The sequence below is a fragment of the Rhipicephalus microplus genome, chromosome X (assembly GCF_043290135.1).
Source record: "Rhipicephalus microplus isolate Deutch F79 chromosome X, USDA_Rmic, whole genome shotgun sequence".
Lineage (NCBI taxonomy): Eukaryota > Metazoa > Arthropoda > Arachnida > Ixodida > Ixodidae > Rhipicephalus > Rhipicephalus microplus.
In genome coordinates this window covers 380,308,353-380,370,785 of record NC_134710.1, presented here as the reverse complement: position 1 = coordinate 380,370,785, position 62,433 = coordinate 380,308,353, and the positions used below count along the sequence as shown (strand labels likewise).

Below are 62,433 nucleotides of genomic sequence, written 5' to 3'. Positions count from 1 at the left end.
ATTATGGTGGGCTACATGGTGTACCAAGCTGAGAAACTCTTCCCACCATTGCGATAATGCTGGGAAGCACTAAGCAGATGATGGGTGCTGCTTGTTATGGTGGGCCACATGGTGTACCAAGCTGAGAAGCTCTGCCCACCATCGCGATAATGCTGGTAAGCAGTAAGCAGATGATGGGTGGGCTTATAATGGCGGGCAATTTATATAGTGTACCAAGCTGGGATCCGTACACTACATGTTCTACCACCATGATTTCCACCAAAGGTTAGGCCTAGTGACCGAGCCCGTACAATTGTGTTATCCGTGCTTCCGGGTTTCAGAATACACGATTACGACGATTAAGTATGACAATACAGCGCAACCATATGGCATCAATTAACCTAAATGAAGCATTTTTCATTGTGTATGGTGTCCGCTCAAGAAGCAACAAACATCGATGCGACGCGAATAAAGCACTCCCAGAGAACGTAATTAAGTGTCTTCTCACCGACAGCCGCCGGTCGCACTCGCCGGCACTTCTCTAGCTCTTGTACGAGAACTCAGACATGGCAATTCGTGTGCTTGGTGAATCAATATGATAGCGTAATGTTTCCGGCACACTGCATTCGTTTTGGCCAAGCCGTTATGTAGTTGTTGCTTTAGCGAAAGAGCTACAGCATTGCGCTGCCGCGACCGCCCTCTACATTGCACGAAAAGCATCCCAATACTCAATCAAATAAATTAGGCGGGCGTATCTATGGAATGAGCCTAGAAGCGTCATAAAGCGTGAGCAGATGTCACCCTTTAGAACGAGCGCGAAACGGATATTAAACTTGGCAGACCCCGCCGGTAAACTGTTGCTGCTCCCCAGTCTACTTGGTTTATTTTCTTGAAGTTGTGAATTATAAAAAAATAGCACTAGTGCCATTAACATAGTGGCAATCGTTACAGGCCGCAGGTGGTTGTGTTTAATAAATGTGCAATTTTTATTAGCAGGTGTAGATCTTGTCTATGTTGTGTACACGATAAACATAACTTAAGTTGAGCCTTAAGTTTGTATGCCAACTAAGTATTTAACACACAGCCAACGTCATGTTAGTGTGGCGCAGTGGTTAGCGTCTTCGAATGGGAATCCGCAGGTTGCACGTTGGATCCTCCGCGGCGCCTTGTTTCTTTTTACGGGACGGGTGTTTTTTATACCGTTTTTATAGAATTCTTTTTTATTTTTTGTGGCAGCTCGTCACGGTGATTCTGACGTCATTTCGCGCTCAAGTGTTGCCGGCACTGCAGCACCCACCTTACCCACCATGCGCCATGGTGGGCGTTTCCCACCATTCACCCACTACATTAATCCACTGTAATGGTGGGTGGTGGTTTCCACCATGCCCACCACTTGTTTTTTTCCGATAGGGTAGAGCCAATATAAGTATATATATATATATATATATATATATATATATATATATATATATATATATATATATTTATATATGTTGATATCTAACAGACAGTAATGCCAAAGAATGTACAGGGGAAGTTATTAGAACCAATGGAATATAAATAAGAAAGAAAAGTGGGTGAAAAAGTAAGCAGCCATGAGCAGGAATTGAACCTACAACATTCGAATAACGCGTTCGATGCTCTAACCACTCAGCTATCACAGCGGCCTTCCCTCTATCCACTTTTTTGAGTTTATGTGTGAATTTAGAAATAGGACTGTCGGTCAGCGCCATCTATAAGCCAAGCGGCGAGTGTGAAACACCCTTTTATGTGCATGTGTGGCGTCACGTAGCACGTGAACTTATTACGAGTGGACAGCGGACCAATAGTCCGTCGTATACAACCTAATGACACCAAGTCTGCCAGTACGAGACCCTCGTTAATGAATAAGGGATAGACGTGTATAACTAAGGGCTCATGTTTCCGTGTTTTTGACTCAATAATAATGAGATTTAACAGACAGTGATGCCAAGGAATGTATAGGGAATTTATTAGAACAAATGGAATGTAAATAAGAAAGAAAAGTGGTTTAAAAAATAACCAGCCATGAGCAAGAATCGAAACTGCGACCTTCGAATAACGCGTTCGATGCTTTAACCACTGAGCTATCTCAGTGGTTAGAGCATCGAGTTAGAGTGGTTAGATTCCCCTATTCTCTTATTCCCTTATTGATTAAGAGGGTCTCGTACTGGCAGACTTGGTGTCACACGAGGGACTGTTGGTCAGCTGCCCGCTGGTGCCCGCTGGTAATAAATTCACGTGCTACGTGACGCCACACATGCGCATAAAAGGATGTTTCACACTCGCCGCTTGGCTTATAGATGGCGCTGACTGACACTCCTCCGAGCCAATTCAGACATAGGGTATATTAACATGCAGGGTGGTAGGAACAGGCTGAAGTGGAAAGAGATAGAAGAACAGCTAAGGGTGGAAAGGCCGATGCTATACGGTTTTGTAGAAACACATCTCAGGGACATGGAACAACCTCCTAACAATGCGGACTAGACGTGGGAATATTGTAATAGAACAGAAGGCAGCAGAAAGGGGGGTGGTATTGGGGCATTCATTCATAAAAGTACACACTGGCAAAGAGTCAAGCAGGAGTGCAAGGAACATTTATGGCTAAAAGGGAAAGTGGCAGAGCATATGACACTACTTGGTTTCGTGTACTTGTGGACGGGAGCAAAGGCCAGAGAAGAAAACCAGGCAATGGTACAATGTATATCGAATGACATTCAGGAGTTAGTTAGAGAGTGCGAGATGATTATACTGGAGATATGAATGCGCACATAGAAGATATAGATAGGTATACCGAGCCGACAGGCAAAATGATCATGGATATGTGTGAAAGGCTTGATTTGATAATTTGCAACAGTACCGAGAAGTGTGAAGGGCAAATAACATGGGAGGTAGGAAGGTTACAGTCGACGATAGATTACGCACTGATGTCACACAGGATGTAGGATAAGCTCAGGGGAATGCACATGGATGAAGGTGGCTCCAGAAGTCTGGGTAGTGATCACAAACGTAACAAGCTAAGTTTTTAAAGAGCAGTGAAAGTGGGAAGGAGACAAGATGATGAACTACAGAAAAATTTTTATTCATAAAGGCAAATTGAAATATCCACTGAACAAATTTAGAAAGTAATCACTGAGGATAATAAAACAGTTTGGACATACACGAATCTAATTAGACTGTTTGAGCTAGAGCTTGCTAAGGCACGTGACAAGTCACCCCGGAAAAGAAGACACAAATTTAAACCCAAAAGTTGGTGTGATGAGGAAGTTAAGAGAGCCATAGCAAAACGTCAGGAAGCCTCGAGGGAACACAAACATGCTAAGCAGCGGGGTGAACAGACGGATGTTGTTGAAAGAAAATGGGAAATCTTTCTAAGCTGTAGAAGGGATGCATCCCTTCTGATCAATGAAAAGATTAGAAGAAAGGGAGCTAAGTGGCTGGCAGAACTACATAAAAAAGATAGAAAAGCAGCTGCGAAATTTTGGAACCATCTAAACTTCCTAAGAAATGAGACGAGCCTAGAGCAGAGCTTTATAACTACAGCTCAAGGTGCTAGGCTAGAAGGGGACAAAGCTATTGAATATATAAGAACAGGGGTGACAAAAAAATTTCAACAAAGTGCTTTATGCACCACAATAGACAAGGATGAATCAAGTGGCGCAATGGCTCCATTTTCACAACAAGAGTGGGAAAAGGCTGAGAAAAGGGTTCCTAGTAGTGCATCAACAGGCCCAGATGGCATTCCAATTATGCTGATAAAGACATTAGGTCCGAAGTCCAAGCAGGCTTTGAGAGAGGCAGTGAGCAAAATAATAATCAATGGAGAAGTTACCGATGGATGGAGACTTAGCAGGATAAGCATGATCTATAAAGAAAAGGGGGACAAAGCTAACAAAAACAACTACCGTCCTATAACAGTGGCATCAGTGGACTACAGGCTGCTGATGCAGATTATAAAGGAAAGACTGCAGGCATGGATAGAGGATGAGGGGGTGCTGGGGGAACTGCAGAATGGGTTTCGGAAACACAGGAGGTTGGAAGACAATCTGTTCTCACTGACGCAGTGCATTGAAATAGCAGAAAAGGAACACAGGCCCCTGTGGCTAACATTTTTGGATATCAAGGGAGCGTACGGTAGCGTGGTTCAAGAGGAATTGTGGGGAATACTGGACACACTAGGCGTGAGGATGTAGTCACTAATCTTTTAAATGATATCTATAAAGGTAGCAAGGTATTTATAAAGTGGGAAAAACAGCTATCCAAGCCTACAGAGGTAAAACGGGGGCTTAGTCAGGGGTGTCCCCTGTCACCCTTATTATTCATGCTGTACCTACAAGGATTAGAGGCCAAATTAGAGGGAAGTGGACTGGGCCTCAACCTCTCTTTCGTCAAACAAGGAAAACTCATTAAATAGGCACTACCAGTATTGGTGTGCGCAGATGATATAGTGCTAATGGCCGACAACAAGGAAGATTTGCAGAGATTGGCGGACAATTGTGGTAATGAGGGAGATAGGTTAGATTTCAGATTCAGTAAGAAAAAAGCAGCAGTCCTGACTTAATGACAATGAAAGTTGTGAGCTTAGAATACAGAATGTCACGCTAGAGATAACAGACAAATACAAATATCTGGGCGTGGGGATAAGCAATTGGACCGAGTACCTAAGGGAATAATATACGTGACTAAAGGTAACAGCAATGCAGCAGTGAGTAAAAACAGGACACCGTGGAATTACAATAGGTATGATGTTACGAGAGGAATATGGAAAGGGGCCATGGTTCCTGGTCTGACGTTCGGCAATGCGGTCTTGTGCATGTGATCAGAAGTTCAAGCAAGATTAGAAATTAAGCAACGTTGAATAGGTAGGCCTGCTTTAGGAGTTCACGGAAATACACCAAATCAGGGAGTACAAGGTGATACGGGATTGACATCATTTGAGGGCAAAGAAGCTAGCAGCAAGATAAAATTTGAGCAGCGATTGAGAGAAATGGGGGAGGAACGTTGGGCTAGGAAGGTTTTCAGCTACTTGTACATGAAGAATGTAGATACAAATGGAGGAAGCTAACCAGAAAATTTACAGGTGAATACTTAGAAAACAGCAGGGGGCCAAACCAAAAAAGAACTATCGGTTAAAAAGAAGGTGAAGGGAACGGAGACTGACATGAGGAGAATTGGCATAATTAAGAAGTCCGCACTAGATATCTAGCGAACTTTCAAGCAGCAAATTGCCAAGGAAAGGATCTATGATAATACTCGGGGTAGTTCTCTACTGTTTGAGGCCAGGACGGCAGGATTGCGAACCAAGACATATCGGGCCAAATACGAAGGGGTAGACACGGTATGCAGTGCGTGTGGAGAGGAAGAAGAAACAGCCGAACACTTGATAATGTTCTGTAAAGGGCTTCACCCTATAGTTCAGGATGATGGCGCAGAGTTTTTCAAAGCACTGTGGTTTAGGGACAGTGAGGGCAAAATAGACTTTAGGCGGGTATAATTAACCAGAAGGAGGTTATCTGATTGGTGGGTAAAGTCAAGGCATGAGTGAAAATGAAATCCTTTACTGCAAAGTACCAATCCTCAACCTCACTACTTAAAAGAAAAAAAGAAATCTAGTTTTTGGTTCATTAAGTATAACGGCTTGGTGGCGCTAGCCACCGCCCGATCTAAAGGGTACAGCCATATCCATCCATCCATCCGTCCGTCCGTCCGTCCGTCCGTCCGTCCATCCGTCCATCCGTCCATCCATCCATCCATCCATCCATCCATCCATCCATCCATCCATCCATCCATCCATCCATCCATCCATCCATCCATCCATCCATACTTCTGAATTCACATATAAACACCCCAAAAATTGGATGGAGGCATAGAGTTTCTCAAAATTAACTAGAGGGCACTCTGGCATTGCTATCGTTCAGCGACAATGGGAATGATAGGTAGTACACACATTTGCCTAGACTTCGTACTTGCGGGTGGCGAATTGTACTTGCGGCTCCGTTTATTGCTGTGTTTCGGTTTTGTTTTGAAAGAAAGATAGAACCCTTTTGAACTTCGTGAGCCAATTTGGAAAGTAAGTCTTAAAAATAAAATGGTGAAGCTTAACCGCTGAACATTTGCTAATACTTGTTTCGTAAGAAAACAGCTCCAAGCCACACGAACATATACGGAGCCAAAGGCAGGCCAGAAGTACAAAGATTAGACAAATGTGTGTACTACCCACCATTCCCATGCTCATTGAAGCGCCATGCGTTGCAGCTTCCATAGACACTAGCGCCAGAGTTCCCTCTAGTAAGTATTGTTGGAAACTCTATGGATGGAGGGAAGGCCGGTGCGATAGCTCAGTGGAGGATTCCACTTCCGGTTGCGAAAGCGTGCGGACGTGTGTATCATGAGCTCCGTAGGAGCAGCATCGGCGGCTCAGCTTAGCCGCGGTTCCAGGATTGAAATGCCCCCGGATTATGCTGTTATTTTGCCCCCTCTGCCAAATGGGTATGTGGTTCACAACACTGTTTTTCTGCATGCGGATGTAAATGGAAGACCTTATCACGCGGAATACTTTCGCGAGCCCTTTTTCGACGTGTTGAGCCCACCGAGGCTCTTGCGCTCGGCGCTTATCAAATGAACCACGTGTAGGCAGTGACGTGCAGAAGCCCTGAAGGTGTAAAGAAACTTTTAACTGATCCGCAATTGACTGTGAAAGGCCTCAGATGCATGATAATGGACCCAAGCTACCGCGACGTCCGTCTAAAGTTGCATTGGTTGCTCTACCACGTACGAGAAGAGGACGTACTAAATGCACTGACCCCCTACGGGACGGTGCTTGACGTAGGAATGGATAAGTGGCGAATTGACGGCTACACGCAGTAGAATACCATGACTTCAACCGTGACGCTCCGGCTGAAGGCTAACGTTACGCTGGACGATATACCTCACCAGTTACGAGTTGGAGGAGAGCGCGCACTTATTGTGGCAACCGGAAGAGCACCGTGGTGTTTGCGCTGCCAGCAGATTGGCCACATTAAGAGGGACTGTGGAGTCCCGCGGCGTGACACTTGCAAGCGTTTTGGACACGCCCCTGGGAACTGCACGAAGACGTATGCAGCAGCTACACTGAACACCGGGAGCATGTATAAATCCGAACTCACTATGGACGAGGCCAAAGCAGAAGAATCGGTGAAATCAAAAACGGCTTGTGAAGGAAAAACACCTAGTGAAACAGGCATGACGCGATTTCAGAAAGAACCGCCAAGGTCAACTGACGGTGGGGGAATGCAACCTATTGCGGATGCATCGGCGAAATCACAGGTGACTTTTGCGGAAAAAAACATACAGTACAGGAGGCGTGATGGATGTGAAACAAGCAGGAAAAACAAGTGAACCTGCGTGTATGCAAGCGGCCGCAGAATCATTGACGAGCGCAAAAGAGACTGATGTTTTAAACGACGCAACCGCTGCAACAGATGAGAGCGAATCATCTACTCAAACTGTCCAGGAAACTGCCGAGGTTGGTGCCATGGAGTGGCACGACGCCGAGGAACCTGGTACGGGAGGAAAACGACCACGAGACGCAGCCTCAACAGAATCATGTGATATGAGCAATCAAGAACCACCATCGAAAGCAGCTCTCCTTCGGAGGCAGCGACTGGTGGTCAAACATAATATAACGGAAGGGGAAAAGAGGGTGGGAAAACCGGCCTCTTGACAACACATTATGTGTCGCCTTCTACCAAGGTGCACCGGACCACTAAATAGGCGGAGTTTGGCTAAGACGGTATGGTGAGCAGCTACTTGTATTTAAAAAAAAATGAGCCTGAACCTTAAAAGAGCAATGCGTTTTGCCAGCTTAAATGTACGCGGATTAGCTTCAAGAAGGCGGCAGTACCAGTTGAGTAGGCTGTTTTCGGAGCATGACTTGGATGTGATTGCTGTGCAGGAAACTAAAATAGCGACAGAGAAAGATACCGATCATATGACGTTACCTTTTCTTTCATTGTATAACATCTGTGTATCCCATGCTGATGGGTTATCAGGAGGGTGTGCGCTCTTCATATGACGATCGAGAGGCGTTGTTGAAAGTGTAGCAAGCAGCGATAAAGAACGCTACGTAGTGTGTGATTTTTCTTTCTTGAATTTCGAATGGCGCGTCATATGCGTTTATGCTCCGAACCAAGACAGTGAAAGCAAAGTTTTCTTTGAAGAAATAAGTAACTTACTGGAATGTGACAAATATGTAGTCCTTTTTGGTGATTTTTACTGTGTTTGTAGAAAGGAGGAACGCGCCAAGCCGGCCCAGTCATTTCATAGAAGCGCAGTGTTCTTAAATGAGATGATTGCAGAAAATGGCCTGGATGTTGGTTTATGTATGACTAATTGCAGTGTTCAATTTACTCACTTTCATGGTATAAGCCACGCACGTTTAGACAGAGAGTACATATCACTGGACCTTATTATGTGCTGTGATGAATATGTTGTTACACCAGTGTCTTTCAACGACCACTGTATGATTAGTTTCACACTTGGCGCTAAAGACAGGACTCCGAAACTTAACTGGCACTTGTGGAAACTAACAGCCATATCTTGAAAGATGAATCTTATGGTAAAGATGTAACCGAAGCCCTCACGAAACTCTACGGTAATGAAAAAGATGACTGGGAAACAAAGTGGGAATTTTTCAAACAAGAGGTTAAAATGAATGCGATAGAACGATCTACAAAAATAAATTCGAGAAGAAACAGGCGGAAAAGAACCTTCGAAGGCAATTACAAGTGCTCTTGCAGGTAGAAACTCTGAAACCTAGCTCCTTTATCAATGAAATAACAGATACTAAAAACAAACTGGAGATTTTAGATAAAGAGAAGTATAAAGGCGCTATAATAAGAGCTAGAAGTGAAACACTTTGGATAGGTGAGACACCCACAAAACGAGCTTTGGGTGACGAAAAAAAATAGGCAAAAAGAAATGAAACCAAATAAATATTATGCAATGACAGACTGACGAATAAAAAAGGTCAGATAATGGAGGCGTTCGTGGACCATTATCGCAATCTGCTCGGAAAACGAGTACCGATGTCCACGGGTTTTAGTGATATCTTTTTTTATACGATGCCAAAGCTTGACGCCGATACACGAGAAATAATAGGGGCTCTTACCAGCGAACAGGAAATAACAAAAGCTATTGATGACCTAAGTACAGGCAAGACGCCCGGCCCAGATGGAATCGGAGCGGAGTTTTATAAAGTTTATAAAGAAGACGTGGCAGTTGCGCTATACGCTATCGTAGCTATCGCTATCGTAGAAGCATACAAAAAGAAAAAAAAACTGCCACGCCCTTACACGCAGGCGCATACTGCCTTCATTCCGAAGACATTTGATAGCAGCAAACTTCAATTTGTAACGTTATATCGACCTATCAGTCTTTTGAACACTGATTATAAAATATTCATGAAGGTTTTAGCCAGGAGAATTCAGAACATCATTGAAAAAATTGTAGGGACACACCAGACATGTGGCTTAAAGGGTCGCAGCATCACAACGAACATACATATAGTGAGAAGTGTACTAGAGATTTGTGACGCCTTTGAAGAACGAATAGCAATCATGCAGATGGATTTACAGAAAGCTTTTGACCGTGTCTCCCATGAAGTATTGTTCAGTGTTTGAAGCATGTGGGAGTTGGTGACGTAATTTTTTATGGTTTGAAGATGGCATATTCACAGTGTGTAAAGCAGTTGATAGTCAATAAGCAGCTCAGTGAAGAAATTGAAATACTAAGTTCTATCAGACAGGGATGCTCGGCCTCAGCATTGTTATTCGCCCTCTACCTAGAGCCCTTTTGCTTATCAATCATTCAAAACTCAAGTGTGCAAGGCTTTCGGTTACAGAACACGGAGATAAAACTACTCGCATATGCTGACGGTGTGGCTGTACTCTGCCAAGATAGACAAAGTGTATGTGAAGTCGTTTACATGGCAAATAAATTTTGTGACATGACGGGCAGTGTAATTAACTGGCGTACAACAACTGCCTTTTGGTACAGCAATCGGGATGTGAGGCCGGAGTTGTACCTTAACATAAAATGGGAAAGCAAACCCATGAGGTATCTCGGTGTACCCTTGGACAGCTATCGCGACAACACGGATTACTCGAAAGGTGAAGGTGAAACCCTCAGGCAAAAAACAAATGCCTGGGGTGGTCGGGATCTGTCTATATTCGCACGTGCGACTGTATGCAACATGTTTTTGATATAAAAAATCTGGTAAGTCATGCAAGTTATCTCTATGTCACGCGTTAATGTACAGAAGTTGCACAGGATTTTTGCTGTGTTTGTGTGGAAATCGCCGTGGGAGCGTACAAGCTGGTCTAATTTATTCCAGTCCGTTAGCAATGGCGTACTCGGTTTATGTCATTTATTTATTAGACAAGTTGTCTCTCGGTTTATTTTCCTTCACGATCAAAGAAACAAATTTCTGCAAACAGTGATAAAAGTAAGGCTGTCATCACGCATCCCAGATTTTGTTGTGTCTACAAACAGTGATATGTGCCGATATGTGACTGGTTTTTTTGAGAGACGATATACAGTCTTTTTAGTTTTTGAAAGTGCGCTTTTAGCTGGAATATCTTGCCACTGTTAGGCGAAAAAATCTGTACAGGAATCTCCGTGATGTCTTGTTTCCGACATCTTTGTACAGATCTATGTTCAATGAAGGACCCGGAACGGACGTTTTGAAAAGGGTCAAAAGGATGAAAGTAAAAGCAGGGGCAAAAACTTTCTTTTTTAAATTGTATTCTGGGACTTTCCCCGTAAAGAAGTGGCTAGCGGACAAGGAAATCGATCTACCATGGACAACTAATTAATTTCCTTTGTAAAACAGCTGAGACAATAGACCATGTATTTATTCATTGCTGGGACGCTGTCTTTCATTGGGACATCCTTCAAAGAACATTGAAAAAAGATCTCCCAATTACAAGTCATGGCATTCGTTTTCTCTGTGTGGATGATGACCACGGCATACCATACGACATGGTTATGTTAATTAGCTTTCACAGCATCTGGCAGACCCCAATGGCTTACAGACATCTTGACCAGAACATACGTCCTGTCCGGGAGAACTTCATTGCAAATATGCGGTACATCACTGAAGTGTATAAAAAGAACCTCCCAGCTGGCTAACAATGATATAGGAATTGTGCAACCTGAAAAAATTTAATGTGAGCACTTCGGATCAAATATTGGTCCAAGTGTATTTTATCATTCATGTTTCTGTGTGAACACCTGTAAAGAAAAACAGGTAATGAAAAAAAGGTGCGATAGCTCAGTGGTTAGAGCATCGAACGCGTCATTCGATGGTCGCAGGTTGGGATCCTGCCCACGGCAAGTATCCTTCCACCCACTTTTCTGTTTTATCATTTACATTAGAATTGTCCTAATAACATCCCCTATACCTTCCTTGGCATTAGTGTCTGTTATATCTCATTAATATTGTGTAAAACACTAAAAACGAGCCCTTAAGTATACACTTGTTTCCCTTATTCATTAGGGAGGGTCTCGTACTGGCAGACTTGGTGTCATTAGGTTGTATACGGGGGGCTATTGGTCAGCTGCCAGTTAATAAGTTCACGTGCTACGTGACGCCAAACAGGCTCATAAAGAGGGTGCCACACTCGCCGCCATGGCTACTAGTGGCGCTGACTGAGACTCCCACGTTTAAATTTACAGAGATACCCAATACACTTGTTTCCCCTATATATATATATATATATATATATATATATATATATATATATATATATATATATATATATATATATATATATATATATATATATATATATATATATATATATATATATATATATATAGGGGAAACAAGTGTATACTGAAGGGCTCGTTTTTCGTGTTTTACGCAATATTAATGAGATCTAACAGATTATCTCTCTTTCTCTCTCTTTCTCTCTCTCTCTCTCTCTCTTTATATATATATATATATATATATAAGTCCCAGTTGCGACGCCGGGCCCATGCCTTCCCCCTCCCCCTGAATTTTTTTTATTGCCATGGCGTACAGCGCAATATTTGCCTGCCCGCGGCGCCCACTTCAGATCAAAGAAATCGCAATGTGAGGTCAGAGCTGGCAGAGGAATATTTTGCCCTGATCTCAAGTGGCCTTCATTACGAGTGCCTGATTTTATTCCTGTTGTTATAGGAGAATTTATAGCCCTAATATTAGCTTTACGAAAGATAAGTAGTTGAATAGTAGTAGTTGCAATTTTCACGGACTCATTACTTCTGTGCTCTTTCTTCTCGTTACTCATCAGGTAGAACGCCTCTACTACAGCTCTTTAAAGTACTAGTTATTAGAGACGTTCAATGTAATAATTTAATTTGAGCATAAGGCCACGAAGGTTTGTGTTTGAATGATAGGGCCGATTCTTTGGACGCTTTTCGTGCAAACATTCGTGTTCTCCCGCTCACAGCATACATCTTAATCGCAAGCTTCCGCACACCGACATTAGGAAAAAGCATATCAGACCTCAGTTTGACAGCTTCTCAAGAATAAAGGCACCTCTTCATCTTACCTTGTCGCAGGTTCACGGCATTGAGGAAAAGATTCATAGTACCTTCTCTTCGAAATCTGTGAATCCGGAAGTATCAGAATGAGTTAATCGGAAGATAACGAAAGTAATGTACAACAACCTTGGAAGAGATTGATTGATATGTGGGGTTTAGCGTCCCAAAACAACCGTATGATTATGAGAGACGCCGTAGTGGAGGGCTCCGGAAATTTCGACCCCCTGGGGTTCTTTAACGGCAATTTTAACGCGTCAGCGTTAAGAAATACCCAACATCGGTAGCGTCGACCCGACGAATTCAAAGAATAAGTGTCGGGGGTTCCAGCTGGAATCGAACCCAAGCATTCTGCGTGTCAATGAAGCATTTTACCACAAAGCTACGCCACGTCTCGCTACTACATTTAAAATTGACACTTACCTTCGTGAAACGTCAATTGTGGTTGCAGTGCCGCCTACCCAATTTTATAAACATTACGTATGTGCTCCATTGATATAGCCGTCTCATCGGGTTAACGTCAATTGTGGTTAGTTGCCATGCGCTGAAGTTGATTTATATATCCAGCATACTCGCGAACATCAGTGCTTCATATCAACTGCTGGTGTTGCTAATACGCATGTGCTATTTGTCATCGTTGCGAAACTGCAAACAACTGGTCAAATAAACATCTGCAACTCTTCAACATATGTCTGTGCGTGCAACATTTGTACACATATTTGGCGTCATTTCATGACGTGTCGCTCAAGGAAAAAAACTTTAACACGATCATCTTCATTCCACATGCTTCGCATAACGCCGGTTCCCAGGTACGTGGGACCTGCTTAATTTTTGTTCCTAAAAACAGTTGTGACGGGTTCGTGACGTCAACGAAGGCAGTAGTCAGCGTGGCCGAACTTGGGGCCGGTAAACCGAAGGTGACAAATGCAGCAAGCAATGCCCGCTGTGCATCGACAGTGGCGAACATCGCGATGATAATCTGTCGAGTGGTGAAGCGCGTCGGCATTTATTCATGTGCCGTCGAATTTTCCAGCCTTATCACTAGTCGTGCAGACAGTTCGGAACCAGGGCATGGAAGAACCCTACCTAAAACTACAGGAAGAAATCTACAGTGGCTCCGCAGCCATCCTCAGTTTTGATAAAAAAAGTGAGAGAATCCCAACAAAGAAGGGTGTAAAACAAGAAGAACGATCCCTCCAAGATGTTCACCTCGTGCTTATAGGAGGTATTCAGGGCCCTAGACTGGGAAGAGTTAGGAATCAAAGTTAATAGGTAGTATCTCAGTAACCTGGAATGTCGCTGATGACATTGCCTCAATGAGTAACTCGGGGAGCAATCTACAGCTCGCGATTACTTAACTCGACACGGAAAGCATAAGAGTAGATATGAAAATTAACATGTACAAAACTAAAGTAATATGCAACAGACTCAGCAGAAAACAGCGCTTTGCGATAGGTGTAAAGATGCTGGAAGCTGTAAAGGAATATGTCTACTCAGGACAGGTAGTAACCGCGGAGAATGAAATAACGAGAGCAGTAAGGGTGGGGTGGATCACAATCGGCAAGCATTCTGAAATCATGAATGATAACCTGCCAATAACCCTGAAGGGGAAGCTATATAACAGCTGCATCTTGCCGGTTCTTGCCTACAGAGAAGAAACCCGGAGGCTTGCAAATATGGTTCAGCTTAGATTGAAGAACGTGCAGCGAGCGATAAAAAAGGACCTTATAGTTGTAACCTTAAGAGGCAAGAAGAAAGCAAAGTGTGTGAGGGAACAAACCAGGGTTAGAGATATGATAGTTGAGGTGCTCAAAAACTGGACATGGGGCCAGGCACGCAGCACGTAGGTAGGATAACCGCTGATCATTAAGGGGAACTGACTGGATTCCCGAACAAGGCAAACGCACGAAGGGGGAGACAGAAAGTTAGGTGGGCCGATGATAATAAAAAAAGTTCGCAGGTATAGCGTGGTAGCAAAAAGCACAAGACCAGTTTGATTGGCGGAATATGGGAGAGGCCTTTGCCCTGCGTCGGCGTAGCCAGGCTGATGATAATGATGTTCTTCACTCTTTGGGCAGAACCTTGATACGGTTTTGTCTACTTTAATTTTTTTCCTTCTCTGCTACAGAGCTTCTACTAAACATCTGCAAATAGCCTTCTTTCTGGCGTTTATTTATGGACTTCGTATGGTTGTGTCAGATTTGCACTTCAAGTGCTCAGTATTTGGCAACAGTGTACAAAATGTTGTAACAGTCAAGTGTCATCTCATTCGTGTGCGATCCCACAGCAATAACTAGCGCGCGAAGTAGGTCGGTCGAAGATTATTCTGTTCATTATCCGACCTCAAGTGCCATTAAGAATTTGGTGGTTACACCGCTAACCCGGGTGCTTTGTATCATCATGGGCTGGATCATTCGTTTAGAGCGGTGAACGCGTCTGTGCAGATACCCGGAGCTCCCCTGCCTTCTGGTAGGCCCAGAGAAGAGGAAAGCGTTCCTGCCCTTCGCATTGTGTGACATCGAACCTGGCCAGAAGTGCAGGAAGAGGCTGACAAATGCGCAGACAGCTAAACTCATACGAGTGAGTAGCAATGCTGTACCATATGAGCAGTGCATGTTTTCAGCAACAGGCGTGCAGAGATGCTTTCCTGGGCAGGCTTGAATCGTTGCTCTATTGTGGTGCAGGCAAGCGGGACGTCCGCCCCGGAGCGTGAGAGCGAAATCAAAGCACTGGTGTGGAACGCAAACTCAAGAATGGATCCGTACAAGAAGTAATTCGGCGTTTCTATCTCCAACTCTGATGAACGTGACTGGTCGCGTCCTGCCATCTCCGAACTTGCTGTATGGCTGCGCAACTGAGCAGTTAGCGATACCCCAGAACGGTGTGTGGTACATGAGGGGCAAGACGTTCTACAGTGCAGCCGTGTTGAACACCTCGGCCCTGATATGCTTCACGTCAAAGCAAAGATATGGATTTGACACATTGGACCGGTTCATTCTGAAGCTGTAAACAATGGCCCCTGACGCTGGCATGTGCATCTCTCCCCAGCCCTGCACGCATACTTATTTGACGAAGGTCGACGAGGTGGAGCCAGCGTTCCGTTATCTGAAGACCAGGTTCGCGTGTTCGCGTGTCCGAATCTCGTCATCGTCGTGCTGCCCGGCAAGACGCCCATCTACGCCGAGGTCAAGCGAGTCGGAAATACGCTAATGGGTGTGGCCACGCAGTGTGTAAATTACGAAAGCCTCCTAAAGCTGAAAAAGCGGACCCTCAACAATCTGATCGTGAAGATAAATGCCAAGCTGGGCGGCATCAACTGCATTGTCAAGCCTGGAGACCGACCCCTGGTTCTCAAGGAGCCAGTTATTTTCCTCGGTGCCAGCGTCACCCACCACAGTAGTAACAGCGATTTCTCCATCGCTGCGGTATGTGCTTTGATTCTTTCCGTGTAGACGTAGGGACTGCTTTAGCCTTCCGCTAACGAATGCTGTGGCATGAACTTACGCGAAAGGTTTTTTTATTATTCCTATAGGAATTATGTGGACTTTTGATGAATTTCTGCGGTTGCCGTAGTTTGAGTGAATGTTTAATGCGTGCTATTTCTCCGCTGATGTGACCGTCAGGAACACACTAGTTTTATAAACCTAAAAAATGTTTTAGACTTGTGTTGGCATGGGGTAATAAAACTAAATTAAACCTGGGTCATGCCATCCCAAAGGTCTCCAATGTAGCACTCGACAAACGTGAATTTCGCTCAGAAAAATGGAAAAAAATTACACACATATACACCAAGTTCTACAGAACTTTCGCAAACTATCTGAGTGGCGATTGTTTTTTTCCATGCGAGTGCCATGTAAACTTCACCAAATGTTGAAAAGCCCGTAACGAAAAGATGATTTGCTATAAATGCACCGTTCCACGCGTTCCTTCAATATTTTCTTTCTCGCGTTTTTCGAGAATTGTTTCGTTGTTTAAATCAGGTTCTGAACACTTCGACAATTTTTCACGCAAAAAATCGTTATTCAATTCACAAATTATTTTGACAAGACCTTTGATAAAACTAGTGTTTTCCCTGTGTGGAGTGCAAAGGCCCTTCAATAAAAACCTTAACCTAGTGAAAGCGCCACTTTGCCCTTACAAAAATGGTTCTTGAATTTCTGATTACATCTTGATATGTTTTTGATGACACATCAGAATGTAATCATAAACTCGAGAGCTAGTGACTTTTATCATCAAGATGGCAGCAGGCACTTAAAAGAGAATACACTTCACAAATTATGCAGAAAAAACTACGCAGATTTTCAGCATGTAAACCTGATGTATAAACACTAAAGACATTTAACATTAAGTTCACAGCAGCCACTTAGCAGAGAATACTCAGTATATGATCCTAATTTTTGTGCGAAATATTTCCTAGAAGTTAGCTATATCGCTTAAGAGATGTACACGAAGGTTGAAGCCTATAGACTTTTCTTAGTCAAATATGGACCAAGGGGTTCAAACCCCGAACCTCTGGATCCAGAGGTTCGGGGTTTGAACCCCATGGGGTTTGAAACCCGTGGAGTTTGAGTACATATCACGTCGAGGAGATATATAATTTCGACCAACTTGTTTTGAGTAATATTTAGCTGTCTGATTTGAACTATGTGGTTTATCATGCCTATTCAATTGATCCAACACGGGGTCCGGACAGGAAGGTGTGGTCGAGTGTCATTTTGTGCTCTGTACCACATTGAGAAAAAAAGTTCGGGGGTGGGGGGGGGGCACGGGCCCGCTGCGCCACCCCTTGGATGCGCCTCTGGTTCAGACATTAATGGGGCGGCAAATTTTGCTGCATATTTTTACACAGCGTCGCGTTTTGACAGAAATGGCCTCAGTGCCAGAGGGAGGAGGTTGAGCGGGGGGGAGGCACTGTATAGCAATACTTATATCGTACACCCCCCACCCCCCTCGAAGGACAACTCTGTGCACACCTCTGGAACGCATTTCACCTCGTTCCGAGTGCTAACTACTTTTTCCTGTGTCATAATCATGACTGGGGGCACAGCCAGGGGGTATGGGGGAGTCTTCAAACCACCCCTAAAATGTTCAATTTTGCATGAGAATATATGCACGCACACATAGAAACCCATGCACAAACATACACAAATTATCGTTGAGCCCCGGCCGCCCTAAAAAATTCCTGGCTACGCTACTAATCACGACTGTGATTTTGCCATACCTTTTCAGCATCTCTTTGTCTTAGTATCAATGTCCAAACCCATTGATCCACTTTTGAAGTTGCAACCATTTTTGCTGAGTCACGGTCATCTAGTGAACATGGCTATAACTCTTATCCCATTATTTGACCTGTACCTTTCTATACAACCATCACAACCAGCTTCACAGTTGTTAAAACTTACCAGGCATCATTTTCATGCTCTGCTGACTCAACTCATGCCTTAATCATTCTAGGTTCATCATCATGGCTCTCATCATCGCTATTGCAACCCAGCTTGTGTGATTTACTGACACTAATATGCAATTCTGATCACTTTTTTTATTTTTTGACTGTCCACCCACTTGCACTGTCAAGCTATGAGCGCGACTATAATGTTAACCTAGCTTTAGTCATGTCCTTTTTCAACTTGGACATTCTTTGGTATATCACATACCATGATTATTCATTTTATTCACGAGATATCAATTCTTTTTCAATCTTTTCATCATTTCGGCTCCTCTTTTGGAAGGTCACTTGGTAACGATACATATTAAAGCTTCCTAAAGCATTCACTGATGTGTACAAACACAGTGCAGATGTAATCTCACACTAGCATATAGGAATATAAATTACAAGAATTTTTCATAATTATCTTGATGAAACTCAGATATTCAATTCAGGTGCTACAGCCATCATTTGTTTTTGTTTTTTCTTGGCAAGCAGACCACAAGTTAATTTTTTGTTGCGTGTTAGAACGTCGGACCCCAAACATGCATGCCGAACAGTGCGAAGATGAGTCTTCCTTACTTTTTCTGATAATGAATTGTCAAATAAGATTCCTTTGCTGATATGTAGGCAAACAAATCGAGGTCGATATTGATTCATATTGAAATTTCCATTTTTCTTACTCCATGCCATGGATGCAGAGTGCTTATATATGCATACATACATATACAATTATGTCGTGTGGTGTAAATTAACCTTATTAATTGTAATATACATACAGAGAAAAGACGAAGCAGCAGTTTGACCAATATAAGGGCAGGAGTGAAGAGAGTAAGAGACATTAGTTAAAGAGGAAGCAAGTGTGGACATAAGAACAAGGTGCTTCTCGTGATGGATGGTTTTGACTAAGTGTTAAGGCTTCACATACCTCAATAGTTTTTAACCCATGGGCATACTATTTGTTAAAGGTGCACCATGCAAAGCAAACAGCTAACAACTGTCACCCTGACAAGGGAGAAAAATTTGCTGCGAGTTGCCCTGGAAAAGTAAATGTGATTGATTTTGCTGTAAATTCTACTGAAGTTCACATTTTCTTAACAATGACCAATTATAGAATCTCGCATGTTGAGTTCTCAACAAACCTAAAAGAAACAGAATAGAAAAAACATTTCTTTTCAACAAGTTTATTCAGAAAAGCACATGTGTGATTGATATCTTAAGCAATTTCGACGTACGATACCCATAAGTTTACTATATTTAAGGAACAGCTAATCCCCACAGCCATAATAAACCACATCCAAGAAAGTAAAACAAAGTAAAAACTATACAGATGCAGAGCACTTTGCATATATTTGTGAAACACAAAAGGTAATTACTTTAGAGCAGTGACTTCAGCTGTACACTGCTTATCAATTAATTATGGGAAACAATGAAAACATAAGAGGCTTCATGTTGACATAACATTAAACAGCCATATGTAACACAAAAGTGACATACTTGTGATACTTTTTTGAAGTACTACATAAATACCAAAACAAATAAATTTCTAAGCACATTTTGAACTAAGCTTCTTAGCTGTGTAATACACAATGATATTTGAATCGATCACCTCGATGCTCGATTCAAATAGGTCACAAAGCTTCAGACGAAAAGCACTTCAGAACCTCATGCCAGTGGTATCAACAAGGGGAGTATGGATGCTGCGATTGAAGCACAACTGTGTGAGGAGAGAACAAACACTAGTAACGAAAAACAAAGTTTTGTTAAAGGGTGAAGCAATCTTCATATTTTACAATGTGGGAATCGAGAGCAACCGCCACCCTGGCGCCTGTTTACCCAGCTAGCACGTGTGGCAGAACCACGGGGCCCCGAGTGCAGTGGCCCGCCGTTATTTGGCAGTATGGCTGCCGTGGCTATGCCGCCAGGCCTTTTGTCTGGTGAAAGCTGCACGCCAGCTTGTCAGAGCGGAACCACGTGTTCGGACATGTCCAAGCGAAGTGCTCGCTTACCCTCAGGCGGGTCACATGGGCACGCTAGCACACGTCACTGCGCTTTGCCTGTCCCTGCTGGCTGCCTGTGACATCCCCTCTCCCCAGAGCTTGCTTCTACCTGACGCTGGCTTGCTGTGAGATGCTCTCAGGCTGGCACGAGAGGTTTATGCCCACAACAAACATGTATTTGCCAATCAATTTTATTTAGGTGCAATCTGCAAAGATTGTACGGCCTCTGAATTATGGTGGTGCAATTTTAATTTTTGCTGTCCACGGTGTTTCGAGCTACATTTCATTGTGGGCGAATGCGTGGAGTGCTGTGTCCGACCAGCAAATTATCCTGCGGGAGGATACGGCCCACGTTTAATGCCATACTCATCCCTCGGTACCTGTGGAAATGATGTGCTGAGCAAGGACGTCCGAGGACTTATGTCTAGATAACACCCCGGGACAACTGCAGTTCAGAGTAGTGTACTCACTGCACGCATCTTTACAAATCAGCAATCCTGGGACCTGGTTTCCATCGTCACGACACGGCATGCCTAGCATATTTCATGTTATCGGTAAGCACATGGCCAAGCCATCTTTCACAATGCTCATAAACGATTACAGGTAAGGTTGATTAATCATAGATTAAAGCAAAACATAGTCTACATAGTGTCCATAAAATTTTGGTACTTATCGCCACATTTGGTGCTCATTTTGTACAGTGCAATAATATTTTACCATGACCATTAATTAAATTGCAATGGCATAATTTTAGCATGACTAGACGTTAATTCATGGGAACGAAGCCCACGAACAACACAATCAATGTACACTTGACGAGAACTGCGTATAGGTAAGGCAAACAATGCTGCAAATATGAAAAATAAGCTGCTTCTTGCTTTGCGGTACGCATCACAGATTTTTCCGCTAAACTCTTGCCAGGTGGTAAAGGAGCCCTCGTGGTTCTCATACTTCGATTTTTACACTGATATGCCATGTCATACAGCCTCGACGTGGCCTCAGCAAGGAACTTTTCATTCACTCTGCAAATAAACAAATCCCCATCGGAAGCCAGTGCAAGACATTTTTCCACTGAAACAAGTGACACACGCTTGATTTCAGCAGTAGATTCAACTTTAACAAAATGGTAGGGTTCATCCTTGCAGAACACCTCAAGCATGTTGTGCTTCACAATGTACACCTGAACAGAGAGCACTGTCTCCTTTAGGCATGCACACTGTTCATGCCCCTGTGAGCAGTACACACTAATGTCCCGAAGGCGGCCAAACAACCCATTGATAATGACGAATGAATTTACCCTTCGCGATCTGTCCAGATCCGCAGTGCAATATGCAACGTTTCCGATGCTCATCTTTCGAAAATGAGTGCCATCCGCACTTCGCACTGCTTTACCATAGAATGTAGTGGTCCCATTCTGCACAGATCGTTTTCTCAATTTGTAGCCCTTCATTTGTGCCTTGAACAAATTCTGAGTGTACGCATTTTCTCTTGCAACATTACTCCAAAGCGTAGGCAAGGCTTGCATGAGGAAGAACTTGTCAATAATCTGTTTTTCGGGGTACCTGGTCCCTTTGACCATTTTCACAAGCTTTCCATTCATAGATTCAAATCCGAACATTGAATGTGCCCACAGTGGACCCCAATGCTTCACTGTGTCAACAAGGTGAAGCAGCAGATGCCCATTGTATGTCATGTTTGTTATGCCATATAGCTCCTGGTACTCTTTGACAAACTTTACCATTTCATTTTTCATAATGTTGAGCCTGTCAAGGGCTACGCAATCGCTCAACAAGTAGTACATTATGTCAAAGAATGAGACCCAGTGGCGGTAATTCTTTTCTGGAACATACCCAGCCAACACAATTGGCGAATAAAACAACAACCAATTCCGCCAGTCAGCACATTTCCAGTGTTTCAGGTCATTCAGTGATCTTGGAAGCCTTGATATTTCCCAGATTGGTTGCAGGCTGAGCAGCTTCTCGTTCAATTCACTCAAGTGAAGGTGAAGCTTAAAACTACGACACCTCTTAGAGTTTAGCCACAGCAACGTCGTAGCTTTTACAAAACCTCCACACACAGCATGCATGTAGTCAACCACAAAGCCAGTAGGAAAGTCAAAGTGGTTCAGCAGCGTGAGGACACTTGTAGCCTTTATGCCACGGCTCACTTGCTCTTGCTTTCTTCTGGATTTTTGGGCATGATGCTGAAATGACTCATTAGTACGGAGCTTTATAGCAGAAGTGGAGACTGGGTAGACACGGCAATGCCCATTACCCTTTGCAATGACATCTCCAGGATGTCCCGAAATATCTGTCCCGAAATATCTGTCCCGAACTGTCATATCTGTGAACTGTCCCGAAATATCTTAGTGGCGATTGTTTTTTTTTCATGCGAGTGCCATTTAAACTTAACGAAATGTTGAAAAGCCAGGAACGAAAAGACGATTTGCTATAAATGCACCATTCCACGCATTTCTTCAATATTTCCTTTCTCGCGTTTTTCGAGAATTGTATCGTTGTTTATATCAGGTTTTTAACACTTCGACAATTTTTCACGCAAAAAAATTGTTAATCAAATCCACAAAATATTTTGACAAGACCTTTGATAAAACTAGTGTTTTACCTGTGTGGAGTGCAAAGGCCCTTAAATAAAGTTCTTAAAGTAGTGAAAGCGCCACTTTGGCCCATGTTAAGCCGTCTGTTGCACAAGGTGGTCTAAGAAAAAAATAAACAGAAAAGCGCGCATGATCGAGAATCGTATAGCTTTGTCTAGATAAGCTTGATAAGACTTTTTTATTTTGCATAACGAAAAAAATTTGATCTTTAGCCCCACTGCATTGTCTTTTCCCATAGGGACAATACAAACTTGCCAAATTTGCTGCCTAAAAATGAGGTATATAGTCTATACCTAGCACATCGTTTACAATTTCTTTTGTCAGCACGTCATATTGCTTACGACACATCTAGGTAATATTAAACAGAAGTAGAATATCCAAGTGCTATTGGGTTATGCGAAAACTCTCTCGATGGTGAGTCGCCTTAAATACTGAGTTGCTTACGCACATGACAGGCGGCAGTGGCGGCGCGCAACTAAGCTACAAAAATCGGCTGCTGTCGTGGTATAGCAGCTGTAACGGTGCATGTTACATTTCCGACACATCATACTTTAGCCTATATCTGATGTGGAAAAAAGAAACATAAAACGCCAGGGCCTGCTCGGAAGGCGCGCAGCGCAGTCACAGCGAATGTTAGAAGAGCGGCCTTTCAGATACTTTTATAAACACTCATTTGGTAACTGCTGCAAGCACACGTGATTGATACCGGCATTAATATTTTTGGGGCACTAGGCCAGCATTCGCTATTCTATTTTTCACCATGTTTCTGAGAAGCGTGGTATCTGCTTAAATATAGTGAGGAATTTGGTGCCAATTTTCATGCAGTAGCTGACGACGATTAGGAATTATGCCTGAAGTGGGTTTGCACCCCAGTTAATGGCCGAACAAGAACAAGCTTTTGTAATGGGTAGGAGCATTGGACGACCCACTTGTTACGCTACTGCGCTAGCACCCAGCGTACCCGGGTTCGAGCTCCACTGTGTTATTGGTACTAGGTTTTTTCTAATTTCGCGCAATGTGGCTACGAACACCGGTGACGGCGGACAACTATATACGGCGCTGCGCGAGACACGAGTTGTGATCTCGTAACAGCTCTTGCGGTAAAATAGCGAGACATGTCATGTCTGTAGGGTTTCGGAAGACTTTACGAAAGGCGTGCATTTATGCGTGTCTTCCCCCTGCGTGCCAGCCACTGAGCTTTGCCTGTGCTTAAAATTCCGTTGCAAACTGACCAGGCTTCATGTCGAGAAAGGAATCGGGTCAACGTGTTCAATAAAGCGTTTTCAAGCCCCAAAAAGAAACAACCAGGCATCACACCATGCGAATTGCGTTGCGGGCACGTCGGTCGCTGCATGCCTTCATCCCACTGCAAATTGTCAGCCAAAATTTTTCATCATCTGTAGCCACCACACCAACAAGTGCGCGCTATAGTCTCGCAAGTGCCTCTCACTTCTCCGCACAATGACAAATAATGACGCAGTCGGTAGTTGCCAGCTTGATCTCTGTACACACGGAAAATTGGTCAAAGCCTTATTGAACGTTCTGATACGCTAGCATTTCCGCTCTTTTATTTTTAGTATTTTTTCGAGCGTCACTTTTCTCATCGCTTTCTTTTCGATCTTCCATATTTTCCCTCCCGTTATAGTGCACGGTAGCAAACCAAGTGCTACAATCCTGGTTGACCAAATTTACTCTCTCAATTTATTCGGTCTCTCTCTCTGTGGTGAAACAAGGTACCTATTCATCGTCTGTAAAGCATATAAGTATACATTCGTGTATATTCTTGCGGCAAGCGACGTAGTAAAAATTATGCCCTATAGTCCTTCGTAATGAGCAGTTCTGGACGCAATTCGCATTGTGCGACTCCTTGAGGTTATTTTACTCTTCTAGAACGGTACGTTTGCTCCGTTAACAATTATTGCTCGCCAGATATGACGCCTGAATTGTGTATTTTTGCGATGAAATTTCAGGCACCGATGCAGCTCTGTGGAAAACAAAAACCAGGCCTACCGCGTAAAGCGCAGCGCCATTTTTAATAATTAATGATGATTGTTAGGGTTCAACGTCCCAAAACCACGCTATGACGAGAGACGCCGTATTGGAGGGCTCCGGAAGTTTCGACCTCCTGCGGTTCTTTTACGTGCACCTAAATCAAAGCACACCAGCCTCAAGCACTGTCGCCTCTATCGGAAATGCAGCCGCCGCAGCAGGTATTCGATCCCGCGACCTGCAGGTCTGCAGCCGAGTGCCCTAGCTACTAGACCACCGTGGCTCAGTAACTTTCCCCAACTTCAGGCTCTTTTCTTTAGCGCCTATGCGCCGCACACAGGCAAAATACGCAATGCAGAAAAAAAGTGCATTTTATGGAAAGTTTTCAAAAAATGTTATGAGCATTTGATCGCCGATTTCGTTTTGTAGCGAAGTTGCTTCGTAAAAATATTGTAGAGCTGTGTGTGTAACGTTCTTAGCTTTTTTGTTTCAGAACAATTAGTTTTTGTAGAGCGCTGCGAGTGTGAGAGTTGGCGTGGAATGACCTCGCTAATCCCATTGTTGCTTCGCCTGTCTGCTTTCAATTTATTCATTTTAGTCATGCAGTAGCTGAGACAAAACCAGGAGATATATTTCAAGAACTCATTGCGCAGGATGGTCAGAAGTATATACAGAAGTTGCGTAATATCAAACCACTTCAGTACTTATCTCAACCCTCATGGCATCGCATTCGTAAACCCGCTGGTTTGCTTGTTGACGAAGTATACCCATGACATCCTTTATGAGGGATTAGCAAATACCTGGGTACCTTCATAAAGTTTCGGATTAGCAAAGAATAGGCTGATTGGCTCAGTCACGTTTCATCCTATTGAAGGGTGGTGGTGTGGTCCTCGCGATTTTTTTGCTGCTTGCGTCGTTAATGAAGATGCAAGGAGCGCTACTCATAGATATTCCTGTGCAGGTAGGCCTGGCATGTTTTGACGCAATGGCAGGCATATCGCCCACTGAGAGAGCTGTTTCTGGGGCTTCAGTCAATATGTACAGGAACGACCTGCCTCTGAACGGGGAAAATGATCGCCAGCATGAGAGCCAGTGATAGTCCAAGTGAATCATTTATACAATAAAAATGATAATAAAAATTTAGTTGAGCATTGCAAAATTCAGTTAGCCATGAAGATAGTTAATTCAAACCAAAGGAAAAGGGCCACATACACCCTGTAGGCACAATCGAGTAGCTGTAGGTCGAAAACTGACGTTTCATCAATACCCAAATACTAGGCTAGAAAGGTTTTTCGTTTTCACGCGCAATATATAAGTCAGAATAGTGCGGGCTCATGGAATGTAAAACGTCTACAGGCCTGCAGCAAATACTGCTTGGAAAACGGGGTTTGGGGTGTGGGTACGTTTGCGGCAGTATTTTACAGTAGTGTGCAGTAAGTTCTACAGAACTGACTGTACACTACTGTAACTTGGGGAAAGTTACTGAGCCACGGTGGTCTAGTAGCTAGGGCACTCGGCTGCAGACCTGCAGGTCGCGGGATCGAATACCGGCTGCGGCGGCTGCATTTCCGATAAAGGCAAAAGTGCTTGAGGCTGGTGTGCTTTGATTTAGGTGCACGTAAAAGAACCGCAGGAGGTCGAAATTTCCGGAGCCCTCCAATACGGCGTCTCTCATCATAGCGTGGTTTTGGGACGTTGAACCCTAACAATCATCATTAATTATTAAAAATGGCGCTGCGCTTTACGCGGTAGGCCTGGTTTTTGTTTTCCACAGAGCTACGTTGGTGCCTGAAATTTCATCGTAAAAATACACAATTCAGGCGTCATATATGGCGAGCAATAATTGTTAACGGAGCAAACGTACCGTTCTAGAGGAGTAAAATAACGACAAGGAGTCGCACAATACGAACTGCGTCAAGAACTGCTCATTACGAAGGACTATAAGGCATAATTTTTTCTACGTCGCTTGCCGCAAGAATATACACGAATGGATACTTATATGCTTTACAGACGATGAATAGGTACCTTGTTTCACCACAGAGAGAGAGACCGAAAAAATTGAGAGAGCAAATTTGGTGAACCAGCATTGTAGCACTTGGTTTGCTACCGTGCACTATAACGGGAGGGAAAATACGGAAGACCAGAAAGAAAGCGATCAGAAAAATGGCGCTTGAAAAAATACTAAAAATAAAAGAGCGGAAGTGCTAGCGTATCAGAACGTTCAATAAGGCTTTGACCAATTTTCTGTGCGTACAGAGATCAAGCTGGCAACTACCGACTACGTCATTTTTCGTCATTGTGCGGAGAAGTGAGGGGCACTTGCGAGACTTATAGTGCGCACTTGTTGGTGTGGTGGCTCCAGATGATGAAAAGTTTTGGCTGACAATTTGCAGTGGGATGAAGGTATGCAGTGACCGACCTGCCTGTAACGCAATTCGCATAGTGTGACGCCTGGTTATTTTGTTTTTTGGTGCTTCCAAACGCTTTATTGGACACGTTGACCCGACTGCTTTCCCGAAGTGAAGCATGGTCAGTTTGCAACGGAATTTTAAGCACAGGCATAGCTCAGTGGCTGGCACGCAGGGGGATGACACACGTAAATGCACGCCTTCCCTAAAGTCTTCCGCAACCCTACAGACATGACATGTCTCGCTATTTTACCGCGAAAGCTGTTACGAGATCACAACTCGGGTCTCGCGCAGCGCCGTATATAGTTGTCTGCCGCCACCAATATTCGTAGCCACATCGCGCGAAATTAGAAAAAACCTAGTACCAATAACACAGTGAAGCTTAAACCCGGGTCCACTGGGTGCTAGTGCAGTAGCGTAACGAGTGGGTCGTCCAATGCTCCTACCCATTACAATAGCTTGTTCTTGTTCGGCCATTAACTGTGGTGCAAACCCACTTCAGGCATAATTCCTAATTGTCGTCAGCCACTGCATGAAAAATTGGCACCAAATTCCTCACTATATTTAAGCAGATACCACGCTTCTCAGAAACATGGTGAAAAATAGAATAGCGAATGCTGGCCTAGTGCCCCAAAAATATTAATGCCGGTATCAAGCACGTGTGCTTGCAGCAGTTACAAAATGAGTGTTTATAAACGTATCTGAAAGGCCGCTCTTCTAACTTTCGCGTTGACTGCACTGCGCGCCTTCCGCGCAGGCCCTGGCGTTTTATGTTTATTTTTTCCACATCAGATCTTAGGCTAAAGTATGATGTGTCGGACAAATAACATGCACCGTTACAGCTGCTATACCACGACAGCAGCCGATTTTCGTAGCTTAGTTGCGCGTCGCCACTGCCGCCTGTCATGTGCGTAAGCAACTGAGTAATTAACGTGACTCACCATTGAGAGAGTTTTCGCATAACCCAATGGCACTTGGATATTCTACTTCTGTTTAATATTACCTAGATGTGTCGTAAGCAATATGACGTGCTGACAAAAGAAATTGTAAACGATGTGCTAGGTATAGACTATATACCTCATTTTTAGGCAGCAAATTTGGCAAGTTTGTATTGTCCCTATGGGAAAAGACAATGCAGTGGGGCTAAAGATCAAATTTTTTTCGTTATGCAAAATAAAAAAGTCTTATCAAGCTTATCTAGACAAAGCTATACGATTCTCGATCATGCGCGCTTTTCTGTTTATTTTTTTCTTAGACTACCTTGTGCAACAGACGGCTTAACATGGGCCAAAGTGGCGCTTTCACTACGTTAAGAACTTTATTTAAGGGCCTTTGCACTCCACACAGGTAAAACACTAGTTTTATCAAAGGTCTTGTCAAAATATTTTGTGGATTTGATTAACAATTTTTTTGCGTGAAAAATTGTCGAAGTGTTCAAAACCTGATATAAACAACGAAACAATTCTCGAAAAACGCGAGAAAGGAAATATTGAAGGAATGCGTGGAATGGTGCATTTATAGCAAATCGTCTTTTCGTTCCTGGCTTTTCAACATTTCGTTAAGTTTAAATGGCACTCGCATGAAAAAAAAAACAATCGCCACTAAGATATGTCGGGACAGTTCTGTAGAACTTGGTGTATATGTTTGTAATTTGTTTTCATTTTTCTGAGCGAAATTCATGTTTGTCGAGTGCTACGTTGGAGACCTTTGGGGTGGAATGACCCAAGTTTAATTCAGTTTTATTACCCCAGGCCAACACAAGTCTAAAACATTTTTTAGGTTTATAAAACTAGTGTGTTCCTGACGGTCACATCAGCGGAGAAACAGCACGCATGAAACATTAACTCCAACTACGGCAACCGCAGAAATTAAACGAAAGTCCACATAATTGCTATGGGAATAATAAAAAAAACCTTTCTCGTAAGTTCATGCCACAGCATGCGTTAGCAGAAGGCTAAAGCAGTCCCTACGTCTACACGGAAAGAATCAAAGCACATACCGCAGCAATGGAGAAATCGCTGTTACTACTGTGGTGGGTGAGGCTGGCACCGAGGAAAATAACTGGCTCCTTGAAAACCAGGGGTCGGTCTCCAGGCTTGACAATGCAGTTGATGCCGCCCAGCTTGGCATTTATCTTCACGATCAGATTGTTGAGGGTCCGCTTTTTCAGCTTTAGGAGGCTTTCGTAATTTACACACTGCGTGGCCACACCCATTAGCGTATTTCCGACTCGCTTGACCTTGGCGTAGATGGGCGTCTTGCCGGGCAGCACGATGATGACGAGATTCGGACACGCGAACCTGGTCTTCAGATAACGAAACGCTGGCTCCACCTCGTCGACCTTCATCAAATAAGTATGCGTGCAGGGCTGGGGAGCGATGCACATGCCAGCGTCAGGGGCCATTGTTTACAGCTTCAGAATGAACCGGTTCAATGTGTCAAATCCACATCTTTGCTTTGACGTGAAGCATATCAGGGCCCAGGTGTTCAACACGGCTGCACTGTAGAACGTCTTGCCCCTCATGTCCCACACACCGTTCTGGGGTATCGCTAACTGCTCAGTCGCGCAGCCATACAGCAAGTTCGGAGATGGCAGGACGTGACCAGTTACGTTCATCATAGAGTTGGAGATGGAAACGCCGAATTACTTCTTGTACGGATGCGTTCTTCAGTTTGCTTTCCACATCAGTGCTTCGATTTCGCTCTCCCCCGCAGGGGCGCCTGCGCAAGTAGGCGTTTGGTGTGTAGCGACACCACGGACCCGAGCTAACGGGGGAGTTTATACGCCCTCCCACGCCTAGCCGTGCGTGGCTTTGCAGTGTCCGGGGAAAAGGGGATCCTGGGGGTTGAGCTGACGCTGGTTGATTGGACCTTTAAGGCCCCCCCGGCAGAGGCAACACACCCCTTTGGCCCTGGCTTCACGTAGACGGCACCCCCGGATTGACCCGCCTGGGGGAATCGGCAGTCGCCTTTTCCTGTCTCCCCCTCACATCTTCGTCTTTTCTCTTACTTTAAATATTTCCTGTCCTCTACTCTCTTCCGTTGACTTCCGTGTTTCCTGGCGGCAAGGGTTAAACCTGTGTGGCTATCCTGCCTTGAATACACCATATTCGGTTATAGTGGGGGTGTACAGCTGGCGTCTGCAGGGCCTGTAGCCTGCAGCGTCCCCTTGTAGGACTCTATGATGGGTGGCAGGCGCCGCTGCCGAAATTAAACCTCTTCTTATGGCTAGTTCCTTCCCCCCACTCCCTGATCGCCCTCAGAAAAGAGGGCGCACCGAAGAAGTATTCCAGTTTTTTGGACACCAGAGAGTATCCTTTCCTCGATTCCACGTTATCCACACTGACACACCCGGCAAATCAGTGAGAACAATTTCACCTTTTCTTGTTTCAAAGTCTTTGACAGAAATCTTCGGCCCAGGGTATAAAGCATCGAGAATGGCAAGTGGTGACATCCTGTTGGAGCTCCGCGACCAAAAACAGAATGAAAAATTGTCTAATCTAAAGAAATTCGCAGATACCAAATTAATAGTAACCCCACACCGAACCATGAACACCAGCCATGGCGTTGTTTCAGATGGTGACCTGTTAGGGCTTACAAAGGCTGAACTCTTGGAGGGTTTTAGTGAACAGAATGTCATCAACGTGAAGCGAATTAGGATGAGGCGTGATGGCAAAGAAATCCAGACTAAGCACCTCATACTCACCTTCAATTCAAGTGTACTGCCCGACTCCGTTGAGGCTGGGTATATCAGGCTTCAAGTGAGGCCATATATACCAAACCCTCTCCGATATTTCAAATGCCAGCGGTTCGGCCATAGTTCACAGAACTGCCGAGGCCGCCTAACTTGCGCGAAATGCAGTGCTGAAGAACACACATCAGATGCCTGTGAAAACTCTCTTCACTGTGCAAACTGTAATGGGGAGCTTGCCGCGTACTCGCGGTCATGCTCATGCTGGAAGAAAGAAAAGGAAATTGTCACAATTAAAGTAAAAGAAAACATTTCATTTAAGGAGGCACGAAGGCAGGTGTCCTGCCTACCAGAAACCAGCTTTGCCGAAGTGGCGCGTCAGGGGGCAGCGCCACAACGGCCCCCGGCGCCTGTCTGGCACACGCGTAGTGAGTCAGCAGTGACGCCATCCGCCTCCTCGGCGGTTGCAGCCAGTGCTGCTCCGCCATCCAAGAAAGACCCACCAATTTCCGAGCTGGGGGCCGCGAAGGTCTCGTCTTTTGAGGCGAGGCCCTCAAAACAAATGCAGCGCTCGCAAGAGCGCGTGTCCAGCGCCTCGCAAGAGACAATGGACACAACACCGATCATGAGGGCGCAGCCAGCGCCTAAGGATCGGCGCGACTCCGTCGACCGATCCAAAAAAGAAAAATCTCGTGTCTTGGCCCCTGTAAAGGGTCCGTGAGCTTACTTTCGATCCTTGAGCACACAGCACAAAACACATCTAAAATGGATACACAGATCTTACAGTGGAATGTGCGAGGACTTCTCCATAACCTCGATGATATTAGAGAACTTCTTAATAAACATACTCCAAAGGTGCTGTGTGTTCACGAAACACATCTCAAGTCCACACAAACATTCTAAAGCATTATGGCATCTTCCGGAAAGACCGTGACGACGCTGCCGCTTCGTCGGGCGGTGTCGCTATAATAGTTGATAAAGGTGTGGCCTGTAAGCAATTAAACCTCCGAACTTCTCTTGAGGCAGTTGCTGTCCGAGCAGTGCTGTTCGGGAAGCTACTAACAATTACCTCTAGTTACATTCCCCCGTGCTATCAACTTTCAAAGACACAATTTCAAAGCTTCATTGATTAACTTCCTCCGCCATATATAGTCGTTGGTGATCTAAATGCACATAATCCCCTATGGGGCGACTCTCGTTTAGATGCGCGGGGACGCCTAATAGAACACTTTCTGTTTTCGTCAGGTGCATGTCTACTAAACCAAAAAAACAACGTATTATAGCACTACACACAACACATACTCTTCTATAGACCTGAGTATTGTCTCGAGTGCTATAATTCCATATCTGGTTCGTTCTCAAGAACCCTTTTGGGAGTGACCACTTCCCGGTTATGTTAAAGTTAACAAAAGAAGATACATGCTCGCCTGACTTTCCTCGCTGAAACAGCAAGTCAGCCAACTGGGAACTGTTTCGAGAAATTACATTTTTAGACGGAGTTGAGATTGCTGATTTCAATATAGACGATGCTGTAGCATACCTAACAGGTTTTATTATTGACGCTGCAGTGAAATGTATCAAGCAAACCAACGGAATGACCAATAAACGTCGCATCTCATGGTGGAACGACGATTGTTGGAAAGAGCGCGCAATAGACAAAATAAAGCTTGGAGACTACTCCGAAATTACCCAAAGGCTGAAAACCTCAACAATTTCAAACAGGTTAAGTCCCAAGCCAGAAGAACGCGTCGTCTTGCAAAGAAAGAAAGTTGGAATAGGTACATCTCCGGTATAAATTCTTACACCAACGAAACGAAGGTTTGGAATAGGGTAAACAAGTTAATTGGTCGGGAGTCACAACCCCTACCTTTGGTAAGTAGCCGAGGGGAGAGCTTGGAGGAGCAGGCGGACTGCCTTGGCGAACACTTTGAATACGTCTCAAGTGCATGGCACTACACAGAAACGTTCTTAAGATTCAAAGAACGCGAAGAGCGGCAACTCCTTAAATCTAAACGTCCATCCAGGGAGGCTCACAACTGCCCACTTTCATTATCTGAACTTAAGGCATCTCTTGTGTACTGCAACAACTCGGCGCCAGGTGGCGATCGTATAACATACGAAATGATCAAGTATCTTCACCCAGAAGCACTAAAAACGCTCCTAACCTTCAATACCATGTGGGAAGCTGGATATATTCCATTGTCATGGAAAGAAGCGATAGTCATCCCGGCACTCAAACAAGGCAAAGACCCGTCCTTGGCCGCCAGCTACAGGCCAATAGCGTTAACAAGCTGTTTATGCAAACTATATGAGAAAATGTTAAACCGGCGCTTAACCCACTTCCTAGAAAGTAACAGTATACTAGACCCCCTTCAGTGTGGTTTCAGAGAGGGGAGGTCGACAATAGACCACCTTGTTCGCATAGAGACATACATGAGAGATGCATTTATTCATAGGCAGTTTGTACTTTCGGTATTCTTAGACCTGGAGAAAGCGTATGATACCACATGGCGATTCGAGATCTTACGCGATCTTGCCGCCATGGGCAGCCATGGGAACATGCTAAACACAAATAAAAGTTATCTGTCTAACCAAACCTTTCGCGTAAAAGTGGGAAATGCTCTCTAGATTATTTACCCAAGAGACTGGTGTTCCGCAAGGGGGCGTGCTTAGTTGCACCCTCTTTCTTGTAAAAATGAACTCCCTGCAGTCAGTCATTCCAAGCGCGATGTTTTATTCTGTGTATGTTGATGATGTGCAGATGAGTTTCAAATCATGCAATATGTCTATCTGCGAACGAAAAGTGCAGCTTGGAATGAATAAATTTTCTAAATGGGTGGATGAGAATGGTTTTTAAAAAAACCCAGAAAAGTACTGGCGTCCTCTTCTCCAACAAACTAGGGGTAATGCCACTACCAAATATTGTGATCAAGGGAGACCAACTCTCTGTGAGCAGCGAGCATAAATTCCTAGGAACCACTTTAGATTCTAAGCTCACGTTTATTCCCCATATTAAACATGTAAAAATCAAATGTCTGAAAGCGATGAACCCCCTAAAGCTCCTATCACGTACAACATGGGGTAGTGATCGGAAGTGTCCCTTGAACTTGTACAAAAGCCTTGTTTTGTCGCGCCTTGATTACGCCTCTATAATTTATCATTCAGCAACGCCAAGTGCTTTGAAAATCCCAGACCCCATTCACCATCTGGGTATCCGACTGCCAACCGGTGCTTTCCGGACAAGTCCGATCTAGAGTCACTATGTAGAGTCAAACCAATGGTCTCTTCACCTGCAGCGATCCTAGAGCAGTTTCAATTATTTTATAAAGGTACGCGCAAGCATAAAGCATCCTTCTTATTCAGCTATAAACGATATGACCGCTGCCACCCTCTACCATAATCGACCCGCAGCGAGAAAGCCGTTCTCTTAGCGTGTGAGAAGCTTAAGTGAGAAAATCGGTGTTCCGATGCTAGAACTTTGTCCTATGCCCACAACAAAACATTTACCGCCGTGGCAGTGGCACCTCATACATTGTGACACTTCCTTTGCCGAGATCACTAAACATGCACCAGAAGCACATATTAAAATGCCTTTCCGACAACTCCAGTCCAACTACTCATGCGTAGAGTTTTATAATGACGCTTCTAAGTCGCATGCAGGGGTGGCTTATGCAGCCGTCGGACCATCCTTCTCGGAATCCGGTGTGTTGCACCCGGAAACAAGTATATTTACGGCTGAGCGTTATGCACTACTGTCGGCTGTGAAGCATATAGGGAAATCAAACATACAAAAATCAATTATATTCACAGACTCGTTAAGCGTCGTAAATGCATTAAGATCTCTTTTCAGATTCAGAAATACGGTAATAATTGAGCTGTATTCCGTTCTTTGTACAGCGTATATGTCCAACCAGCATGTTACTATTTGCTGGGTTCCTGGCCATAGAAGCATCGAGGGCAATGTGTTAGCAGACCGAATGGCCACGTCAATTATATTGCGCACTATTAACCCCACAGATACTGTCCCTGCAACAGATTTAAAACCCTTCCTACGTAAGAAACTGCGAAACCACTGGCAACGCTTGTGGGACACAGAAATAAATAATAAGCTTCACTTGATTAAGCCGCGGTAGGGGTTACTGGCCCTCCGCTACAAGAACACAGCGAACTGATGTCCTATTTTGTCGCCTCAGGATAGGACACACTTATGGTACCCATAGCTTTATGCTGACTGGCGATGAACCTCAAACTTGTGGTAGATGTGGTGAGAGGCTAACCGTCCTTCACGTCCTCCTGGAGTGTCCGGAAGCTGAAAGTGAGGAAAAGAAATTTTTCGCTTTAGCATACCGCTATAATCTTCCTTTACATCCGATTATGTTTCTCGGTGAAGAACCGCTTTTTGATGCAAAATCATTTTTAAGCTTTTTAAAGGATGTAGTATTGAATGTTTTTAGCCCAACATTGAATGTTTTTAGCCCAACAGGTTCATAGCGCATCCTCTGTTCAGAGGATGCCGCTGTGATAGCAGCTTTCAATAAGCCCAGGCCTCCATGCTCTTGTTTTAATGGCTCTGCCGAGGCACTGGAGCTCCATGCCAAGTTTTTATTTCACATACATATCACTTTTAAACCATTTTATGTCTGCATAGCACACATCATTCGTCATTGCCATAATTTTACTATGTATATATCTTTACGCACCTATAGCGACTGTTTTTAGGCCCATTTACAGCCACGTCACATCTGTTTTATCTACATTGCACATCGCAAAGTTCATTATCATCGCTCTGGCGCTCTTTGGCCACATCTGGCCCTTGCGCCAATAAACTCCACTAATTATCATCGATTTCGCTCTCACGCTCCGGGGCGGACGTCCCGCTTGCCTGCACCACAATAAAGCAACGATTCAATGCCTGCCCAGGAAAGCATCTCTGCACGCCTGTTGCTGAAAACATGCACTGCTCATATAATACAGCATTGTTACTCACTCGTATGAGTTTCGCTGTCTGCGAATTTGTCAGCGTCTTCGTGCACTTCTGGCCAGGTTCGATGTCACACAATTCGAAGGGCAGGAACGCTTTCCTCTTCTCTGGGCCTACCAGAAGGCAGGGGAGCTCTGGGTATCTGCACAGACGCGTTCACCGCTCTAAACGAATGATCCAGCCCATCATGATACAAAGCACCCGGGTTAGCGGTGTAACCACCAAATTCTCAATGGCACTTGAGATCGGATAATGAACAGAATAATCTGCGACCGACCTACTTCGCGTCCTAGTTATTGCTGTGGGATCACAGACGAATGAAATGACACTTGACTGTTACAACATTTTGTACACTGTTGCCAAATACTGAGAACTTGAAGTGCAAATCTGACACAACCATACGAAGTCCATAAATATACGTCAGAAAGAAGGCTATTTGCAGATATTTAGTAGAAGCCCTGTAGCAGAGAAGGAAAAAATGAAAGTAGACAAAACCGTATCAAGGTTCTGCCCAAAGAGTGAAGAACATCATTATCATCAGCCTGGCTACGCCGACGCAGGGCAAAGGCCTCTCCCATGATCCGCCAATCAAACTGGTCTTGTGCTTTTTGCTACCACGCTATACCTGCGAACTTTTTTTATTATCATCGGCCCACCTAACTTTCTGTCTCCCCCTTCGTGCGTTTGCCTTGTTCGGGAATCCAGTCAGTTCCCCTTAATGATCAGCGGTTATCCTACCTACGTGCTGCGTGCCCGGCCCCATGTCCAGTTTTTGAGTACCTCAACTATCACATCTTTAACCCTCGTTTGTTCCGTCACACACTCTGCTCTCTTCTTGCCTCTTAAGGTTACAACTATAAGATCCTTTTTTGTCGCTCGCTGCGCGTTCTTCAATCTAAGCTGAACCATATTTGTAAGCCTCCGGGTTTCTTCTCTGTAGGCAAGAACCGGCAAGATGCAGCTGTTACGTACCTTCCTCTTGAGGGTTATTGGCAGATTACCATTCATTATTTGAGAATGCTTGCCGAATGTGATCCACAACACCCTTACTGCTCTCGTTATTTCATTCTCCGTGGTAACTACCTGTCCTAAGTAGACATATTCCTTCACAGCTTCCAGCATCTTTCCACCTATCGCAAAGCGCTGTTTTCTGCCGAGTCTGTTGCATATTACTTTAGTTTTGTACATGTTTATTTTCATATCTACTCTTATGCTTTCCGTGTCGAATTAAGTGAATGCGAGCTGTAAATTGTTCTCCGAGTTACTCATCGAGGCAATGTCATCAGCGACATTCCAGGTTACTGAGATACTACCCATTAACTTTGATTCCTAACTCTTCCCAGTCTAGGGCCCTGAAAACCTCCTATAAGCACGTGGTGAACATCTCGGAGAGATCGTTCTTCTTGTTTTACACCCTTCTTTATTGGGATTCTTTCACTTTTTTTATCAAAACCTAGGATGGCTGTGGAGCCACTGTAGATTTCTTCCTGTAGTTTTATGTAGGGTTCTTCGATGCCCTGGTTCCGAACTGTCTGCAAGACTAGTGATAAGGCTGGAAAATTCGACGGCACATGTATAAATGCCGACGCGCTCCACCACTCGGCAGATTATCATCGCGATGTTCGCTGCTGTCGATGCACAGCGGGCATTGCTTGCTGCATTTGTCACCTTCGGTTTACCCGCCACAAGTTCGGCCACGCTGACCACTGCCTTCGTTGGCGTCACAAACCCGTGACAACCGTAATTTAGAAAAAAATTAGGCAGGTCCCACGTACCTGGGAACCGACGTTATGTGAAGCGTGCGGAAGGAATATGAGCGTGTTACAGTTTTTTTCTTGAGGTACACCTCATGAAATGACGCCAAATATATGTACAAATGTTGCACGCACAGACATATGTTGAAGAATTGCAGATGTGTATTTGACCAGTTGTTTGCAGTTGCGCAACGATGCCAAATGGCACATGCATATTAGCAACACCAGCAGTTGATATGAAGCGCTGATGTTCGCGAGTATGCGGGATATATAAATAAACTTCAGCGCATGGCAACTATCCACAATTGACGTTAACCCGACGTGAAGGCTATATCAATGGAGCACATATGTAATGTTTATAAAATTGGGTATTCGGCACTGCTGCAACCCCTATTGACGTTGCACGAAGGTAAGCGTCAATTTGAAAAGTAGTTCCGAGACGTGGCGTAGCTTTGTGGTAAAATACTTCATTGGCACGCAGAATGCTTGGGTTCGATTGCAGCTGGAACCCCCGACACTTATTCTTTGTATTGTCGGGTCGACGCTACCGATGCTGGGTATTTCTTAATGCTGACGCGTTGAAATTGCCGTTAAAGAACCCTAGGTGGTCGAAATTTCCGGAGCCCTCCAGTACGGCGTCTATCATAATCATACGGTGGTTTTGGGACGTTAAACTCCACATATCAATCAATCAATCTCTTCGATGGTTGTTGTACCTTACTTTCGTTTTCTGCCGATTAACTTATTCTGATACTTCCGGATACACAGAATTCGAAGAGGTGGTACTATGAATCTTTTCCTCAATGCCGTGAACCGGTGACAAGGTAGGATGAAGAGGTGGTTATATTCTTGAAAAGCTGTCAATGCAAGGTCTGATATGCTTTTTCCGAATGTCGGTGTGCGGAAGCTTGCGATTAAGATGTATGCTGTGAGCGGGAGAATCCACATGTTTGCGCGAAAAGCGTCTAAAGAATCGGCCCTTTTATTCAACAACAAACCTTCGTGGCCTGATGCTAAAAATAAATTATTACATTGAAGGTCTCCAAGAACTAGTTTTAAAGAGCTGTAATAGAGGCGTTCCACTTGATGTATAACGAGAAGAAAGAGCACAGAAGTAATGAGTTCGTGAAAATTGCAACTACTACAATTCAACTACTTATCTTTCGTAAAGCTAATATTAGGGTCATAAATTCCGCAATAACAACAGGAATAAAATCAGGCACTCGTAATGAAGGCCGTTTGAGATCAGGGCAAAATATTCCGCTGCCAGCTCTTTCCTCACATTGCGATTTCGTCGATCTGAAATGGGCGGTGCGGGCAGGCAAATATTGCGCTGTACGCCATGACGAAAAAACATTTCAGGGGGAGGGGAGAAGGCACGGGCCCAGTGTTGCAACTAGAACTTATATATATATATATATATATATATATATATATATATATATATATATATATATATATATATATATATATATATATATATATATATATATATATATATATATACTTACTCGCATGCGAGTAAGTGGCAACATGTTCCACATTTTTCCGTTTTTCTTGGTCGCCTGCGCTGGCGGCGCGTCTTACCTATACCCAGTAACAATGCCAGAATTACCCGCTCGTTTTCGGCGGCTCTCCGTCGCTCCTTTCTAGTTCCTCTCCTTCTTCTGCTTCTTGTTGTCTGTTGCTACCTCGTTCGCCCGCTTGTCTTTTTTTGGAGGGTCTTTAAACTGTGAGGGTGACCCTCTGCTACGGGAACTTGTATCATTTCACTTACATCCTCCGAAGAAGGCTGGTCCACCAGCCGAAACTGTTAGGATTAAATAAATATTTTATTGTTTTGTTTCCTATACTGCACCATTCTCGAAGTTTATAACTGTTATTACGGTAACCGGAAGAAACTCTGATCATCTATTTCATCTATATATATATATATATATATATATATATATATATATATATATATATATATATAAATAACGAGGAGGAGTGGTATATAAGAAATAACTTTCCTTTTTCGGAGTGGGAAGCTAAAGAACTTGACGTATTTGAGCACGAAAAACGGAGGAAATTGAAAAACTGAGGAGGACGAAATTCGCGTGGGACAATGTGTCACAAGCTATACCCACTGCTGCTTACAGAAAAAATACCAAACCATCTCACGTTCAAAAAAATTTGCTACCACACCCCAAAGAGCCCAACGTTATTAACCTTTCCGATAAAAAACTTAGCAAAGAAGAGTTGAGTATACTATCACGCGGACTTACATTCTGGCCTGGCAATGGAAGGTACGATGAATTCACGCTTCTAAAAGACCTAGACGACTTCGCACGAAATTTACGATTGGAGGAATGTTTCTTAGATAATTCCCAAAAAGATAACGCACTTTTTCGTGGGGTAATCGGACGGCAATGTACCCCAGACGCCAACAGAGATCGACATCTAGATCTCTATATAGACGCGGTTCAGAAATATGTTATACATGCGTTTATGTGCACAAACCAAGCATGAATAACATATCAAAAAGAGAAAAAGAGGCACTACTCACGTTGAGCAACTGCGAAGATCTCGTCATTAAACCAGCAGACAAAGGAGGCGCGATTGTTGTTCTGAATAGATCAGACTACATTGAGGAAGGCAAGCGACAACTAAATAACAAAAAATTCTACAAACTCCTCGACTTTGACCCTACCACGGATCACAAAAAATATCATTGTAACAACCCTAGAGAATCTCACACGTGAATGCGCCATTGATTCAAATCTTAAAAATGCACTTATTACGGTAAATTTGGCGCCTGGTCGTTTTTACATGCTGCCGAAGATTCATAAAGAAAATAACCCTGGCAGGCCCAATATATCAGGCCCGAGAACGTTAACGGAACCCATTTCCAGTTATATGGATTATTTAATCAAAGACATACCACCCACACTTGAGTCCTTCTTGCGTGACACAAACCATTTCCTTCGGGAAATAGCAGACGTGAAAATGCCAGACGGTGCATTTCTCGTAACATTGGATGTTAGCTCACTCTACACAAATATCCCACATGACGATGGTGTAAGGGCGCTTGTTGAATCGTATGGCACACACCCTGTCGCATATCCAAGCAAAAAAGTAATTGAAATCTTCCCAAGACTTGTACTCGAATCGAACAGCTTTGAATGAAACAACCAGTACTACCTTCAAATCAGCACCACGGCAATGGGTACAAGAATCGCCCCCAACTACGCTAACATATTCATGCACCACATAGAATCCAATTTTCTTTCATCTTGTGATATCAAACCATTATTCTATAAACGGTACCTAGATGATATATTCATAATTTGGACACATTAGAAAAACAAGCTCCTCAACTTTATACAGGCATTCAACCAGGTATACCCCAGCATTTATTTTACACACTCCTACTCTAACACTGAAATAAACTTTCTTGATGTACTCATTTGAGTTCACGATGGTGCGTTGGTAACTAGCGTATACAGAAAACCTACGGGCAGGCAACAATACCTGCACTTCAAAAGCTGCCACCCGCGACATTGCAAGACCAGCATACCCTATTCCCAAGCACAGAGATTCCGACGAATCTGCTCCCGCACCGAGGACTTCCACAAAAACAGCACACATATGCGCGAAGTACTCCTTAATCAAGTATACTCGCCAGCTATCATCGATAATGCCATCAAAAAAGCTGAAAATTTGGACCGCCAGATTCTTTTCAACCACCAGAAAAACGCCGACCAATACCACAACAAAAACTTGCTATTAACTTTCACGAGCAACCCACCGAACATAAACAAGGGCCTAAGAAAACACTTTAACATATTGGAACAGAGCGTGGGACTATCCAAATTTTTCACTTCTCCTCCTTGTGTTGTATACAGACGGCCGAAAGATATAAAGGATCATTTAATAAACTCAAAGATAGGCGTGAAATCTCAAATTGGGTGTCACCCTTGCGGAAAAAGCAGATGCAAGGTATGCGAACACATGCAGACAACGACAGTGGCGAAAAGCACCCACTCGGATTTTAAGCACAGGATAAGAGGTGCACTAGAATGTGACTCAGAGAACGTCATATACCTCCTGGAATGTGGGGTATTTAACAAGCAATACGTGGGCCAGACAGACACTCCGTTTAGAATTAGATTCAACAATCATCGGGCATATGTATGATCTTTGCCAGGCCTTCCACTTTCAAAACACTGCACATTAAAAGACCACAGCTTTGATGACATCAGGGTTACACTACTAGAAAACAACTTTCGAACACCCAGAGAAAGGGAACAACGGGAATCTTATTTTATCTACAAATTTAACACGATAAAATACGGAATAATTGAACACCCAGGCACTCTGTCAGCGTAACGACCGCTAAAAGACGCAAACGCTTCTCTCTAATCAGTCCGGTCTCATTACGACAATACTATTACCCGCTAACAAAGCTTTTAGCCTATGCATCTGACAACATAGAAATGATTTGCCTCATCAAGCACAGCCGAACGCACAGATAAGTGGTCTCGGATGTCGTACGGCCCCTTCCCCTTTTTCTTTTCTTTTTTTGTATACGAGGGACCAATAGTCCCTCGTATACAACCTAATGACACAAAGTCTGCCAGTACGAGACCCTCGTGAATTCAGATAAGGGAAAGAAGTGTATACTTAAGGGCTCATTTTTCCGTGTTTTGACACAATATTAATGAGATCTAACAGACAGTAATGCCAAGGAATGTTTAGAGGAAGTTATAGAACATATAGAATGTAAGTAAGAAAGAAAAGTGGGTGAAAAAATAACCAGCCGTGAGCAGGAATCGAACCTACGACTTTCGGATAACGCGTTCGTTGCTCTAACCACTGAGCTATCGCACCGGCTTTTTTTTCATGGTATTTAATAAAGTATTAGCGCAATAAAGACAAAATCAAGTGAACCAAAGTACAATCAAATCGCGAAAGTAAGCGCTGAAGCGTTACTCATAAACACGAAATGGCTAACACAGCGTGAGTTCCTCACATGGAGAGTTCTTCACATCGTGTTATACAAACAAAAAAGGGGTGAGGTCAAACAGTTCTCTAAGACTGAGTACCAGTCCGGTCTAAAGTCTAAATTGTCGTAAATGTTTTTTTAGGTGGATAGCCATTTGAATGAAGTGTGCGCTTGAAGAGTTGGGCTCTGCATGGCGGTCTTGCATTTGTGTCTTCCACAAGCTGTGCATACCCATGAGGAAAAACATATAATATGGTACTTCATCAAGTGCTGCTGGTAGAAGATAACGTATTGTGTGAGAAATAAGGACGAAACGTTTTTTCAGTGCTCGCTGAAGGACATCCAAAAACAGTATGGCATCTTTGCAGCTGACAAAGCAATGTGCAATCGTTTCCGGCACATCACATAGGCGGCAGTTAACAGACGGAATGAAAATACCCTTTCTTTCTGACCATGTGTTTACCGCCAATGTTTCAGAGTGGAGTTTATAGAAGAATGCTTTAGAATTCGGTGTAATGTACATTTTGCGCACTTGCTTCAACACATCGCGGCCTGGAAGATTGGAGTACAGTGAGCGGTACAATGGAGGTGGGAAGAGTGTACTCAGTAGGTCCTTATACAGCACCTTGCGCGATACTGTGTACAGGTTTTCTACAGAAAAGTGAGCTTTAAGGAACTGAGCTGTGAGGCAAACTTCCTGCATGAATCCCCACAAGCATGGGCGTTCGGAGAAGTTCGATGAAACAATTAAATCTGGTAAGCAATCAACAAGTGTATACTGCAAGAAGGATCGAATTACAGGATGGGAATTGTCTCGAGAAAAGAAGACTCGGGACACTATTTGGCATAGATAAAGGTGTTTTAGTCCTAATTAACCCTCACTAACTGGCTTGAATATATTATCACGACGCATGGGCTCAAAAGTCGAAGACCATATGAAAGCAGCGAAAATTCGATGAAAGCGTTGCATATAGAATCTTGCGCAATAAATAAGTTGCAATACATAGTAAAGCTTTGTCGCTAAGAAAGTATTGCAACCTTCAGATCTCCCAAATATCGAAAGTCGATAGGGAACAAATGTCTAGGCCTGTCGTTCAAGCTTAGGGACGACGCGTTCCTTCCAGTAATGCGCACTGAATCTATATGGATGCAATGGTACATCGAGGTATGTTGGAGGAGTTCTTGTCCAATTAATCCCTGCAAAGTGGTTCCGTGTGCTACCCCACAAACCAAACCACCGTCCTAAACTTTTAGAGGCCTTTAAACGAGCTCCTGATACTACGCCAAACTTTTCAATAGTATATACCACATTTTCGACACTTGGTTCATCTGTGCAAAAGAATGCGACATCGTCTGCATAAGCCAATACTTTAACCTCACTGCCTAATGTACTAAAGCCACAAATGCAACTCGACTGTATTATGCTTAAGCACAGTGGTTCTAGATAAAGTGCAAATAAAAGAGTTGACATTGGGCATCCCTGTTATACAGAATAGCGAATAGAAACTGGCTTGGAGAGTTGTCCATTAACTATCAGACGAGTTGAGCATTCTTTATAGCATAGTTTAACGCTTTTAAGAACAACTTTGCCAACATTAGCTTGTTCAAGAAGAGAAAAAATGAAGGAATGACGAACACAATCAAAAGCTTTTGCAAGGTCTACCTGTAGCATTGCAAGATATTTTTGAGAACCATGACAGTATTGTAGCACTGTTCGAGCGACATGTATATTGGTTTGTATGGATCGACCTCTGATGCCACATGTCTGATGAGACCCAATTAGGATCGACATAGCAAATTGCAACCTATTTGCTAGTACTTTTGCGAAAATTATGTAGTCCACGTTTGACAGCGATATTGGTCTCTAGCCCTCGATGAAGCGAAGTTTTTCCTTGTCAGTTGTTCTCGGTATTAACACAGTGTGACTTTTGCAAAAAGAATGTGTGAGTGTATCTATGTCATAAGTCATCTGAAAAATATTCAGCAATGTAGGAGCAAGTGTTTTTTAGAAAGCTTTGTAAAATTCGCCTGAGATGCCATCAGGGCCCGGTTTTTTCAATAAAGGCAAGTTGTCGATTGCTTGCTCGATTTCCTGTACAGTGATGGGCCCTTTAATGACTGCACAATCATTGTCCTTCAATGGGTTCACAAGAGAAACAAAACTAGCCTTCAGGTGAGCGTCACGATCATCAGAGGGAGAGCTAAATAAACTGTTATAGTGCGTTTCGAACGCCAGTAATGTCTCCGTTATCTTTTATGAGCACATCGTTAAGGTACAAGTCTGGAAGAACTTTAGAAATCGCATGGCGTTGCTCATCAAGTAAAGTTTGGCGCGTCGGTTGCTCAGAATTTACACTGCGCTGGTTCCGAGATTTAATACGTGCCCCATGGTAGCGAGCAGCATCATATCTCAAGTTGGCACTTAATATTCTAAATGTCTTTTATGTACTTTCCCGGCCTTTCGCATTCCATCTCATAAAGATTGCAAAGACTTTCAACAAGTATCTTTTCATCATTCTTTCTATAGAAAGACTTAACAGCCCCAATTTCTAAAGCTATAGCACGAACTTCTTGTTTAAAAAGCTCCCAAGCAGCGAAGGTATGAAAACCAATCGAAGAAAATTGCCTCAATGCCATCTGGACGCGATTCATGAATTCCTGATCACAGAGCAGCTTCACATTCACTTTCCAAAGGGCCCATTGGGGACGGAATTGTTTGTGACGATTTTCATCAATTTGCGCTATGACAATACAATGGTCTGAGAATGATACAGCTTCGGTGCTGCAGGACATTTTGCGAGATAGGATTGATGAGGACACGTAAATCCGGTCAAGGCGAGCATGAGAACTGCCTTGTACTCATGTATATGCTGTTGCCCGATTCGAGACCCCGAGTTCAATTAGTCCTGCATTATCTACAATACCGGATAAAAGATCACCATTCCTGTCTCTCTTTCCAGACGAATTATAACGATCAATAGCTTCACATACGCAGTTGAAATCTCCCATAAGTACCGTGCATCTGTCGACGTCAATCAAATTGCGCACTTTTTCAAATTACTCAAGTCGTTTCGGAAGCTCATTAAACACATATAGATTGATAATTCTCCATGGCACTCCCTGCAACAAAAAATCACAGTGTGTATACCTGCCCTCTTCATCAACACTAGTGCAGAATGCTGAGCAGGGTAGGCACTTTCTCTGAAACAACCAACAGCCCGCAGATAAACCTTTAGCATGTGAGACACACACATTAAAATGAGACAGAAAAGGCCGCAGGGCCTTCTCGGTCTCTTCCTCGCACGCGATCTTTGTCTCTTAGATGGCGACAAAGTCGAGACGCTTCCGATTGAGAAGTCTACGGAGCTGTGCCTGTTTCTGCGAAGACCTAAGGCCGCGTACGTTCAAGGTAGCAAATATGAGTTGCTCATATGAGATATCGCACCGGCTTTCCCTCCATCCACTTTTTTTGGGACGTTTATATGTGAATTCAGAAGTATGGATGGATGGATGGATGGATGGATGGATGGATGGATGGATGGATGGATGGATGGATGGATGGATGGATGGATGAATGGATGGATGGATGGATGAATGGATGGATGGATGGATGAATGGATGGATGGATGGATGGATGGATGGATGGATGGTTGAATGGATGGTTGGATGAATGAATGAATGGATGGATGAATGGATGGATGGATGGATGGATGGATGGATGGATGGATGGATGGATGGATGGACGGACGGACGGACGGACGGATGGATGGACGGACGGACGGATCTGTACCCTTTAGATCAGGTACAGATACAGTAACTGTATCCTTTAGATATAGGTACATCGTATCCTTTAGATATAGGTACATCGTATCCTTTAGATATAGGTACATCGTATCCTTTAGATATAGGTACATCGTATCCTTTAGATATAGGTACATCGTATTCTTTAACGAGGGTCTCGTACTGGCAGACTTGGTGTCATTAGGTTGTATACGACGGACTATTGGTCAGCTGCCCGCTCGTAATAGGTTCACGTGCTACGTGACGCCACACATGGCATAAAAGTGTGTTTCACACTCGCCGCTTGGCTTATAGAAGGCGCTGACTGACACTCCTATTTCTAAATTCACATATAAACCTCCAAAAAAGTGGATGGAGAGAAGGCCGCTGTGATAGCTCAGTGGTTAGAGCATCGAACGCGTTATTCGAATGTCGTAGGTTCGATTCCTGCTCACGGCTGGTTATTTCTTCGCCCACTTTTTTTTCTTCGTATTTACATTCCATTGGTTCTAATAATTTCCCCTATACATTCCTTGGCATTACTCTGTGTTAGATCTCAGTAATATTGTGTCAAAATACGGGAAAACGAGCCCTTAGGTATGCGCTTTTTTCCTATATATATATATATATATATATATATATATATATATATATATATATATATATATATATATATATATATATATATATATATATATATATATATATATATATATATATATATGAATGAATGAATGAATGAATGAATCTGAATAACGGACGCTCTGCTGCTACTGAAGAAGTCTAGGATGATCGGGGGTAGTAGTAGTAGCTCGCGCACGCCGCTTGCCGGGAGCCATACCTGTCTCCTAAAGCACCTTTCACCAAGATGCACCTGAAGCTTTCTCGACGTAAAGCACCTCTATTTTAATTGGTTGAGGAGTCGGGGTTCCCAGCAACCTGGAACTTCGCACTCGGACGCTACCGGCGCTATTCACCATGACAGCTCCTGCCTATTCTCAAGCTGCCCCACCACCGACAGTCTACTCTACTGGCCTGCCTCGGCAACGCGACCCAACAATTTTTCGCGGCAACGACGAACAAGACGTCGAGGACTGGCTCGTCGAGTACGAAATTGTAAGCGCTTTCAACAAATTGAACAGATGTAACCAGCTCACGAACGTGCGCGTTTACCTCGCTGACGTGGCCAGCCTCTGGTTCAAGAACCACGAAGGCGAAATCACGAACTGGTCCGCCTTCAAGACCACCATCGCCGTGGTCTTCGGTTGTCCCGCCGTGCGCCGGCTTTGCGCGGAACTGCGTCTGCATAGTCGAGTCCAGCACAGGGACGAGACCTTTACAACTTACTTCGAAGATCTCTTGTCTTTTTGCAAGCGCGTCGATGCATCTCTAACAGAACACGAGAAAATCAATCACATCATCAAAGGAGTTGACGACGATACCTTCCTGATGCTTGTCGCTAGGAACCCACAGATTGTCACCGACGTTGTCCAGCTGTGTCAGGAGTACGACGAGTTGCGTAAGCAGCGTGTCTCGACGAAGTACGCCGTACAGGGCCACTGAAGATACAGCAGAAGTTTCCGTCCATTTTCACGACTTCGCTGCTGATCACACCGTATTACTGCCCCACATCAAACAATTCATTCGTGAAGTTGTGCGTCAACTTTCTCTTGTGGCCGAAGCATCCAAGCCAGTGACCTAGTGACCTCGTTAGACCCTCGTCTACGCCAGGTCATTGAGACACAGGACACGCAGGCACTGCCTTCATCGCCGCTGACGTGCGCTGCTGTCGTTGCTAGACCCTCCCCCCCCTGGCTTTGGCGCATACCGGGGCACCGCGTCCTCCTACTCTATTATGCTGCCTACATACATGGCACCCCATTCTACTACGCCCCCTGCACCTTCTGTCGTTAACCCATTGCGCACCTTCGATAATCGACCAATCTGTTTTGAATGCGGTTTTGTGGGACATGTAGCACGCTACTTTCGCCGTCGCAACTTCCAGCCTCCGGACCGTGGGAATTCTGAAAATTACTAGGCTGCCCAGAATCTCCAGCGACCATCTTCCCCTATCGCCGACTCGTCCCCACGACGCCCCTTCGGCTCTCGCCGGTCATTACCGCCCCGTCACCGATCTGTCTCCCCAATGCTTCGGCGCTCGAGCCCCACTCGAGAGGAAAACTGTCAGCTGCATTTCCGGAGGCAAGAACTGCGTCGTCGTCGAACTCTCCAAGACCTCCTCTTTGTCCACCCCACGAAATTGATGTGCTAGTAAAAGATGTTGCTGTACGTGCACTTGTCGACACAGGCGCCGTAGTTTCTGTAATTAATAAAAAAAATGTCGCGATTTGAGAAAAGTTACAACGCCGCTTACAAACCTTGCTCTGCGTACAGCCACTTCCCATTTCATCGCGCCGACGACTCAGTGTACTGCACGTGTTCTTATTCAAGATGTTTGATACGCCATCTAATTTTTTGTTCTTCCAAGTTCATTTTACGACGTCATACTAGAATGGAATTTACTTTCTACCCATCAGGCCCTCGTCGACGGCGTTCACGCTGAACTTTCGTTGACTCCGTGCTTTGATATCGATCACCACAGTCCCTCGAAAGTGTTTGCCGCAGCTGATGTCCACATCGCGCCTTTGTCCACCGTCCTAGCGCCTGTGTTTTCCCCTGCTGCCACTGACTCGGCGCTCCTGTTCCAACCAACTACAGCTAGTGCGCACCACCGAACCATCGTCCTCCCGTTTGCCGTCATCAACTTTTCCAATGGTTCGGCGGTACTTTATGCGTGCAACGTCTCTGCTTGCCCATACATCCTGCTACGCGGCGAGTGTCTGGGGAGCCTCGAGGCCTTAGATTGTATTTTAGAAGACCCGATGTATCCAGATAAGCCATTTCTACCGACTTGTGCCATTAAACCCGCAACTGACGCCAATGACCCTATGGATGTATTCCGCAAGTCCATTGATCGCCACCTCACGCCTGGGCTGCAGGAACAGCTGATCAAGCTCCTCCCGCGTTTTCGATTCTCGTTTGACCACAATCAGCCTTCCTTAGGTCGAGCGTTATCTGTTGTTCACCGTATAGATACCGGTCAAGAGGCACCATAATGACAACGTTCATATCATGTGTCAACTGCCGAACGCCGTGTCATCAATGAACAGGTCGACGATATGTTGATACGTGACATAATGGAAGGGTCAAGCAGTCCCAGGGCCTCTCCAGTTGTGCTGGTGAAGAAGACGGACGGATCCATCAGGTTCTGCGTGGAATACTGACGTCTCAACCGAATCAGGTGCAAGGATGTCTATCCGCTGCTATGCATTGACGATGCCTTGGACTGACTACAGGGAGTGGAATTTTTCTCCTCTTTAGATCTGCGCTCTGGGTACTGGCAGGTACCCATGGCAGAGGACAATCGTGAAAAAACAGCTATCATCATGCCCGACAGGCTTTACAAATTCATAGTCATGCCCTTTGGCCTGTGCAACGCGCCAGCTACGTTCAAGCGAATGATGGATTCTATCCTTCCAGGTCTCAAATGGAACGTTTGCATTTGTTATATAGATTACATTGTCGTCTTTTCAACTGATTTCGCAAACCAATAAACCCGCCTCGAGAAAGTATTCGCTTGCATCTCCGCTGCGCGGCTGCATATAAATCTGAAGAAATGCCGATTCGCCGCTCGAGAGCTTACGATCCTTGGCCACGTGGTTTCGAAGGATGGCGTTCTTCCTGACCATGCCAAACTTACAGCCGTTTCAGAGTTTCCCAAACCGATCACCATGAAACAGCTTCGAAGCTTCATAGGTCTTTGCTTCTACTTCCGGCGCTTCGTCCGCAATTTCGCGACGATCATCGCTCCTTTAACCAAGCTCCTTGCCGGCTCTAGAGACCTTTCGGCCTGGTCTGCCACTTGTGACAATTCTTTCAATGAACTGCGCCGCTTCCTCACGTCGTCGCCTATTCTGTGACACTATGACCCATGGGCACCCACAGAGATCCACACCGACGCTAGTGGTGTCGGGTTAGGTGCTATTCTTGCGCAGCAGAAAGACGGCTTCTAAGAGTACGTGTTGGCCTCCGCAGGCTTAATTCTTAGCACAGCCGAAATCAACTATTCCGTCACTGAAAAGGAATGCGTCTCCATTATTTGGGCGATAGAGACATTTAAACCTTACGTGCACACGCCTTTTGATGGTTGGATGGATGAATGGATGGATATGGCTGTACCCTTTAGATCGGGTGGTGGCTAGCACCACCAAGCCGTAATACTTGATGAACCAAAAACTAGATTTATTTTTTTTAAAAAGTGAGTCTGAGGATTCGTACTTTGCAGTGAAGGGTTTAATTTTCCCTCGTGCCTTGACTTTTGCCACCAATCAGATAACCTTCTTCTAGTTAAGTCTACCCGCTTAAAGTATATTTTGCCCTCCCGGACCCTAAACCCCAGTGCTTTGAAAAACTCAGCGCCATCATCCTGAACTATAGGGTGAAGCCCTTTACAGAACATTATCAAGTGTTCGGCAGTTTCTTCTTCCTCTCCACACGCACTGCATACTGTGTCTACCCCTTCGTATTTGGCCCGATATGTCTTGGTTCGCAGTACTCCCGTCCTGGCCTCAAACAGTAGAGAACTACCCCGAGTATTATCATAGATCCTTTCCTTGGCAATTTCCTGCCTAAAGGTTCGATAGGTCTCTAGTGCGGACTTCTTAATCATGCCCATTCTCCACATGTCAGTCTCAGTTTCCTTCACTTTTTTCTTAACCGATAGTTCTTTTTGGTTTGACCACCTGCTGTTTTCCAAGTATTTACCAGTCAATTTCCTGGTTCGCTTCCTCCATTTTTTATCGACATTATTTATGTACAAGTAGCTGAAAACCTTCCTAGCCCAACGCTCCTCCCCCATTTCTCTCAATCGCTTCTCAAATTTTATCTTGCTGCTAGCTTCCCTGCCCTCAAATGATGTCCATCCCATATCACCTTGTACTCCCTGATTTGGTGTATTCCCGTGAGCTCCTAAAGCAAGCCTACCTATTCCACGTTACTTAATTTCTAATCTTCCTTGAACTTCTGATCTCATGCACAAGACCGCATTGCCGAACGTCAGCCCAGGAACCATGACCCCTTTCCATATTCCTCTCCCAACATCATACCTATTGTAATTCCACAGTGCCCTATTTTTCATCACTGCTGCATTCCTGTTACCTTTAGTCGTCACGTATATTTCGTGTTCCCTCAGGTACTCGGTCCCATTGCTTATCCATACGCCCAGATATTTGTATTTATCTGTCATCTCTAGCGTGACCTCCTGTATTCTAAGCTCACTACCTTCGTTATCATTGAAAGTCATGACTGCTGATTTTTTCTTACTGAATCTGAAATCTAACGTATCTCCCTCATTACCGCAGATGTCCATCAATCTCTGCAAATCTTCCTTGTTGTTGGCCATTAGGACTATGTCATCTGCGTACAATAATGCTGGTAGTGCCTGATCAATGAGTTTTCCTTGTTTGATTAAAGAGAGCTTGAAGCCCAGTCCACTTCTCTCTACTTTGGCCTCTAATCCTTGTAGGTACATCATGAATAATAAGGGGGACAGGAGAAACCCCTGCCTAAGCCCCCTTTTTACCTCTGCAGGCTTGGATACCTGTTTTTCCTACTTTATAACTACCTTGTTACCTTTATAGATATCCTTTAAAAGATTAGTTACTACATGTTTCACGACGTGACTGACCACCACGCCCTCTGCTGGTTGTCGTCACTGAAGGATCCAAGTGGTCGCTTCGCCCGATGGGCGTTACGCCTTGAAGAGTATAATATTCACGGGGTCAGGTCACTACGGCCGGAAACATTCGGACGCAGACGCCCTCACCAGTTCGCCCCAACCCCATGACCCGGCCTGCTGCGAAAGTCTCATCTGTGATGCCACAGCCGTCACCATCGGCGACATGCCTACTGAGCAACGCAAGGACCCCTGGGTTGCTTCAATTCTAGACATCCTCGCTGGGCGCACGGCTTCTCCCCCTACTCGCACCTTGCATCGGCAAGTTGAGCACTTCACCACTCGCGATGACGTGCTGTACCGACGCAACTACGCACCCGGTGGACGCCAGTGGCTACTCGTGATTCCACGTCATCTGCGATCCGAAATTTGTTCCACGTTTCATAACGACCCCCAATGTGGCCACGTAGGTTTCCTGAAGACTTATTCTCGCATACGGCTCCGATATTACTGCCGTGGCGTGTACCGTTTTATACGACAGTACGTTCGGGCTTGCTCTGCGTGCCTGAGACGAAAGACTCCCCCTCATCACGCCAGTGGTACCTTATTACCCCTACAATGCCCATCCCGACCATTCGACCGTGTCGGCATCGATATCTATGGTCCCCTACCCAACACTGCAGACGGCAACCACTGGATCATTGTTGCCGTCGACCAGCTCACGTGGTATGCCGAAACTTCATCCCTTCCTTCGTCTACAGCAAAAGACGTTGCGACTTTCGTTCTTCACAGCATTGTATTACGTCATAAAGCACCTCGAGAGTTACCGAGTGATCGTGGTCGCGTATTCTTGTCAGACGTCATCAGAGCATTGCTGCGGGAGTGCCACATCGTTCACCACACTACAAGCGCCTATCATCTCCAGACCAATGGAATGTCAGAGAAATTCAACCGCACTCTTGCTGACATGCTGTCTATGTACATCTTGTCAGACCACTAGAATCGGGACCGAGTGCCCCATTTTATCACGTTCACTTATAATCCCGCCATTCAAAGCACAACTGTGTTCTCTCCTTTTTCGCTTCTTTACGGACGCGAACCTTCTTGCACTATGGACATCATTCTTTTATACAGGCCTGAATCCTCAGAGTCCAGAACTCTGTCTCAAGCAGCTACATACGCTGAAGAGTGCCGCCAGCTAGCAAGATCATTAACAACCCAAGACCAAGGACGCCGAAAGCACCACTATGACGCATCAGTTAACACTATTTCCTACGATTCAGGTGCACTCGTCTGGCTGCACGTCCCTTCTGGTATACCTGGCCTCTCTACCAAGTTGGTCCCCAAGTATCATGGCCCATATCGTATACTACAAAAAACGTCACCGGTGAATTACCTCATTGAGCCACTGAAACCATCTTCTGACAAACGTCGTCGTGGCCAGGAAATTGTCCACGTGTCGAGACTTAAGCTCTTCTACGGCCCACCCGTGTTTATTTGTGCATTAGTCACCAAATAAGTCACCTTATTTTGCGGGGAGTAATTGTAATCAATCTGAATAACGAACGCTCTGCTGCTACTGAAAAAGGCGATGATGATCGGTGGTAGTGGTAAAAGCTCGCGCATGCCGCTCGCCGGTAGCCATACCTGCCTGCCTCTTAGAGCACCTTTCGCCAAGCTGCGTCAAAAGCTTTCTCGACGTACAACACCTTTATATGTATATATATATATATATATATATATATATATATATATATATATATATATATATATATATATATATATATATATATATGAGTGTTTTCACACTCGTTCTTTGGCTTATAGATGGCGCTGACTGTCACTCCTACTTCTAAATTCACATATAAACCCAAAAAAAGTGGATGGAGAGAAGGCCGCTGTGATAGCTCAGTGGTTAGAGCATCGAACGCGTTATTCGAAGGTCGTAGGTTCGATTCCTGCTCACGGCTGGTAATTTTTTCATCCACTTTTCTTTCTTCTTTCTTCTTATTTACATTCCATTGGTTCTAATAATTTCCCCTGTACATTCCTTGGCATTACTGTCGGTTAGATCTCATTAATATTGTGTTAAAACACGGAAAAACGAGCCCTTAAGTATACACTTCTTTCCCTTATTTCATTGAACGAGGGTCTCGTACTGGCAGACATGGTGTGTTTAGGTTGTATAAGAGGGACAATTAATCAGCTGCCCGCTCATAAGTTCACGTGCTACGTGACGCCAAACATGCGAATAAGAGTGTTTTCACACTCGTTCTTTGGCTTATAGATGGCGCTGACTGTCACTCCTACTTCTAAATTCACATATAAACCCAAAAAAAGTGGATGGAGGGAAGGCCGCTGTGACAGCTCAGTGGTTAGATCATCGAACGCGTTATTCGAAGGTCGTAGGTTCGATTCCTGCTCACGGCTGGTAAATTTTTTATCCACATTTCTTTCTTCTTTCTTCTTATTTACATTCCATTGGTTCAAATAATTTCCCCTGTACATTTCTTGGCATTACTGTAGGTTAGATCTCATTAATATTGCGTTAAAACACGGAAAAACGAGCCCTTAGGTATACACTTCTTTCCCTTATTTCATTGAAAGAGGGTCTCGTACAAGCAGACTTGGTGTGTTTAGGTTGTATAAGAGGGACAATTAATCAGCTGCCCGCTCATAAGTTCACGTGCTACGTGACGCCAAACATGCGAATAAGAGTGTTTTCACACTCGTTCTTTGCCTTATAGATGGCGCTGACTGTCACTCCTACTTCTAAATTCACATATAAACCCCAAAAAAGTGGATGGAGGGAAGGCCGCTGTGATAGATCAGTGGTTAGAGCATCGAACGCGTTATTCGAAGGTCGTAGGTTCGATTCCTGCTCACGGCTGGTAATTGTTTCATCCACTTTTCTTTCTTCTTTCTTCTTATTTACATTCCATTGGTTCTAACAATTTCCCCTGTACATTCCTTGGCATTACTGTCGGTTAGATCTCATTAATATTGTGTTAAAACACGGAAAAACGAGCCCTTAGGTATACACTTCTTTCCCTTATTTCATTGAACGAGGGTCTCGTACTGGCAGACTTGGTGTGTTTAGGTTGTATAAGAGGGACAATTAATCAGCTGCCCGCTCATAAGTTCACGTGCTACGTGACGCCAAACGTGCGAATAAGAGTGTTTTCACACTCGTTCTTTGGCTTATAGATGGCGCTGACTGTCACTCCTACTTCTAAATTCACATATAAACCCAAAAAAAGTGGATGGAGGGAAGGCCCCTGTGATAGCTCAGTGGTTAGATCATTGAACGCGTTATTCGAAGGTCGTAGGTTCGATTCCTGCTCACGGCTGGTAATTTTTTCATCCACTTTTCTTTCTTCTTTCTTCTTATTTACATTCCATTGGTTCTAATAATTCCCCCTGTACATTTCTTGGCATTACTGTCGGTTAGATCTCATTAATATTGTGTTAAAACACGGAAAACGAGCCCTTAGGTATACACTTCTTTCCCTTATTTCATTGAACGAGGGTCTCGTACTGGCAGACTTGGTGTGTTTAGGTTGTATAAGAGGGACAATTAATCAGCTGCCCGCTCATAAGTTCACGTGCTACGTGACGCCAAACATGCGAATAAGAGTGTTTTCACACTTGTTCTTTGGCTTATAGATGGCGCTGACTGTCACTCCTACTTCTAAATTCACATAGAAACCCAAAAAAGTGGATGGAGGGAAGGCCGCTGTGATAGCTCAGTGGTTAGAGCATCGAATGCGTTATTCGAAGGTCGTAGGTTCGATTCCTGCTCACGGCTGGTAATTTTTGATCCACTTTTCTTTCTTCTTTCTTCTTATTTACATTCCCTTGGTTCTAATAATTTCCCCTGTACATTCCTTGGCATTACTGTCGGTTAGATCTCATTTATATTGTGTTAAAACACGGAAAAACGAGCCCTTAGGTATACACTTCTTTCCCTTATTTCATTGAACGAGGGTCTCGTACTGGCAGACTTGGTGTGTTTAGGTTGTATAAGAGGGACAATTAATCAGCTGCCCGCTCATAAGTTCACGTGCTACGTGACGCCAAACATGCGAATAAGAGTGTTTTCACACTCGTTCTTTGGCTTATAGATGGCGCTGACTGTCACTCGTACTTCTAAATTCACATATAAACCCAAAACAAGTGGATGGAGGGAAGGCCCCTGTGATAGATCAGTGGTTATAGCATCGAACGCGTTATTCGAAGGTCGTAGGTTCGATTCCTGCTCACGGCTGGTAATTGTTTCATCCACTTTTCTTTCTTCTTTCTTCTTATTTACATTCCATTGGTTCTAACAATTTCCCCTGTACATTCCTTGGCATTACTGTCGGTTAGATCTCATTAATATTGTGTTAAAACACGGAAAAACGAGCCCTTAGGTATACACTTCTTTCCCTTATTTCATTGAACGAGGGTCTCGTACTGGCAGACTTGGTGTGTTTAGGTTGTATAAGAGGGACAATTAATCAGCTGCCCGCTCATAAGTTCACGTGCTACGTGACGCCAAACGTGCGAATAAGAGTGTTTTCACACTCGTTCTTTGGCTTATAGATGGCGCTGACTGTCACTCCTACTTCTAAATTCACATATAAACCCAAAAAAAGTGGATGGAGGGAAGGCCCCTGTGATAGCTCAGTGGTTAGATCATTGAACGCGTTATTCGAAGGTCGTAGGTTCGATTCCTGCTCACGGCTGGTAATTTTTTCATGCACTTTTCTTTCTTCTTTCTTCTTATTTACATTCCATTGGTTCTAATAATTCCCCCTGTACATTTCTTGGCATTACTGTCGGTTAGATATCATTAATATTGTGTTAAAACACGGAAAACGAGCCCTTAGGTATACACTTTTTTCCCTTATTTCATTGAACGAGGGTCTCGTACTGGCAGACTTGGTGTGTTTAGGTTGTATAAGAGGGACAATTAATCAGCTGCCCGCTCATAAGTTCACGTGCTACGTGACGCCAAACATGCGAATAAGAGTGTTTTCACACTCGTTCTTTGGCTTATAGATGGCGCTGACTGTCACTCCTACTTCTAAATTCACATAGAAACCCAAAAAAGTGGATGGAGGGAAGGCCGCTGTGATAGCTCAGTGGTTAGAGCAACGAACGCGTTATTCGAAGGTCGTAGGTTCGATTCCTGCTCACGGCTGGTAATTTTTTCATCCACTTTTCTTTCTTCTTTCTTCTTATTTACATTCCCTTGGTTCTAATAATTTCCCCTGTACATTCCTTGGCATTACTGTCGGTTAGATCTCATTTATATTGTGTTAAAACACGGAAAAACGAGCCCTTAGGTATACACTTCTTTCCCTTATTTCATTGAACGAGGGTCTCGTACTGGCAGACTTGGTGTGTTTAGGTTGTATAAGAGGGACAATTAATCAGCTGCCCGCTCATAAGTTCACGTGCTACGTGACGCCAAACATGCGAATAAGAGTGTTTTCACACTCGTTCTTTGGCTTACAGATGGCGCTGACTGTCACTCCTACTTCTAAATTCACATATAAACCCCAAAAAGTGGATGGAGGGAAGGCCGCTGTGATAGCTCAGTGGTTAGAGCATCGAACGCGTTATTCGAAGGTCGTAGGTTCGATTCCTGCTCACGGCTGGTAATTTTTTCATCCACTTTTCTTTCTTCTTTCTTCTTATTTACATTCCATTGGTTCTAATAATTTCCCCTGTACATTCCTTGGCATTACTGTCGGTTAGATCTCAATAATATTGTGTTAAAACACGGAAAAACGAGCCCTTAGGTATACACTTCTTTCCCTTATTTCATTGAACGAGGGTCTCGTTCTGGCAGACTTGGTGTGTTTAGGTTGTATAAGAGGGACAATTAATCAGCTGCCCGCTTATAAGTTGACGTGCTACGTGACGCCAAACATGCGAATAAGAGTGTTTTCACACTCGTTCTTTGGCTTACAGATGGCGCTGACTGTCACTCCTACTTCTAAATTCACATATAAACCCCAAAAAGTGGATGGAGGGAAGGCCGCTGTGATAGCTCAGTGGTTAGAGCATCGAACGCGTTATTCGAAGGTCGTAGGTTCGATTCCTGCTCACCGCTGGTAATTTTTTCATCCACTTTTCTTTCTTCTTATTTACATTCCATTGGTTCTAATAATTTCCCCTGTACATTCCTTGGCATTACTGTCGGTTAGATCTCATTAATATTGTGTTAAAACAAGGAAAAACGAGCCCTTAGGTATACACTTCTTTCCCTTATTTCATTGAACGAGGGTCTCGTACTGGCAGACTTGGTGTGTTTAGGTTGTATAAGAGGGACAATTAATCAGCTGCCCGCTCATAAGTTCACGTGCTACGTGACGCCAAACATGCGAATAAGAGTGTTTTCACACTCGTTCTTTGGCTTATAGATGGCGCTGACTGTCACTCCTACTTCTAAATTCACATAGAAACCCAAAAAAGTGGATGGAGGGAAGGCCGCTGTGATAGCTCAGTGGTTAGAGCATCGAACGCGTTATTCGAAGGTCGTAGGTTCGATTCCTGCTCACGGCTGGTAATTTTTTCATCCACTTTTCTTTCTTCTTTCTTCTTATTTACATTCCCTTGGTTCTAATAATTTCCCCTGTACATTCCTTGGCATTACTGTCGGTTAGATCTCATTTATATTGTGTTAAAACACGGAAAAACGAGCCCTTAGGTATACACTTCTTTCCCTTATTTCATTGAACGAGGGTCTCGTACTGGCAGACTTGGTGTGTTTAGGTTGTATAAGAGGGACAATTAATCAGCTGCCCGCTCATAAGTTCACGTGCTACGTGACGCCAAACGTGCGAATAAGAGTGTTTTCACACTCGTTCTTTGGCTTATAGATGGCGCTGACTGTCACTCCTACTTCTAAATTCACATATAAACCCAAAAAAAGTGGATGGAGGGAAGGCCCCTGTGATAGCTCAGTGGTTAGATCATTGAACGCGTTATTAGAAGGTCGTAGGTTCGATTCCTGCTCACGGCTGGTAATTTTTTCATGCACTTTTCTTTCTTCTTTCTTCTTATTTACATTCCATTGGTTCTAATAATTTCCCCTGTACATTCCTTGGCATTACTGTCGGTTAGATCTCATTAATATTGTGTTAAAACACGGAAAAACGAGCCCTTAGGTATACACTTCTTTCCCTTATTTCATTGAACGAGGGTCTCGTACTGGCAGACTTGGTGTGTTTAGGTTGTATAAGAGGGACAATAATTCAGCTGCCCGCTCATAAGTTCACGTGCTACGTGACGCCAAACATGCGAATAAGAGTGTTTTCACACTCGTTCTTTGGCTTATAGATGGCGCTGACTGTCACTCCTACTTTTAAATTCACATAGAAACCCAAAAAAGTGGATGGAGGGAAGGCCGCTGTGATAGCTCAGTGGTTAGAGCATCGAACGCGTTATTCGAAGGTCGTAGGTTCGATTACTGCTCACGGCTGGTAATTTTTTCATCCACTTTTCTTTCTTCTTTCTTCTTATTTACATTCCCTTGGTTCTAATAATTTCCCCTGTACATTCCTTGGCATTACTGTCGGTTAGATCTCATTTATATTGTGTTAAAACACGGAAAAACGAGCCCTTAGGTATACACTTCTTTCCCTTATTTCATTGAACGAGGGTCTCGTACTGGCAGACTTGGTGTGTTTAGGTTGTATAAGAGGGACAATTAATCAGCTGCCCGCTCATAAGTTCACGTGCTACGTGACGCCAAACATGCGAATAAGAGTGTTTTCACACTCGTTCTTTGGCCCACAGAGGGCGCTGACTGTCACTCCTACTTCTAAATTCACATATAAACCCCAAAAAAGTGGATGGAGGGAAGGCCGCTGTGATAGCTCAGTGGTTAGAGCATCGAACGCATTATTCGAAGGTCGTAGGTTCGATTTCTGCTCACAGCTGGTAATTTTTTCATCCACTTTTCTTTCTTCATTCTTCTTATTTACATTCCATTGGTTCTAATAATTTCCCCTGTACATTCCTTGGCATTACTGTCGGTTAGATCTCATTAATATTGTGTTAAAACACGGAAAAACGAGCCCTTAGGTATACACTTCTTTCCCTTATTTCATTGAACGAGGGTCTCGTTCTGGCAGACTTGGTGTGTTTAGGTTGTATAAGAGGGACAATTAATCAGCTGCCCGCTTATAAGTTGACGTGCTACGTGACGCCAAACATGCGAATAAGAGTGTTTTCACACTCGTTCTTTGGCTTACAGATGGCGCTGACTGTCACTCCTACTTCTAAATTCACATATAAACCCCAAAAAGTGGATGGAGGGAAGGCCGCTGTGATAGCTCAGTGGTTAGAGCATCGAACGCGTTATTCGAAGGTCGTAGGTTCGATTCCTGCTCACCGCTGGTAATTTTTTCATCCACTTTTCTTTCTTCTTATTTACATTCCATTGGTTCTAATAATTTCCCCTGTACATTCCTTGGCATTACTGTCGGTTAGATCTCATTAATATTGTGTTAAAACAAGGAAAAACGAGCCCTTAGGTATACACTTCTTTCCCTTATTTCATTGAACGAGGGTCTCGTACTGGCAGACTTGGTGTGTTTAGGTTGTATAAGAGGGACAATTAATCAGCTGCCCGCTCATAAGTTCACGTGCTACGTGACGCCAAACATGCGAATAAGAGTGTTTTCACACTCGTTCTTTGGCTTATAGATGGCGCTGACTGTCACTCCTACTTCTAAATTCACATAGAAACCCAAAAAAGTGGATGGAGGGAAGGCCGCTGTGATAGCTCAGTGGTTAGAGCATCGAACGCGTTATTCGAAGGTCGTAGGTTCGATTCCTGCTCACGGCTGGTAATTTTTTCATCCACTTTTCTTTCTTCTTTCTTCTTATTTACATTCCCTTGGTTCTAATAATTTCCCCTGTACATTCCTTGGCATTACTGTCGGTTAGATCTCATTTATATTGTGTTAAAACACGGAAAAACGAGCCCTTAGGTATACACTTCTTTCCCTTATTTCATTGAACGAGGGTCTCGTACTGGCAGACTTGGTGTGTTTAGGTTGTATAAGAGGGACAATTAATCAGCTGCCCGCTCATAAGTTCACGTGCTACGTGACGCCAAACGTGCGAATAAGAGTGTTTTCACACTCGTTCTTTGGCTTATAGATGGCGCTGACTGTCACTCCTACTTCTAAATTCACATATAAACCCAAAAAAAGTGGATGGAGGGAAGGCCCCTGTGATAGCTCAGTGGTTAGATCATTGAACGCGTTATTAGAAGGTCGTAGGTTCGATTCCTGCTCACGGCTGGTAATTTTTTCATGCACTTTTCTTTCTTCTTTCTTCTTATTTACATTCCATTGGTTCTAATAATTTCCCCTGTACATTCCTTGGCATTACTGTCGGTTAGATCTCATTAATATTGTGTTAAAACACGGAAAAACGAGCCCTTAGGTATACACTTCTTTCCCTTATTTCATTGAACGAGGGTCTCGTACTGGCAGACTTGGTGTGTTTAGGTTGTATAAGAGGGACAATAATTCAGCTGCCCGCTCATAAGTTCACGTGCTACGTGACGCCAAACATGCGAATAAGAGTGTTTTCACACTCGTTCTTTGGCTTATAGATGGCGCTGACTGTCACTCCTACTTTTAAATTCACATAGAAACCCAAAAAAGTGGATGGAGGGAAGGCCGCTGTGATAGCTCAGTGGTTAGAGCATCGAACGCGTTATTCGAAGGTCGTAGGTTCGATTACTGCTCACGGCTGGTAATTTTTTCATCCACTTTTCTTTCTTCTTTCTTCTTATTTACATTCCCTTGGTTCTAATAATTTCCCCTGTACATTCCTTGGCATTACTGTCGGTTAGATCTCATTTATATTGTGTTAAAACACGGAAAAACGAGCCCTTAGGTATACACTTCTTTCCCTTATTTCATTGAACGAGGGTCTCGTACTGGCAGACTTGGTGTGTTTAGGTTGTATAAGAGGGACAATTAATCAGCTGCCCGCTCATAAGTTCACGTGCTACGTGACGCCAAACATGCGAATAAGAGTGTTTTCACACTCGTTCTTTGGCCCACAGAGGGCGCTGACTGTCACTCCTACTTCTAAATTCACATATAAACCCCAAAAAAGTGGATGGAGGGAAGGCCGCTGTGATAGCTCAGTGGTTAGAGCATCGAACGCATTATTCGAAGGTCGTAGGTTCGATTTCTGCTCACAGCTGGTAATTTTTTCATCCACTTTTCTTTCTTCATTCTTCTTATTTACATTCCATTGGTTCTAATAATTTCCCCTGTACATTCCTTGGCATTACTGTCGGTTAGATCTCATTAATATTGTGTTAAAACACGGAAAAACGAGCCCTTAGGTATACACTTCTTTCCCTTATTTCATTGAACGAGGGTCTCGTTCTGGCAGACTTGGTGTGTTTAGGTTGTATAAGAGGGACAATTAATCAGCTGCCCGCTTATAAGTTGACGTGCTACGTGACGCCAAACATGCGAATAA

At 44.1% G+C, this 62,433-nt stretch overlaps 1 protein-coding gene and 1 pseudogene across 1 annotated transcript; one reads left to right on the top strand and one right to left on the bottom strand.

The window, feature by feature from the left end:
- Positions 1 to 6,351: 6,351 nt before the first annotated feature.
- LOC142777322 (protein argonaute-1-like) lies at positions 6,352 to 15,931 on the top strand. Its single transcript, XM_075881621.1, has 3 exons — positions 6,352 to 6,486; positions 15,006 to 15,141; positions 15,246 to 15,931. The coding sequence occupies exons 1-3, from the start codon at positions 6,386 to 6,388 to the stop codon at positions 15,333 to 15,335; spliced, it is 327 nt and encodes a 108-aa protein (XP_075737736.1). The 5' UTR covers positions 6,352 to 6,385; the 3' UTR covers positions 15,336 to 15,931.
- Positions 15,932 to 28,968: 13,037 nt separating this feature from the next.
- Positions 28,969 to 29,546, bottom strand: LOC142777321 (protein argonaute-4 pseudogene; annotated as a pseudogene).
- Between the last annotated feature and the right edge of the window lie 32,887 nt (positions 29,547 to 62,433).

What these genes read in the sequence shown, in the direction of transcription:
- LOC142777322 (XM_075881621.1), top strand. Translation starts at nt 6,386, where the DNA reads ATGAGCTCCGTAGGAGCAGCATCGGCGGCTCAGCTTAGCCGCGGTTCC. An exon ending in TTGCCCCCTCTGCCAAATGG is followed by an intron (nt 6,487 to 15,005) that starts GTATGTGGTTCA and finishes GCGTCTGTGCAG; the next exon opens with ATACCCGGAGCTCCCCTGCC. An exon ending in AGACAGCTAAACTCATACGA is followed by an intron (nt 15,142 to 15,245) that starts GTGAGTAGCAAT and finishes ATTGTGGTGCAG; the next exon opens with GCAAGCGGGACGTCCGCCCC.